The 72,089-nt window shown below is 37.9% G+C and overlaps 3 protein-coding genes across 3 annotated transcripts in view; all 3 read left to right on the top strand.

The window, feature by feature from the left end:
• Positions 1-11,212, top strand: part of LOC141396978 (apyrase-like) — a 19,562-nt gene extending 8,350 nt beyond the window's left edge. Inside the window, exons 2-8 of the mRNA XM_073972726.1 lie at positions 4,912-5,137; positions 8,298-8,495; positions 8,558-8,963; positions 9,950-10,107; positions 10,320-10,416; positions 10,479-10,836; positions 10,904-11,212. Coding sequence (XP_073828827.1) covers positions 4,912-5,137; positions 8,298-8,495; positions 8,558-8,963; positions 9,950-10,107; positions 10,320-10,416; positions 10,479-10,836; positions 10,904-10,997 — 1,537 coding nt within the window. The 3' untranslated portion in view covers positions 10,998-11,212. The remainder of the gene's footprint in view (positions 1-4,911; positions 5,138-8,297; positions 8,496-8,557; positions 8,964-9,949; positions 10,108-10,319; positions 10,417-10,478; positions 10,837-10,903) is intronic.
• A 3,318-nt stretch (positions 11,213-14,530) lies between these two features.
• LOC141398158 (apyrase-like) lies at positions 14,531-58,721 on the top strand. Its single transcript, XM_073975389.1, has 15 exons — positions 14,531-14,824; positions 19,386-19,611; positions 19,670-19,867; positions 19,928-20,339; positions 27,163-27,320; positions 27,379-27,472; positions 27,532-27,889; positions 29,512-29,588; positions 32,493-32,650; positions 32,720-32,816; positions 32,903-33,257; positions 33,323-33,399; positions 57,755-58,009; positions 58,068-58,425; positions 58,497-58,721. The coding sequence occupies exons 1-15, from the start codon at positions 14,685-14,687 to the stop codon at positions 58,591-58,593; spliced, it is 3,060 nt and encodes a 1,019-aa protein (XP_073831490.1). The 5' UTR covers positions 14,531-14,684; the 3' UTR covers positions 58,594-58,721.
• On the top strand, positions 43,463-44,384 carry LOC141397005 (apyrase-like). The gene is made up of 3 exons (XM_073972773.1): positions 43,463-43,600; positions 43,828-44,179; positions 44,245-44,384. The coding sequence occupies exons 2-3, from the start codon at positions 43,854-43,856 to the stop codon at positions 44,339-44,341; spliced, it is 423 nt and encodes a 140-aa protein (XP_073828874.1). The 5' UTR covers positions 43,463-43,600; positions 43,828-43,853; the 3' UTR covers positions 44,342-44,384.
• Positions 58,722-72,089: the final 13,368 nt, after the last annotated feature.

A 72,089-nucleotide genomic window follows, 5' to 3' on the forward strand; every position in this document is an offset into this window, starting at 1 on the left:
CAAAATATGACGAATGCCAAATTTTGGACCAAATCGGTTGATCAGTTCGAGAGCACGATAACGACTTTGCCCCTGAAACAACTTTTACCGTCGTAATTGAGATAGCGAATGCAAGTTGCTTCAACAAAGATCAAAGTCATTCGAGGGCAGGTTTTAAAGTGAACTAAATATTGTGTGGGAGGTACCCGAAAGAGTGGACAAATATAGTCCATATTCGACCCTGATGTCGTATATTGGATGTATGGTCCAAATCGGCAACTCCCTTCAATAGTTATCGTACGCATAATTTTTCCGAACATTTTTTATCTTACGTGGGGGAGGTGCCTTACTTAGGTACTTGGACTAATATTGGACAAAATATTACGAAGGCTAAATTTTGGACCGAATCGTCAGATCCGTTCGAGAGGTATCTTGCGCTCCAACCACTACACACGCTGTCATAGGCGTTTTTTGCACCTTTCAGACTATTTTTTTAGGAAATATTGACTTGCTCCTAATAAAAATTGTAACGTCGTATGGGGGGCAGTGAATGTAAGTTGTTACAACAAAAATCAAAGCGTTTGGAGAGGGTGCCCTAACTGAACTTTTCCGAAATTTTGTGTGAGAGATACCCGAAGGAGTGGACCGATAGAGCCCATATTGTAATCTCATCAAGTCTAGCAGAAATTTCACGATGTACAAAGTATGGACCAAATCTGTTACTCCCTTCAAGGATTATTCATAAATTTTCCGAACATTTTCGAACTTTTGTGGGGGTTAAACGTCAAATGAAATCTAGATGAGATTTCATTTGACGTTTGAGCTATGGAATTGGCAGTTGAAATCGAGTGGATTTCGCAAATGTAAACTTAGCATAATATTTTTTACTATTTTTTGTTTTCCTTTTTATACCCTCCACCATAGGATGGGGGTATATTAAGTTTGTCACTACGCTTGTAACTACTCGAAATAATCATTGTAGACCCCACAAAGTATATATATTCTTGATCAGCGTGCAATTCTACATCGATATAGCCATGTCCGTCCGTCTGTGGAAATCACTCTAGCGTCCGAACGGATTGACGTAGGTTGATGAAATTTTGGGAAAATATGTTATATTTACGTAGGACTTTTGGTATTGAAAGCGGGCTATGTAGGTCCACGCTTTCGTATAGCCCCTATACAAAATGACGCGTGACGTGTCGTCGTTTTAAGGAATTTTTAACATATTTGGCCCATTTTACCTCCAAATTGGTTGTAATTTGGTACTTTGTGTCTCCAGAGGCCAACAAATATTCCTACCAAAGTTGGGTTATATAGGTCCACGTTTTGGTATAGCCCCCATATAAGGCCCCTTATAAAGTACGCGTCATTTTAATATATTTTGAATGTATTAGGCCCATTTGACCACAGAATTGGTTGTAATTTGGTATTTTGTGTCTTCAGAGGCCAGAAAACATTCCTACCAAAGTTGGGTTATATAGGTCCACGTTTTGGTATAGCCCCCACATAAGGCCCCTTATAAAATACGCGTCATTTTAATATATTTTGAATGTATTAGACCCATTTGACCAAAGAATCGGCTGTAACTTTGTATTTTGTGTTTCCAGAGGCTAAGAAACATTTCTACCATAAAATGTTTATATAGGTCCACGTGTTGATATAGCCCCCATAATACAATATCTCCCGATTTTCGATATTTTGAACGTTTTAGCCTCATTATCACACCGAAATGGCTGAAATTTGGTATTTAGTCTTCTTTAGGCGTATAAAACTTTCCCCCAGAAATTTGTAGGTATAGGTCCACGCCATCATATAGCCCCCATAGAACGGTACCTTCCGAATTTCGGTATTTTGAAGGTTGTGGCCACATTAATCCACCAAAATGGCTGAAATTTGTTGTGGAGGGTATAAAAAGTTCGGCCCGACCGAACTTAATGCCTTTATTAATTGTTTATATTAAAACTAATTGTCAGAATGACTTTTTAGTTTCTATAACAACAATGTTGTTATTGTAATATATAAGTTGTTGTAGCCGATGCAAACACCTTACTTAATACACCTTGGTATACCAATATATTTGACAATTTAAACTGCATTTGCATTATACCCCGGTTCCACTTAACCGGATTGACGCAGTGGGTTTTGAATTTCAAATTTCAATTCCATAGCGTAAACGTCAAATAAATCCTCATAAAGTGGCTTAATGCTTGGTTTACATTTACAAAATCCACTCGATTTCAACTGTCAATTCCATTGCATAAACGTCAAATGAAATCCTATGGATTTCAGATGAGTTTTAATTTGACGTATACGCAAAGGAATTGACAGTTGAAACCGAGTGGATTTCGTAAATGTGAACAAAGCATAACCTGGCAAAACACTCTAATATAACCGTACTATAGAGCTTTATAGCTCATTTAGACTAACCATAAATCCTCGACTGGATTTAATAAATCCAGTACAAATCTCATTGCATTTAGATATACATTTTGGAGGATTTAAATGGCAGTCAGCTGATTTTTGTTCATAGCACAATTACCAAGGTAGATGCATCAGCCCATCTGAACGAATTTGAAACGTCAAAAGAATTTTTTGTAAATTGAATTCGTCTCAAAAAACACACGTCAAATTACAAATTTATTGTTTAATACTGAAAATGTTAGCACATTATGCAAATAAAGAATTATTTTATCGCAGTTTGCCCATCTAAAATGAATAAACGAATTATTTTATCGTTTAGACATCATAAAATCGCAACCAAGGAGGAACATTTCATGTAATGATATCAGAAACGAAATTTATGAATTCAAGGATTTATTCAAGAATAATTCCATGTCAATTGGATCGGTAAATTCGGTTAAATACGTAAAAATGTATAAAAGACAAAAATGTTATATCACCATATCGTAACATAACATTATGTTAAATTCAAAAGCCATTCACTGAAGAATGATAGCAAAAGAAATGTCTTATCTTGTTGTATTTATGTCTTTGTTTCTAGCAACATGTTGCAAAAAACAGAGTTGTATACAAGGATTTATGCCAGATTTAAAACAAATTCACTCAATAGGAGGATTTATTTTTGTATGGGAAATCTGGTAGATTTTGGCTGGATTTAGCAAATAAAACCTGATAATGGGCTAAATCCGGCTAATGGTGTCATATCTAAATGGCATATTATGCGGGTTAACCTTCTATATGAGGATTTACTAGACGTTTGCTCTATGGAATTGACATTTGAGCTGACAGTGAGTTTATTTAAATCCAGAAACGAAGCCGAGCTACTCAGAAATATCCATTGAGTTTTGGCCTTTAAGGCCTGGGTACATAAGCTGCCTTGCCAGGTTGCCTTGCTTTCTGCTTTATTTCTGACATAATAAAAATAAAAGAATAAAGAAGTCCGAGCAAATTTCGAACTGGGTTGCTCTTTTCTTTTTTATTCTTTTATCAGAAGCAAGCAAGGTAAGTAGGCGAGGCAGCTTATGTACCCAGGCCTTTAGTTCTTGGTCACACTAGAGTTGTTTCATTGAAACAATGTCATGAAAAATTTACGTAGTCGAAGGTCACACAAGCGTGTTTTCGTTAAAGAAATTATGTACGTTAAAAGCATTCTACACTTGCATTTAAAACAGGTGTTTGTGAATTTACGTCATTTATTTGACAGATATTCTATGGAATTGACAAATCGCCGTCCGCACTAGAGTGATTTCTTTGGAAAAATTTGCATTCTAAGATCGAGTTTTATACTTAAGTAATTTTATGAATTTGCAGAAGTCGGGAATTGGTCCTAAAAATGCCAAATTTCATGAAATTTTTTCATTGAAATCACTCTAGTGTGGACCGAGACCAACTTCAATGTTCCAGTGAATTCAATGAAGTAATTTCACGAAATTGTTTCAATAAATCTCTTTAGCGTGGACCGGGACAATGACTCATATTTTATAAAACATGTTAGATCTAAAAGCCGATTTAATTTAGGGGTACTTAGGGCAGAAACTCAATCAGCTTTGGTCTGTTCCTTTACTTTTAAAAATGGTAACAGTGGCAAAAAATGGTAAAAGTGGTGAACTGGTCTCATATAAATTGTATGCTTTTTAAAGTAAAGGAACACTTTGCAGGTTAAAAATGGTAAGAAATGGTAACCTCAGGCACGTAAAGGAACAGAGCTCTTGTTGCTTGCTTTCTTCTCTTTGCTCGTGTAAAAGAATAAATGATAAAAGCAACCTATTTCAATTTCGTCTTGGCTGTTCTTTATTCTTCTACCAGAAATGAAGTCACACAAGTAAGAAAAATCCATTGTATTTCTACCTTTAGATCGAGTTCTCCAATACTACAATTTTAAGATTATACTCTAATGTGGAAGTCGATAGAAAAACCCCAAATTGGATGTGTTTACGACTTAACGCAAAAAACAGCTGATAACCCCATGAAAGTGAGAACAGAATGAGAAATTCATTCTTATTTGATATTTCCGCTATGAAATTGACATTCAGCACAGTAGGTTTATTAAATCCGGTTAAGTGCAAACGGGGTGTAACAGCAAAAACTGCAATAGTCAAACGAATTTTTTATTTTCCAGGATAAGATTTTGCTTTACCTCACCTTTATAGAATAATGTGAATGTGATGCCAATAACATCATGCTAATCATTCCATATCATAATTTACAGCAATCCAGATAAAATTGTTTTATTTTTTATACGAAACCCGATAAGCAAAACGATTTATAACCAATAGGAGGATTTTGCTTGTAGCCAAAATACAAATCGCACAGAATCGTATTTCAATACAATATTAACAACAACCGTAATTAATCGGCAACATATCTAATCTATGCTCATTTATTCACAATATATTATCACTAATTCCTAGAGATAAGTTTACAAAATCCCCAAAGTTATCATCGGCCTTGATATTTTTCTCTTTATAGATATGAACCTACCGATACAACTGGGGGTAATTGTGAAGCCGATGAGGTGTGTATTGGTGGCTATGCTCGTACAGTGTATACGGTAAAGAAATTATTGGAAGAGCAAAAGGATAACAATGCTGTTTATTTCAATGCTGGCGATAGTTTCCAGGGTACTTTGTGGTATAATATTGGACGTTGGAATGTTACTAGTCAATTTTTGAATATGCTACCAGCTGATGCCATGGTGAGTTTAGTAAAAAAGATGGAAGTACATAAAACGATTGGCATCGTCTAAATCAGCCATGCACGCGTCTTTACGAAAAAGTTAATTACAACTCTCTTTCCCATACAAAATCCCTAAATAGCATTCTCTTCTTGTGCACCATTGGTCTAAATGGATATTATGTAAGAAGCCATACGTTGGGAGAGAGAGAGAGGGCGTGAAGGAGTTCCCTTTCTCCCTTCTTACTCTCAAACTCAAAATTTTCACACAAAAATGTTCAATGTGTAAGACAAGAGTTACATATATACCAGGGTCTATATAAGGTCGGTCAGAAAGCCCAGCTGACTATTTTGTTTGTGTCAAAATACATTATTGTTATTTGAAATGCAATGAAACTCAAATCACGATAATGTTAAACATACTAGATGTTTATTGTTAAAAGTATTCTAACTGGCCGACCCTGTATAGACCTTGATATGTACGAGGGCAGTTCGGAAACTTCTTAGCCTAGCACAAAATGCGCGGTATAAACAGAAAAAAATTAAGTGTTTTGGAAACTTTTAACTCTGTTATAAACACATGTTAAATTTTGTTTCGATCTGGCAACTCTTTCATATAGAAACATGTGTTCAAAAAAGACGCATCCGCAATTTTTTTACAATGGAAAAATTAGAAATGCGTGCTGTCATTAAATATTTACATAAAAAAGGTTTATCGGGACAAGAAATTCATAATGATATGGTGAATGTGTTAGGTGAAAGTGCTCCTTCATATGCAACAGTAAAAAATTGGGTTGCTGAATTTAAACGTGGTCGTACAAGCATTGAAGATGAACCACGTAGTGGACGTCCAAAAACAGCAACAACAACAGAACTTGTAGCCAAAGTGCTTGATATGGTATTAAATGATCGACGAATAAAAGTGCGTGAAATTGCTAATATCATGGGTATCTCAAATGATCGAGTCCATTTAATTTTGCATGAAGAACTACAGATGAAAAAGCTTTCTGCAAGATGGGTGCCGCATTTGTTAACAGTCGATCAAAAACGCATAAGATTGAACATTTCTCAAGCTTGTTTGGATCGTTTTAAGCGAAATAAAATGGATTTTAAGCGTCGTTTCATAACTGTTGATGAGACATGGATCCACCACTATACTCCAGAGACAAAAGAACAATCCAAACAATGGACTGAAGCTGGAGGAAGTGCCCCAAAGAAGGCAAAAACAATTCAATCGGCTGGTAAGGTTATGGCAACGGTTTTTGGGACTTCAAAGGTATTTTATTGATTGACTATCTGCAAAAGGGTAAAACAATAAATTCAGAGTACCATTGCAACCTGTTGGATCATTTAAATGTACAAATTCGAGAAAAATGTCCTGGCTTACAACACAAAAAAATAATTTTTCAACGCACCAGCGCATAAGAGTGTTTTAACAATGGCTAAAATCAACGAATTAAAGTACGAGTTGCTTGACCACCCACCTTATTCTCCTAATTTAGCTCCCAGTGACTTTTACTTGTTCCCAAATCTAAAAAAATTCCTTGCTGGCAAGCGTTTTACCTCAAATGAAGATGCAATTACAGTTGTAAACCACTATTTTGAAGACCTTGAGGAAAACTATTTTAATCAAGGGATAGAATTGCTAGAAAAGCGTTGAAGTTTCTGGAGATTATATTGACAAATAAAAATATTTTTGAAAAACTAACTATTCTCTTTCATTGATAGGCTAAGAAGTTTCCGAACCGCCCTCGTATTATATTATACGCAGTTTATATTATAGATTTTCTTTATGAGAATTTATTCGACGTATACGCAATGGAACTGAACCCATAAACACATCCAACGTTTCAGTAAAGTTGGGCGCCATTTCTGATAAAAGAATAAAGAAAAATTTGATCTATGTTGCCCTTGCTCTTTTATTAGATATTACGCCCAACTTTACTGAAACGTTCGATCTGTTTTCGGCTTGACATTCGAAACGCAGTGGTTTTGTTAAATCCGGATATATGTAAACGTACTATAATTCTTGGTTTATATTTACGAAATCCACTCGATTTCAACTGTCAATTCCATTGCTCAAACGTCAAATGAAATCTCATCTGAAATCCATTGAATTTGATTTGACATTTAACCAATGGAATTGACAGTTGAAATCGAGTTGATTTCGTAAGCGTAAACCAAGCTTAATAATGTCAGAGCCACAATCAAATTCTTTTGTCGTTTGCCTTAGGGTGAAACCTATAGCTCTGCGTGTTGCGTGTGCGTTCAAAAATACAAAAACAAAATACATGTATTTCAAATTGAAAATAACAACAAATACATGTATTTTGTTTTTGTATTTTTGAACGCACACGCAACACGCAGAGCTATAGGTTTCGCCCTCAATCCGAAAAGACATCCAACGTCCCAGTAAAGTTGAGCGTGTTTCCCATGGTATAAGTAAAGAGGTAGATTTAAATGAAAAAAATCTATAGAACCCTTGTTTTTCTTGAATTCCTAAAACTTCAAAATAAAAGCAACAAGTGGGTTTGTTTACAATGCATTTTTGAGCATTTTATAAAAAACGCGAAAAATGAGTGAAGAGTTAAGTTTTCTACACATAATCGAGTTCTGAATATGATAAACTGATTGTTTCAATGCAAATCTCACCAATTTCTTCCATACAAATGGTCTAAAAATAATTTTAAAAATCATTGAATTCGATTGTTTTTAAAATTGTTTGGCATATTATTCAAACACCACACACACATACACAGTTTGTTTATATTGTTTTGAAGTTTTAGGCATACTCGAATGAAAAAATTTAAATTGACATAATGCTTTGGCTAACCTTTCTTATTAAACCATGGTGTTTCCGATTAAAGAATAAAAGAGCAAGGGCAATATAGCTCGATTTGTTCTTTATTCTTTTAACAGAAATGACGCCCAACATTACTGAAACGTTTTATGTGTTTTCGACTTAAAATAGCAAAGGCAACGTAGATCGAATTTTTCTATATTCTTTTATCAGAAATAACGCCCAACTTTACCGAAATGTTGGATGTGTTTTCGGCTTTAGAATTTGTCATTAATAGGACGTTTACATTGTACTCGATTTAATAATTACAGAGATTATGCCAATCGTTTTTTTATTTCAATCATAATAGCTACTCAAATGAAATTTTCCCATTCTCTTTTAGACCCTGGGTAATCATGAATTTGATCATGGTGTTGAGGGTGTCGTCCCCTTTATCGAATCATTAGACAGTCCCATGTTGGTGGCCAATATGGATGCTACAAATGAACCTACATTGCAGGGACTCTATCAAAACTCAACAATTATCGTGAGAAATAATCGCAAAATCGGTGTTATTGGTGTGATATTGGAAACAACTTATGTAGGTTTCTCCCTCTCCGTGTTCTTCAAAACGCTTTTGAATATAATATCTGCTTATTTTAGGACCTTGCAAATACAGGGAAATTAATATTCCGCAATGAAAGTGACACAATTGTCGAGGAGGCCCAAAAATTGAAAGCCCAAGGTGCCAATATTATTATTGTTCTCTCCCATTGTGGTTATGATGTAGATTTGCTGATTGCTCAAAATGCCGGTTCTGAGGTGGATGTTATTGTTGGTTCACACTCTCATACCTTCCTTTATACTGGTGATACACCACCTGGTCCCGATACACCACGAGGTGATTATCCCACACAAGTGACCCACGCTTCGGGACATCGTGTCTTAATTGTCCAGGCTTCCGCTTATGCCAAATATGTTGGTAATCTGACAGTGTTCTTTGATGATGATGGCAATGTTGTAGACTTTGAGGGAGCTCCAATTTATATGGGAGCTGATGTACCGGAAGGTAAGTAAAAAATACTTTTATACCGCGGTGGCTAAATCCGTCCTCCTGATGTCACTTATGGAAAGAGACAGTTGAAATCGAGTGGATTTCGTAAATGTAAACAAAGTATAAAATTGAAAGGACAACCTCCTAGTTCGAACTTTGCTGGTCCGTTGTTTATTTGTTTATCAGAAATGGCTTGCTGCTTATGTACCGAGGACTTAATGACGAACACATCCAACGTTTGAGTAAAACTTTGCGTCATTTCTGGTAAAAGCATAAAAGACCAAGCGAATTTAGATTGACCTACTTTTCAATCTCAAGCCTGCCTATGAAATGATGAAAATTGTTCTTTTTTACCTCTCGAGCCGCATTTACATTTAACTGATTTTTAAAAATGGGTCATTTAAGCTGTCAGTTCCATTGAATATCTGTCAAATGAATAACGTATTTGTCCCAAATACTGGTTTTAGGTGCAATTATTTCCAATTATTTCCCCTTAAAATAGCCTGTTTGTATTACAGCTTTTTGCCGGGTTATAGACCGTTTACATTTATGAAATCCACTATATTTCAACTGTCAATTTCATTCCTTAAACGTCAAATGAAATCCAATGGATTTCAGATTAGTTTTAATTTGTCGTATACACCAAGAAATTGGCATTTCGTAAATGCAATCGAACTATTATATAGTACGGTTACACTAGTTTTTTTCCCGGGTTAACCCACTTCGAGAGGATTTATTTGACGTTTGCGCTATGGAATTGACATATGAAATCCAAACCCACTGCGTTAATCCGGTTAAGTGTAACTGGGGTAATAATGCGTTTATAATAAACCCGCCCATGCCAATACAGGTTAACCCGGCAAAAAGTTTTAATGCAAACGGCATTTTAACCTTTTTTAGCATTTATTTGACGTATACTCAATGGAATTCACATTTGGAACTCAGTGGTTTTAATCAATCGGGTTGTATATGTAAACGTAATATTATGTAATTTTTTGCAGACCCCGAAGTTTTGGAAGCAATGAAACCCTGGCGTGAGCGTATTGATGCCCAAGGCAAGGTAGTTGTTGGTGAAACAATTGTAGATCTGTTGAAATCTCCATGCAGTTATCAAGAATGTAATTTGGGTAATTTTTTCACCGATGCCATGGTTCATGCTGTAAGTAAGGAAAATAAAGCTGAAAACACATCCAACGTTTCAGTATAGTTGGGTGTCAATTCCGATAAAAGAATGAAAGAGAAAGGGCAACATATCGAAATTGACTTTATTCTTTTATCAGAAATGACGCCTGACTTAACTAAAACTTTGGATGCGTTTACGGCTTAAACGTGTAATTTTCCCAAATTCATAAAGCATTCAATTTTTTGCAGTTCCTTAATTTGGCTCCCTATGAAAAGCAAGAATGGACTACTGTTCCCATTGGCTTGGTAAATACCGGTGCTTTGAGAGTTCCCTTGAATCGTGGAAGTAAGTAGTTGCCAATTATTAAGTAACTTCGTGGTATTTATTGCAAATTCTCCCTTTCATAGATCTAACGTATTCCCACATTGTTACTATGTCACCATTTGAAAATATTTTAACCGCCTTCGATTTGCCTGGTGATAAACTCTTGGAAGCTTTAGAATTTGGAGCTAGTAAAGTTGATTATGACAACGGTGTTACCAGCTCCTATATTTTCCTACAAGTCTCGGGGCTAAAGGTTACCTTCGACTTCAAGAAACCGGTTAATCAACGTGTTTTGGATTTGAAAGTTCGTTGTGCCGATTGTTCCGTTCCGAGATTTGTACCATTCGATCCACAAGCCACATATCGAGTTGTGGCTCCCAACTTCTTACAGGATGGTGGTGATGGTTACCATATGTTCCGTGATTATGGTACCAATGTCCAGTAAGTCATAAGAGAGTAGTTTTAGGGCATTTCTTTTTGATCATTTATATTTTGTTTTTCTTTACAGACCCTACATTACCGATTTGGATGCCCTGTTGGCTTATACTGAAAATGTTACTCCTATTTATAGTGGCCTAGAAGGTCGTATCAAGGTTGTGTAAATCTTATGAAGATTAGTTAACATTTTTTAAATAAAGTGACCTTTTAAGTCATGTTCAAAAAGGACAATCCAATGTGGATATTATTTTGTGATTTCAAGATAACCGTAAATGCAGTCTAGATGTTCGTATCATGGTTGTTTTAAAATCGTATAAAGATTAGCAAAAATGTGTAAATAAAGTGGCAGTATTTTGAAAAATTACATTTCCATTGTAAATATACAAGTTTTATTTTGAGATTTCAAGGAGGAATGTTATAGTACGTTTAGATTTACAAAATCCCATCCTGTGAGTACCAAAAAACCCAACTGTCGCTATAAATGTAAAAACGTCGCAAGTATTTCCACGTGCTGTTTGTTTACAATTTGCTAGTGGAGGATTTATAAATAGTGAAAATCAGCTATAATATAAACATGGCATAAGTTTAGATTTTTGACATCCATTAGATTCCACACAAGATATCTTTACCAGGTCACGGAAATACCACCGACACAAAATTTGACATAAATTCAATGCAATTGACACATTATGTTACCAACAGCTGGGCTTCAGCTGGGCTGATAATGCTACCTTTGTATCATGACGCCACCTTATGATTTCATCATGATTTAACATGTCAATTGTCTTTATTTGACGTAAACTCTGTGGAAATGACATTTAAAATCCGGTGAATTATATAAAAAATTATTATTTATTAAAAATAGAACTCTGTAGCTATGGCTTATATTATTATACAGATACCAAGGCGAATTTAATAAGGTGATCCAAATTCAGGCCGTACTCTTCATTTCTTGTCAAATTTTTTTGAGCGAAATATCCCCAAATGGTAGAAGAAAACGTTGAAATATTCTTCGCGAAGCTTAAATATATATGTATGTTGTAAACAGATATTCTTTACAGAAGCGAAATATTTGTTATTTATTTTTGATTGAAAATATGGTTTGACAAGAAATGAAGATACAAACAGCTGATTATCTTATCACACTAATTGCCAAAATGCATTATTGTCCTTTTCCTCTTTCCCTGCACGGACCAAAAGAATCAGGCATTCCGGGATATGCTGCTTCCAACACATAAAAACGATACAAATACAAACAGGTGTTCACTGAGGTGGCAGCCTCTTGCCGGAACACGGATGTGGTGTGGTTCCGGGTCAATCTGGTATCGAAGAATCCGCCGATAGATGTTCTGCAGTCTCTATCTCTTCTCCACCTTCACATAATCTACAGTAGTCAATGCCACTGTCATCCCATTTTGCAGTTAAGCGCTCGGCACATACAGTCCGTTGTGAGTCGCACCAAGCGTCAGAAACAACAACCACATGAAAAATGTGTAAGTGATGCCAAGTTTGTTCTTGGTGTTTTCATGTGGTTGTTGTAACGCGATCCCTTGGTTGCCGATTGATAGGAGGGAGGTCGTTCTACGACGAGAGACCACAGGCAAGATTGCTTTGGATGTCCCTCATCGGGGTTCGAAGAGCCATTAGTTTTGCACCTAGGTGACTGGGCAGTGTTATCAACTGGTGGGTCGAGAGACTTACAGCCACCTCGAGCTAGTTCATCTACTAATTCGTACACCATTATATCCATATGACCCGGAACCCAGCAAAGTTTTACTATATTGCGTATATCGTGCAGAGCCTTTCCTGCATTAAAAAATCAGCCTTATTGATGGTTGCTAGTCCATGACAATTCGTCGAGTAATATTGTCAACTTGCCTCGGTTATCCTTGCTCGCATTATCCTTACACGCCTGCGCAGACGTACAAGTTTTCGAAGAAGATTCTCTTATTGAAGACATGTTGGTCTCTCCAGTGATGACTTTCTCACTATCCTTCCTCGTCACCCAGACATACGATACAGGCGAAGGAGCGGCTGTGACAATGCCAATATCTTCGCTGTTCCTCTTCACAGCCTCTGATTGTGATTTTGGACTGGTCTCGCGTTTGCACCTAATGGTAGAAACGCAATCAGCCTGTTGCTCGCTTTGCTCCAGTAAAATAATAAATGAAAATATCAACCTAATTCAAATTCGCCTTGGCCGTTGTTTATTCTTTTAACCGAAATGAAGCCACGCAAGAAAGAAACACAATGACTTTTGTTGCTTGCTCCACGCTCAATTTCATGTAAATGTACAAAGGCCAGGTACTACCTAATACAAATGCGATCTTGGATTTCTTTATTCTTTTACAGAAATTCAGGCTTGGATAAGCATGAATTTCTCATTGTGTTCTCACCCTAAGTCCTTGTTGATCAGCTGACCCTTTTGCGGGGTTTTGGAGTTGAGGCAGATGAGGAAACCTTACCGGAGATTTTGGACGAAGTATCCTTTTCGAACCAGGCGCTTCTCCCACATTCTTAGTGATCTCGGTAGTGGTTCCTCTTGTTCTGGAAGTAGGAATTTAGCTGACAAGATGTTTCCTCTTGGATGCTGGATGATAGTTCCTCTCAAACTTGATGTTAGATCTTATCATCTGAAATACCCTTACGCTGATGGTGTTTAAATCTTTGTTTGCATAACGATACTTGTCCATTGCTTCTTTGGCATTTTCGGATGTTTGCGGTATCAGTGAATCATTCTCTAATTGATGAATGATTCGCTCTTGCCGCTTTTCTCCTACAGTGTTTTCTGCCCTTTGCCTTTTAACAGAAACTACTTAAGTCTTGGTCCACACTAGAGTGATTCCAATGAAATAATTTTATGAAATTAGGCGTTCTTAAATCGAGAACAATTGGCGGTGACTTGCCTGTTATAATTTTAGATTTCATTTTCCGATAAATAATAACAAAAATTATAAGATATTTGAGGAAAAATTAATAATGTGCAAAATACTTTTTTGTTTACCAAAACATATGATCCCCGGCGCCAAAAATCTCACGCTTGGATGTGTGGCACAAAAATAGGGACGCGGTGAAGCAATAATTTTGACATTTGGAAAGCAAGCAACAGGCTGATTGTGTTTCTACCTTAAGGTCCGCTTTTATCTCTTAAGGCCTCGGCACAAAGGTCCGTCGAGTGCCGCGTTACAACAACCACATGAAAACTTCAAGAACAAACTTGGCATCACTTACATATTTTTCATGTGTTTTTGACGCAAGACGCGATTCAAAACGGACCGTATTTGCCGAGGCCTTTACAGCGTAGAAACCTTCCTTTCATCGTCGGTTTGTTATTTCCATAATTTTCCCATGATTACATCTATTTTCAACATAAAAAATCCAGTAAGTTTACATTTTTACCTGAGGCATAAAATTCCGAACTGTTGCGACACCTTTCCACTGTGCCACGAACCTACCTGTAAACCTTATCAAAAAATGTTAAAACGCTAACTCAGCAATCTTTAAAATGCATTCGTGCCAAATAGCCCATTCGATCTCAATGACATTGGCCTGAGTGTGCAAGAGAAGAATGAGTACTAATGAGAACGTTTAACACGATGATCACCAATATTCGCCACTGCTTTTGCTAATTGATTTTATTAAATTAAAACCCATGTAAACAAAAATACTATTTGTAGCGGCGAGCTATGTGGATTTCAGTCAGTCACTCAGTTCTCTGTCCATACGTGAGGCGTTCGGGTAAACCACCGGTGATCGCGCATAATCGGTAAACGGACAATAGTAGCTGGTGTTTTTTTAGTTTTTTTTGGTGCTCCGCCGTGTCATTGAAGTGTTTATAAACCGAAACAAGTATGAAACTCTTGTTTTTGTTCGTGGCCGTTTTCTTCTTAACTGGCAATTTAATCGTAATAAATGCCCAACAACAACTTAATATTCCCAAATCGGAATTATTTCCATTATCAATAATACATATTAACGATTTTCATGCAAGGTGTGTGTTTTGGTTTTATTGTCGACGGACGGACGAGTAGTACTACGATTATTTTAATGTGTGCTTTATTTATTATCAACTGAGGGCATAATAAACAAATTATAACTAATTTGTTGAAGGAAAAGAAATAAGCAAATGACCGTTTATTATTTAATTTGAATGTGAAGACGACATTTGAAGAAAAATAATATAATGAAGTGATCTAAATTGATATAAATAATATAATTAGATTATATAACTGTTCTACTAGAAGAGTAATATAAACAAAACAATTGGAGAACAACAAGACTTTATACAAATGCAACTTTGACTTTGGCGCCCAAAATAAAATGCATGCATCACGTGTGGTTTAAGATTATTTACAGCGCATTTACATTATGATTCATTCTTGCAGCAGAAATTTTTCCTGTGCTGACTTCTGGCAAAAGAATAAACAAATTAACTAAATAGCTTTCTGTTCTCTTACCAGAAATGATCTCAGTAAAAAATGTCAGCTGCATATGTGTCTCCGCGAGATCTTCTTTTATTAGAGAGGACCTCACCAGGAGCTTTTGTAATAAGAAAATACCTCACAAGAGGTATCTTCAATAAAAGAAGACATCACTAGTGATCTCACAAACAAAAGAAGACCTCATTAGAGATCTCTACAATAAACGTAGCCAACAGAAGCCTTTCAAATAAAAGAAAACATCGCTAATGTACTTTCAATTACGGGGAGACCGGGAGATCTGAGACGACGACTCCTCATTCGAATAGTAAACTCATATATTTATTTGGGATATATTGTATTGGCTGTCCACCGTCCGACCTAATTCAAAAGTGATTCTGAAATCTTTTTATTAGGTCGAACTTGGTCTTTAGTCATTTACCAGATATGACTTAAGCAAGAATACCATGCTTCTTATGTGACGAGGCCTATATTCTTTTTGCCGAAATGACATAAGCCGAAAACACAATCAACGTTTGAGTAAAATGGAGTTTACATTAGAGCAATTTGTCGGGTTAACCTTCTTTATGAGTATTTATTTAACGTTTGCGCTATGGAATTGACATTTGAACCCCAGTGGGTTTATTAAATCCGGTTAAGTGCAAACCTTGAGTTTTAGCATATAGCGTATACATTAAATGAAATAAATTGGAGTTTCGCACTCACGACTTTCTGTATGCAAAGGAGGCATGTTAACGTGTACAATACTTTGGCTCCTTCCTCTTAGCCTCCCTGGCTAAGAGGTTGGACGAATATCTTGTGATAATAAACCAATGGATGCCAACGTGAAGCAGTACGTAGTTAACAATCCCACGACAGCGGGTTCTTCGATACCTGTTTGACCCGGAACAATACGAAATCCATGTTACCTACAGTGGCAGGCACCTCAATGTACATATGATGCATATGTATCATTTTCTCTGGGCTCGTCCATGTGGGGGACTACGACAGGGACTATGAAGGCCTAGGTACATAATAAGCTTCGCCTGCTTGCCTAATTAGTTGAGGTGTGCTCCAGGTTATAGGGCCAACAGTAGCCCGCTTATATATCATAACCGACTGGGCTTAGATGACTTTGATGCTCATCATGAGTTGTGGCATTCGTCACTCGGAAACTACTAGATGGGAGATTGAAATCTCAGTGAGGATTACCCTACCAGAATTAGCGAGGAGTGTCACAATTCGCCAGACATAGTCGTCATGTCACCTGGTCTTACAAATGACGTCACCTTGCAACACATCCTTTCTCTTGGGTCAGACCATTTCCCCATAATTGTCTCCTTCAGTAGACCGCCCGATTTCATCACCCCTGAACACCGCACTTTCATCAATCATGGCATAGCTAATTGACCTAGTGTTAGGGAACCCAATCCTTCTGATGTTTGAGTAGCAGAAAGGACGTTCGGGGACATCATAACTGCTGCAGCCAATCGCCATAAACCTGCTGTTGTAATTCCCGAAATACCCGAAATTTCCCAGCAGAGTCGGCAGCTTAAGCAAATCAGCGTGATTAGCTTCGTCGAGCCAACCCCAGGGCCAGGAAGCTGACACTGGAAGCTAACATCTTGGTCGAAGAGCATAAGCAGAACAAGTGGCTAAATCATCTGAAGAGTTATAACACTGGAGTCGGAATATGTGAATTGTAGGCAACGGTTAAGTCACTATCGAACCCTGGTAAGAAGGAAGATAGGACCTCAGTCACGTTTGGCGACGTTACGCTGACTGATCTGAGTGTGACAGTGCGAAGAGAAGAATACTACGCCGCATTAGATTTCTTCCTTCCGAAGCGGAACAGTCACAATTTACAATGTTGCCAATGCCATCAGGAACGCTAAAGGCCTGCGTACATAAGCTGGATTGCCTTGCTTTCCTGCTTCCTTTCTGACATAATAAACATAAAAGAATAAAGAAGGCCGAGCAAATTTCAGACTGGGTTGCCCTTTTCTTTTTTATTCTTTTATTAGAAGCAAGCAAGGTAAGCAGGCTAGGCAGCTTATATACGCAGGCCTTAAAGTAAAACAAGGTGTTTTCCAAGGTGGGGTGATATCTCCGGAACTGTTTAACATCCACCTTTCTTATATCTGCCCCCTTAAGACGCATTGAGGTCGTTGTGTATGTGGATGATTGTACGATAATGGCGGCGTTTAATTTCCTAATGTCATTTGTGAAAGGTTGAACTTCTATGTAACTGATCTTACCGCCATTTCCACGCAAGGAATATGCAAATATCAGCCATTACGGTCCTCTGTTCAACACATGGACTATGGAGATTAGCACTAAGCTGAATGTCATGGTCCTCAAGATTCTAGGAGTCACATTCGACAACATGTTCACGTCTTCCGCACTTCCCATAGCTATCTGCGACAAGCTGAGATGCACGAACAAGGTCCTCAACCCCTTAGCCGGCAGTACTTGAGGTGCAGTCAAAGAAACCTTGTTTATCACGTATAACGTGATCTGTGGTAAGCTATGCGGCGCCAGTGTGGACAGGGCATACATGTACAACGCGTTGGAAAATGTTCAAGCCTGTCTTGGATACATAAGAAACCTCGTCTCCCGGCTTTCTTGCCTTGCTCCATTTTTGGCATAATAAAAATAAAAGTATAAAGAGTAAAGGCCTGCGTATATAAGTTGCCTCGCCTGCTTACCTTGCTTGCTTCTGATAAAAGAATAAAAAAGAAAAGGGCAACCCAGTTCGAAATTTTCTCGGCCTCGTTTATTCTTTTATTTTTATTATGTCAGATATGAAGCAGGGAAGCAAGGCAATCAGGCAAGGCTGCTTATGTACCCAGGCCTTATAGGGCTACATAGTTCGAAATTGGCTCGGCCTACTTTAGTTTTTGTTTTTATTATGTCAGAAATGAAGCAAGACAAGAAAGCCAGACGGCGAGGCTTCTTAAGTACCGAGGCCTGGGTACATAAGCAGCCTCGCCTGCTTGCCTTGCTTGCTTCTGATAAAATAATAAAAAAGAAAAGGGCGACCTAGTTCTAAATTTGCTCGGCCTTCTTTTTCTTTATAGGGTAAGGATCGATCAAAACATCTACCCAGCATGCGGCACACCCCGCACGACACACCCCGCACGACACACTACGCCTTTTCAACTGTCCTACCAATCCTACTCAACTAACTTTGTGGTTACAACCCTTCGAAACAACCATTAAGCAGAAAAATGAACTTACAAACTTATCATAAGCTGTTACAACAACAACGACGATATATAGTTAAGGGGAAGAACGTAAACATCATGACATTCTTGCTTAAGCCGCCATCAGACCATCTGATTTTTCACATGTATGACATCAGCAGTTCTGTAGTATTAGTATACCCAAAGTGACAACATACATGTGAAAAAGCAGATGGTCTGATGGCAGCCTTAAGGAAAGAATAAAAGACAAGTACGACCTAATTCAAATGCGATTCGACATTTCGTTATTCCTTTACCAGATATGACAAACAAGAAGGCCGCGACATTAGCTTCCAAAAGGTCAGATAGTTCTTGAAAAGAAAAACACGTTCCTGATGGTTGGGCGCCACCACAATGAATTAAAGACAAGCAGATTCTTCTTCAGATTTTTCACATTTTTGGCGCTTTTAGAACTAAAAATATATTGGATATAAAATTAGCCTTCCTTTGCCTCTGCGCTGATGTTCGTGGTCAAAGATAATTTTGTTACTCAACACAAAAACCACATGCGACTAAAGTCATCCATGAATTTGGATCGGCCGTGGTTTATTCTTTTTTCAGAAATGTCATATGAAGCTAATTTGGTGAACTGGACAATATTCTTATTTGTATTTAATATTAAATGATCGTGTAATTACATATCAGGTGTTTGATTAGAAGACAAATGCTCTATTCCAGAACCTGCAGTAAGCTACTATTTTTTACTACGATACAATTTTTTCCTCGATTTTATCGAAAAAATAGTAAAATTAGTAGCTTCTTGCAGTACTGGAACAGACCAAAGGAGTGTGCCTATATTAACGCTTATTATAAAGAATAACGTCTCTATTTTGATTTTTTTGACATAAAATGTGTGAATTCTTCAAGCATTTATTTCTCATTAAACTAGATATGAACCCACTGACACATCTGGAGGAGCATGTGAAGCCAGCGAGGAATGTATAGGAGGCTATGCACGTACAGTTTACACCGTGAGACAACTACTGGAACAACAAAAGGACAATAACGTGTTGTATTTTAATGCCGGTGACAGTTTTCAAGGAACTTTGTGGTATAATGTTGGACGTTGGAATGTTACAAGTCAATTTCTGAATCTACTGCCAGCCGATGCTATGGTAGAATGCATACAACGATACTTTATATTACCAAAATTAACTCAAAATTCCATTTCAGACCTTAGGCAATCATGAATTTGATCACGGTGTTGAGGGTGTTGTACCCTTTTTGGAAGCTTTAGACAGCCCCATGTTGGTGGCTAACATAGATGCCACAAATGAACCCACAATGGAGGGTAAATATCAACCATCAATAATCATCGAACGAAGTGGAAGGAAAATTGGTGTTATTGGCATTATTTTGGAGACCACTTATGTAAGAAGAGAGCAGAGATTAATTATTACAAAAATAAGAAATAACCCTTGTTTTCTCTAGGATCTTGCAAACACTGGCAAATTAATATTCCGCAATGAAAGTGAAACCATTTTAGAAGAAGCGGCCAAATTGAAAGCTCAAGGTGCCAATATCATCATAGTTTTATCCCATTGCGGTTATGATGTGGACAAGGTGATTGCCCAAGTTGCTGGCTCAGAGATTGATGTTATTGTTGGCTCACATTCTCACACTTTCTTGTATACCGGTGACACACCACCAGGTTTTCCAGATACGCCAAGGGGTGATTATCCTACAGTTGTTACCCATACACCATCGGGACATCGTGTGCTAATTGTTCAAGCCGGAGCCTATGCTAAATATGTTGGCAATTTAACGGTATACTTTGATGACGAGGGTAATGTTGTTGATTATGCCGGTGATCCCATTTACATGAGCAATGATGTACCGCAAGGTAAGTGTTCTTTTTTATATTACGATAAAAATAGTTACTGTAATGGGATATTAATTGGTGACTAACATTGGGTTTTAGTTTTAAGATGATGATAAGCATATATATAATGGTTTGGTATATATAATGGTTTTATTTAACGTAAAATGTATGAAAACTTCTGTTATAATGAACGCCTGTGTAATTCTACAGCTGTATTTGCTGTATTTGAGAATTGGCTACATCTTAAGAAAAAAAATTTTCATAGCATAAGCATAATGGCGCTTGAAAGCAATCCCCAACGATCAGGAGGTCGACCAAGAAACACCTGGCGACGAACAATAACCCAATTACTAAGACAAAGCAACCTAAAGGCCTGGGTGCATAAGCTGCTTCGCCTGGTTGCCTTGCTTCTGATAAAAGAATAAAAAAGAAAAGGGCAACCCAGTTCGAAATAGGCTCGGCCTTCTTTATTCTTTTATTTTTATTATGTCAGAAATGAAGCAGAAAAGCAAGGCAACCAGGCAAGGCAGCTTATGTGCCCAGGCCTTAAAGGGGTGGGTACATAAGCTGCCTTGCCTGCTTACCTTGCTTGCTTCTGATAAAAGAATAAAAAAGAAAAGGGCAACCCAGTTCGAAATTTGCTCGGCCTTCTTTATTCTTTTATTTTTATTATGTCAGAAATGAAACAGGAAAGCAAGGCAATCAGGCAAGCCAGATTATGTACGCAGGCCTGGGTACGTAAGCAGGCTCGCCTGATTGCCTTGCTTTTCTGCTTCATTTCTGACGTAACAAAAATAATAGAATAAAGAAGGGCAACTTAGTTCGAAATTGGCTCGGCCATCTTCATTCTTTTATTTTTGTTATGTCAGAAATGAAGCAGGAAAGCAAGGCAAGCAGGCGAGGCAGCTTATGAATCCAGACCTTAATATGGGATAAAGAAAAAGCAACAGCAAGTAACCGTGTAAGATGGCAATGCTTTGTGGAAGCCCTATGCTCTCAAGAGAAATAACAGCAAAAATAAGCGGCTGACATTTTGGCTTAAGTCATTTCTGATAAAAAATAAACAACAGCTTATCCGAATTTGAACTAGGTTGCCCTTTTCCTTTTATTCTTTTTACCAGAAAACACTTAAGCAATAATGCCAAGCTTTCTATGTATCGAGGCCTTTGGCCGTATATCTTTTTTGTGTTGAGTAACAAAATTAGCTCCGACAAATTCTACAAACATTCTGCACAGAGTCAAAGGGAGGCTACTTTCATATTCAATAGTTCTGTCCTTATCTATTTTTGGTTCCAAACCCTCCAAAAAGTGATGTTATGGCCAGAAAATTACCATCTGTCTGCCAACTATTCAATTGCGATGGCGCCCAACCGTTTATTATTATCATCCAGCCAAAATTGCAACCCAAAATTGCAAGCAGATAGCTGTGGCAAACGCGGACGACATGAACTTGCTGCCGAATGGTCGAAATTCTGCTACCATCGACCATGACATTGAACTCTGTTCTCACCTCTGCCGTCCATGTAATAAACAGAGTGATCGTATATTTAGTGCAGATATTTGCATATTCCTCGCTTGTAAAATGTGGTAAGATCAGTTATTTCAACATCGAACAATCATCCGCATACATAAACGATCTCAATGCCATCCGGAGAGTGTGGAATACAGGAGAGGTAGAGGTTAAACAGTTCCAGAAATATTACCCTAAATTGGGGAACTCCCTGTTTAACTCTACGGGGCTTGGACTTGTTCCCGGTTAATCCAATTGTTTCAGCATTACTATGGAGATTCCACCAGGGCTCAGTAATTTGGATGATTTAGCGTTTCTGACCAGGCACTACCAGCCTCCTCTTCTTTATGCCCTGTCCATTCTGGGATGCTCGACAAACTACGGATCAATCACTGTAACATCGCTGAACAGGACTGAAGTCCTATATTCCTTCTCCAAAGGGTTCGAGAAAGACTTAACCGTTGCCAGTTACAATTCACTTTGGCTCACTTTGTTGCAACTCTGCAGATGATTTAGCCACTTCTTCCGATTATGCTCTTTGACCAACATGTAAACTTCCAGTATCAGCTTCCTGACCCTGGGGTCACTGGGGTTGGATCGACAAAGCTAATCACGCTCATTTGCTAAACCTGCCGGCTCTTCTGGGAAATTTCGGGTATTTCGTGAAGTCGACCAGCAGGTTTATGGCGAGCGGCAGTGATGATATTCCGGAATGTCCTTTCTGCTACCCGAACATCAGATGGATTGGGTTCTCCGAAACTAGGCCAATTAGCTTTGCCATGATTGATGAAAGTGCGGCGTTCAGAGGTGATAAAATCGGGTGGTCTGCTGATGGAGACAATTATGGGCAGATGGTCTGACCCAAGAGAAACAATGTGTTGCCATGTGACGTCATTTGTCACGATGGTTATTTCTGGCGAACTGTGACACTCTCCACAAATTCTGGTAGGGGCGTCCTCATTGACGGTACAAAACGTCTCTGGTCATTTCCGAGGACCGAATGCAATTCATGATGAGACCAGACGGTTACGATCTTGCAAAAGCGGAATAATGGTTGGCCTATAACCTGGAGTACAGCTATTAATTGGCGGGATGTGTAGGCTTCGGCACATACGGTCTGTTGAGCGTTAAAAACAACAACCACATGAAAAATGTGTAAAGCTAACGTCACATTAGGCAAATATTTGCTCTAGCGAACGGCAGTGTGCGCTTACTGAGAACAAATAAGCGTAAATAATGCATTGAAATTTATGCTCACTTGCTCTCAGTAAACACACACTCCCTGTCGCTAGAGCAGATATGTATTTGCCTAGTGTGACCCTAGCTTAAGTGATGCGTCACTCAACGGACCGTATGTGCCGAGGCATTATCGTTCAGCAAGTCTACCTCGTCAGTTCCAGACCTGACTGTTCCAGACCTGACTGCTATTCCATGTCTGTATTGAACAGACGCTGGTGCTATAGGAAAGCTAACCCCCCACCTCCACTTCTGGTGAGATGCTTCTTCAGTAAGTTGTAACCATCACAACGCTTTAATTTGCAGTTGTTGTTGAGCTTGGTTTCCTGCACCGCGGTGATCCTCGAATGCATTTACAGGGTTTGGAACAACAAAGGCTGGTGTTAAGTGCTACGTGTGCGGCTGCTGTTGAGGGGACTGTGGGGAATTGCGTATTCTCATATAGCAACATAGTTCCTGTCGTAGTCTCTTGCACCCACTTCCGGCATCTATTGCATCTCATCGAAGTTTGAGTGTGATGGATGCGGATGTGAAAAACTCAGCACATATAAGTTGGTCCTGGGTTTTCCTTCGTCCCAGCAAGGCCAAAAGAATCCGGAGCAGGCATTCCGGGATATGCTGCTCCCAACACAGAAAAACGATACCAATACAAACATGTGTACACTGAGGTCGCAGTATCAGGTTAATCTGGTATCGAAGATCCCGCCGCAGAGGGATTGTTACCTACTTATTGTTTAACGTTGACGCCCAATGACACTAACTAGGCTTTTACACCAGACAGTTTGTCTTCAAATACAACTCTGATTTACTAACACATACATATATTTGTCGTTTGTCTCCCAGCTGTCCATCATTTTTTCAAAGACAGTCGGGATAACAAATTTTTGACATTTTTGTGAAAAAGAAGTGTGGTGATAATTCAAATGTGCCGAAAACAAAAGAATATGTACAAAAAGAAAATAAGTGAACGGAAAACGAAATGAAATCTATGATTACGTCACACAGGCAAGTTGTGGGATTTTGACAATCAATACATGAAGTCAACTGTCCTGTCATTTATAAACGCAGGGTTACGACCAAATTCAAAAGTGGCTCTGACATTTATTTTTTTCTTTATCATAAATGACATAAGCAAGTATGCTGACACTTATTTATCTCCGCTTTTAGGTCCCAAATAGTCAGAGAATTCTTGACTAGAAGATTACGATTTGATGTTGGGATGAGAGATCTCTACCTGATAGTTTCAGACGAATATTTCGAAATGTTATAAAAACCAAATTTTTGAGGATTTGAGGCACATTCATAAAAGGTAGTAGAGACAATCAACTGTATTTTTACTCTTTTGTAAATTTGGGTTTTAAAATGTAATAGGGTCTACTCATGAAACTTCGAAATTTGCCACCATAAAATACTTCTTTTCATCCTAAACTTGTAATAAAAATGACATAGGACAGTCCTGAATGCTTTATATCAGTGATGGCCACCAACAACAACTTTCCTATGCCCGCGGGCATACGACACACACGTACACTGTAAACACATTCGTTCGGTTAACGCATTGTTTACGTTTCTACTCACACTAGCGCATGTTATAAGCTTCGTTCCAGTACTTTTTTAATGATAAAAGTGTCAAAAGAGCAAACAGTCGAAAATGAGTTCCACATACACATTTTTCACAGAATGTACGGGAACGGAAAAATGGCAGAAACGTCAAAAAAACTGGAACAAATGTCAAAGTCGGCGTGTCAGCCAATCGGAAGCCGGCAAACATGTTGCACATTTTTGCTCGCTCAAATTTGTCGTGTAAAAAGTTTCTAAAGAGAGAGCCATTCAGCGCCATTTTTGTTCAAAGAGAAGTGAACATTTTGCAACTTTTTTGGTGTAAGGGAACGCATTTCGGGAAAAAATGTTCAAAATGTGTTAAATGTGTAAAAACTTTTTAGTTCTGGAACGGAGCTATAATCTGCAAATGTGTGATTTTGGCCATCACTGCTTTATATTTACATTTTGATTCAAATTTGTTCTCTTTTAGATGATTTTCAAAATGTATTTATGTTTTTCCTGAGAAAATTTTTAGAACGACCATATTATTCAATATTTTCTTTGACATTTTATTTTCAATAACAACAATGTAGTTTTTGAATATTTGTTAGTTGTTGTAACTCATGCATCTACCTTATATAAATATGCCTTGGCGAGGATGATATAAAATAAACAGTTGGGCGCCACCACAATGGAATAGTAAGCAGCAGAAGGTAATTTTCTCGCATAACATCACATTATTGCCAGTTTTGGAACTACGAATAGACTCGGGTAGACCTAATTTCATATGAAAGTAGTCTCCCTTTGCCTCTGCGCGGAATGATCGTGGAATTGTTCCGAGGCTTTTAGCAATTAAGCAATATCTTTCTCCTACTTCTCCATTACTTTAAATATTATTCTATAAAATTCTTTGTAATTCTGTAACATAACCCAAACACGTTATTACAATAAGCTTGTATTTACAAATTCCGGAACAAATCTAGTTGAGTAAAAACTCTCCGATTTTTTTGAAATTTTTTCCAGAGGTAGGTATTTTTACGCTGATTACGGGAATATAAAATTTTCTTGGGGGACGGACCCGGTTACCCGGTTATTCGACCCGAAAGTCCGGGTACCCGGTACCCGATAGACCCGGTTCTACTGAACCGATTCTTACAAAATGGGTATCGTTGGAAAGCTTATGAAACTACCTATCCAACAAGTGGTCATATGATGGGGTTATCTCCAGGGGTTCAGAAGTTATAACCAAAATACCTCTTTTTGGACCCGGGTTTTTCCATAAAACCCTCAAAAAGTCGAAAAAGGGCGCATTATGGGTGCTCAATTAATTCACGTAATTTTATAGCTCATACTTCAACCTTTCCAAAATGGTGCCATTTGTTATAATACCTTCACTGGGTCCAGAGATATTGACCTTAGAACCATCGTACCCACCACTTTCATCACTTTTTTTAAGTAAATTTTTTTCTAAGTAGCCGGCCTTCGGCCGGGGATTTAAGACTTTCTCCTATGGACAGGTTCAAATCTAGGGAATGGGAACAACATTTTCTTTTAAATTATAAATTTTCTCTAAGTAGCCGGCCTTCGGCCGGGGATTTAAGACTTTCTCCTATGGACAGGTTCAAATCTAGGGAATGGGAACAACATTTTCTTTTAAATTATAAATTTTCTCTAAGTAGCCGGCCTTCGGCCGGGGATTTATGACTTTCTCCTATGGACAGGTTCAAATCTAGGGAATGGGAACAACATTTTCTTTTAAATTATAAATTTTCTCTAAGTAGCCGGCCTTCGGCCGGGGATTTAAGACTTTCTCCTATGGACAGGTTCAAATCTAGGGAATGGGAACAACATTTTCTTCTAAATTTAAAATTTTTCTCTCATTCTAAGGTCAATATCTCTGGACCCAGTGAAGGTATTATAACAAATGGCACCATTTTGGAAAGGTTGAAGTATGAGCTATAAAATTACGTGAATTAATTGAGCACCCATAATGGGCCCTTTTTCGACTTTTTGAGGGTTTTATGGAAAAACCCGGGTCCAAAAAGAGGTATTTTGGTTATAACTTCTGAACCCCTGGAGATAACCCCATCATATGACCACTTGTTGGATAGGTATTTTCATAAGCTTTCCAACGATACCCATTTTGTAAGAATCGGTTCAGTAGAACCGGGTCTATCGAGTACCGGGTACCCGGACTTTCGGGTCGAATAACCGGGTAACCGGGTCCGTCCCCCAAGAAAATTTTACATTCCCGTAATCAGCGTAAAAATATCTACCTATGGAAAAAATTTCGAAAAAATCGGAGAGTTTTTACTAAACTAGATTTAAGCCCAAATTCCTCTAAAATGGTTTTGGGCGATTTGAAAAAGTTCCCTTGTAAAAAGTAAAAACACTAACAAAGTTTTTTAAAAAAAGTTTCGACATCAAAATTATTTCCGGATGATCGGTTTGTGACTAACATAAAAATATGGAGCACTCATGTAATTATTGGTAAAGGTATTTTAAAGTATACTTTAAAATAATAATTTTAACTAATAATCTTACAAATTCCGCTAGACTCCAAAACTCTGGAAGCTATGGAACCCTGGAAAGATTATATCGATATGAGAGGAAATGTTGTAATTGGTGAATCTTTGGTAGATTTGCCACAACAACCATGCGATTCTCGAGAATGTAAATTAGGAAATTTTGTTACGGATGCTATGGTTAATGCGGTGGGTATAAACAAAACAATGTTGTAATATTTAAATATAAAGGCTAATTTCATTACAGTTCAAAACTGTAAAACGCAACCCCAAATCATGGAGAGATGTGGCAATTGGTTTAGTTAATAATCGGGCAATGAAATCTTCATTGCACAAAGGAAGTAAGTACTTTCAGGAAAAAATTCGAAATGTTCTAAATACAATTTCCCTTCTGTTGCAGATCTCACCTACTCCCAGCTAATAGCCATGTTACCATTTGAAAATCCTTTGGTGGCTTTCGATTTACCCGCCAAATACCTGAGAGAAGCCTTAGAATATTCGGTCAGCAGTATCGATTTAAACAAAGGTGTCAACAGTTCCTATAATATGCTACAAGTATCTGGCATTAGGGTAACATATGATCTCCAACAGCCGGCATTTCAACGCATTATTGATTTGAAAATACGCTGTGCTCAGTGTGTCCAACCGAAATATCAAGAATTTGATCAAAATTCCGTGTATCGTCTGGTGACACCACAATTTTTGAAAAATGGAGGAAATGGCTATACGATGTTTCGAGATTTCGGAACAAATGTAAGGTAAGTTTGAAAAGGAGACAAATGGACAAAATTATAACGGATAAAGCTTAAAACACATCCAACGCTTGAGTAAAGTTTTGTGTCATTTCTGGTAGACGAATAAAGATAAATTGAAACTTGGCAGCATTTTGTTTATTCTTCTACCAAAATTACACAAAACTTTACTGAAACGTGCTTTTAGCTTAAGGCAACTCATTCAGATCTGAAGCCGTTAACACATCCAAAGTTTGGGTAAAGTTAGGCGTCATTCCTGATAAAAGAATGAAGAAAAATTCGATCTATGTTGCCTTTTATTTTTTATTTTTTTTTTGAGAAATGACGCCCAACTTTACTGAAACGTTGGATGTGTTTTCGTCTTTAGCTTATTTTTTCTGCTTTGCTTAAGTTATTTATGGTAAAAGATTAAAGGGCAACCTAGTTCGAATTTGTCTCAGCCGTTCTTTATTCTTTTACCAGAAATGATAAGCCAAAAAAGCGAGGCTAGCAAAAAATACGTTTGAGGTTTGGTCTTAAAGGCCTGGCTACATAAGAAGCCTCGCCGCCTGGCTTTCTTGCCTTGCTTCATTTCTGACACAATAAAGGGCTGTGTATATAAGCTTCCTCACCTGCTTTCCTGCTATATTTCTGACATAATAAAAATAAGTCCCAATTTACATTAGGCGAGTTTACTTGCGGCAATTGTCAGTTTGTTGGTGAGAGAGGGTGCTGAGAGGCAAAGGGTTACCATATGCCTCACCTCTCTCTCCTACAAAATGACAATTGCCGCAAGTAAACTCGCCCAATGTAAATTGGGACTAAAACAATAAAGAAGACTCAAGGGGTGAGTACATAAGCTGCTTGCCTGCTTACCTTGCTTCTGATAAAAGAATAAAAAAGAAAAGGGCAACCCAGTTCGAGATTTGCTCGGCCTTCTTTATTCTTTTTTTATTATGTCAGAAATTAAGCAGGAAAGCAAGGCAATCAGGCAAGGCAGCTTATGTATGCAGGCCTTGAGCCAATTTCGAACGGCCTAGGTACATAAGCTACCTTGTCTGCTTGCTTCTGATAAATAAATAAACAAAGATGTCAATATTATAAGATAGGAAAAGTCAATTGTGAAAAATTAACTGTAGAGGGAGTTAACCTCTGTTGCTACGACATCATAGCAACATTCTGTTAAACGAAAACTGTTACTCATTGGAATATTGACAAAAAAACTTTAAAACTCAAATTTTACGGCGTTGATTTTTGTTTTTTTATTAAATAAAAAATAAGAAATAGTGAAGAAATAAATTTCAGCCACAAAACACGACGTTAATGTTTTCTGCCGCGAGAAATGGGAATCAAAAACGATTGGCATTGCTGTTAACAATTCCAGTGAGTTGTGTAGCCATCTGCAACCAAAATGTGGAACTATTAGCATATGTTTTTGGAAAATGCATTTCTTCTAGTCTTTATTACTATACGTCTTTGTAAATAAAAAAGAAAAGGGCAACCCAGTTCGAAATTTGCTCGGTCTTCTTTATTCTTTTATTTTTATTATGTCAGAAATGAAGCAGGAAAGCAAGACAAGCTGGCGAGTGCGTTAATTTTTCTTTTATAATGATTCAATTTTCCATACTTTTCTCAATGTTTACTTCCAGGTTATATATTCGCGATATTGATGCCATTATGGAATATACTCAAAAGTTCTCACCAATTTCACCAACTATTGAAGGGCGCATCATTGTTGTGTAACTCATGTGGTAGAGAAGAACCACTCCAGAGAATCTCAAATGTTTTAAACAATTAGAAAATAAAGTATTATTTTTTTATACACTGCCCCTTACTGTGTTTTATTTCCGTGATTCGTGAATCTCTCGGATCTCTTATAAAACGATTGTATTTCTCACTAATTCTAATTGAAATGAATCGCACCACAGAAATGACTTAAGCAGTGACTTAACAGCAATTTCATGAAATTATTTTAGAATGTCCCGGTCCACACTAGAGTGATTTCAGGAAATTGCTGTAGTGAGGAACTCGATCTAAGTCCCGGTCCACACTAGAGAGATGTCATTGAAAAAAATTTCATAAAAATCGAAATCGGGTGGATTTCAACTGTCAATTCCTTTGCGTATACTTCAAATGAAATCTCATCAGAAATCCATTGGATTTCATTTGACGTTTGAACAATGGAATTGACAGTTGAAATCGAGTGGATTTCGTAAATGTAAACATAGCATTAAGGTAGAAACACAATCAACCTGTTGCTTGTTTTGCTCCAGTAAAAGAATAAATGAAAAAAGCAACCTAGTTCAAGTTCGTGTTGGCCGTTCTTTATTCTTTTACAGGAAATGAAGTCACGCAAGAAAAATCCAATGTGTTTCTACCCTTAAGCCGTAAACACATCTAACGTTTCAGTGAAGATGGGCGTAAATTCTGATAATATAATAAAGAAAACTTCGATCTAAATCACCCTGGCTCTTTTATTCTATACGAAATGACGCTCAACTTTACTGAAATGGTGGATGTGTTTACGGCTTTAAACTTTGTGACTTCACCATTAAGGCCTACGTACATAAACTGCCTCGCCTGGTTGCCTTGCTTGCTTCTAATAAAAGAATAAAAAAGAAAAGGGCAACCGAGTTCGAAATTTGCTCGGCCTCCTTTATTCTTTTATTTTTATTATGTCAAAAATGAAGCAGGAAAGCAAGGCAACCAGGCAAAGCTGCTTATGTACCCAGGCCTTAAAGCTGTAAACACATCCAAGGTTTTGCTAAGTTTACATTTACGAAATCCACTCGATTTCAGCTGTCAATTCCATAGCTCAAACGTCAAATGAAATCTCATCTGAAATCCATTGGATTTAATTTGACGTTTAACCTATGGATTTGACAGTTGAAATCGAGTGGATTTCGTAAATGTAAACCAAGCATTTGTTTTGAAGTTCCGTGTCGTCCGTTGGTCCCGGTCCACACCAGCGTGAATTTCATTAAAAAATTTCATGAAATTAGGTGTTCTTAAATCGAATTCCCCACTACAGCAATTTTATGTTTTTACTCTACCATGGAGATCGATCTAGAGACGCATAATTTCATGCACTTTTTTCAATGAAATCACTCTAGTGTGGACCGGGACTTGTCAACTTACGTTGGGCATTGGTAACACACATAACACGTTTGATAATGCCGTCGTCAGCCTTGGCGCTTAACATTTAGAAAATATAAAAATATAATATAATTCCTCCTCAAACATACATATTTATTTTATAATTTTTATTATTAAATGCGAAAAAAATAAACAAAATCACGAGCATAACCTCAAAAATGTGTCAATATGTTTGTTTGACATGTAAACAAAGAAATGTCAAAAACAACGCCGGCGTCAAAGCTCCAAATTCAAAATTTTTAACTTTGCAGCACAAAACTGTGCGTCGTTGTGTCCAACACAAAGAGAAATAGAACAAGAGAAATTTTTGGGTCCCAATGTCAAACGCAAATTTTTACCCAAATGTTGGATGTGTTCAGGGCTTACAGCGTGTTTTTGTAAAAATGCTTGCCTGTCACACGAACCGTTCGTACTAAAACGTATACGTTCAAAATTTGGTTCTTGTAAAATTTTACGAACCATTCGTTTCTATCTAAAAGCTTTCGTCTATTTCATAAAAGCTTTTATATTTCAGGGTTTCCATGATACTTATTTTGTGAATTTTGCATAGGCATCTGCACGTAAAATGTGTTACTTGATGGCAACCCCAATAAACAGATGACAAACAAAAAATAAGAAAAAAATGTAATCAAATTTGTCCAAAAATAATTGTGATAATATGAAGAAACGGATGTACATATACGCGCGTGCTTCTATGGAAATAAATAAAATTGCATTCCCTTCCAGTTTTCGTGTGTTTTGTGCCATTTATTACTCAAATTATTTAATTTTCATTCAAAACGATGGGTCTTTTCCATTCGTTTATTTTTGACGTATTCGTTCGTCTGATTTTGTTAAGGCCCCCACTCATTAGTCAGTCTGACTGCCAGCATTTGTGGTAGTATGTGTAAATTTTTGAAATTTTGAGAATGTATGTGTGAGTTTTCCAAGACTAATGAAAATCAAAATAGTTTTGATTCCAAAATGAACCCCCATCAGTCTGGGTGAATTGTGTTTTTTTTTTCAAATTGTCAATAAATAATTTTGAAAAACAGAAAATAATGTTGGTGTTGGAACACAAAAAACTTAGAATTCATTCATTTTTGGAGGAGGAATTCAAGATTTTTAGACTTGACTGATGGTTCATGCTACACACTTGTCAGTCACACTGACAGAAAGGGTTCATCGGACTGATGGCACAGACTGACTAATGAGTGGGGGCCTTTACGAAAACCAAAAAATTACGAAAATAAAAAGCTTTCATTTGTTTTTCACACGAATACAAACGTCAACCGCTATGAAAACCAAATTGTATCTTCGTTCATAAAATCGACGAACGAATGGGCAAAAACTTTTTACAAAAACACGCTGTTAAATGCATTTTAATCTGCCAGTGATATTTTCAGTTTTGTAGCTAAGATTTTTTGAAAAACTGTTCCAAAATGTTAAGTTTTCCTTTTTGTTTTCAAAATTCATTGAGTCCTAAACTTTTTAGATTCTGAAGTTCTAAAAGTCATGCCGCTATGGAAAGATATCGTTGAAACTCAAGGCAGTGTCAAAATCGGGGAGACTAAAGTGAATTTAGAAAGTAATGCGTGCGGTTACAAGGAATGTAATATGGGTAACTTTTATACAGATGCCACGCTGTATAAGGTAAGTACTTCCGGTTAATATTCCACTATCTTACATTATATTAACGACATTTCCCCTTTAAAATACCAGCTAATGCACTTGGTCCCGTATACGCTGAATGATTGGACAAATGTCTCGATATCTGTAGTAGCAGCCGGTGAATTGTATATGGATTGGCCTAAAGGAGGTAAGTGAAAAAAGCAGGCGCGAAATATGTAAAAATATAAGAATCCACATAAACGTAATGTACAACCATTTTCTCTCTTTATTTAGATATAACATATGCTCAAGTCTATTCCATGGCACCCTATGAAGCTCCGCTCGTGGCATTCGATCTACAGGGTGTATATTTGAGGGCAGCTCTTGAGAAAAGCGTATCCCGTCTTGATAACATTACATACAATAGCACTACATCATTTCTTCAAGTTTCCGGTTTGAAAATTGTCTATAATCTACGAAATCCAGTTAATGAACGTGTGGTCGACGTTAAAGTTCGTTGTGCCGCCTGTAAAGTACCGAAATTTGAAGATCTCAATGATGACGCCGTGTACCGAATGATAGCTACGCGTTATGTCGCTACTGGTGGTTATGGTTTCTCCATTTTTGAGGATTATGGTCAGAATTTTGTGTAAGTAGATTTGTTTTTTATTATTATACAAATTTAATTAAAATAAATTACTGTTATTTTTTCAGTGAATACGCAACGGAATATGAGTCATTGATGGAATATGTGGATAAGTTTTCTCCTCTATATACTGGTCTTGAAAACCGTATTACTATACTTTGAAATGTAAACAGCTTTTTAATAAATCATATAATCCTAATATAAAAAAATTCCGAACTTTACTGGGGTTCACGTTAAATTTGTTTTTTTTTTTTGTATACAACACGTCCAAATAGAACGGGATTTGGGGCAGTAATTCGCTATACCCAATTATGACCGCTTTACACTTGCACTTAAGTTTATTGAGACTCATACACCAAAACACTACAAAGGGTATTGGGAAACAAATACATAAATGAAGAAACTTAAAACTATAAGGTATTATTTTAATTTCCACAATGGGCGTATGTTTACAATATGAAATGATGTCAGTGTGAGAACATGTATAAAACGTGATTTTGTAAATGTGCATGCTCCCGGTACATGCAACATCGCGCAGAGCTTTGTCTGCCAAGAAGTAATAATAATAAAAAAAACATTTACCTTAAAACTATCTTACAAGCTAAATATAAAAAACCTAACCCCTGTACATACCGGGAGTAGGAGAGTGGTAAAGCATAGCACTATTGTTACCATTTTGTTCATTCCTAATGCCAATGGGCGATAATTTATATTACTCGAACTTAAGTTTTCTTCAGAAATCAAAACGTTTTGTATCACGTTACCTTCAAAATTGCTAAGTCTTTGAACAAATCTGAATAAAGGATCTAGAGCGTAATCCGAAATTTTGGTGATTGAGGAGGATTCATACAAATATTCATTCGAAAATCTTTAATTTTCTGATTTGTAGTTCTTCCCTATGCATTTCCGAATTATGTTTCTTTCAAAAACTTCCATCTTCCTCATTGCTGTAGGCGACATAGTGAAATATATTGGAAATGCATAGACTATAATTGGCCAAATAAAGTTAGTTTATGTAAAAGAAATTTTGTTTCAACGGGTAAATACTTGTTACAGAATAATTTTGAAAAAGAAAATTTCGTGATGTTAGCCTTTTCCAAGCTTTTTGAAGCATGCACATTGAATTTTTGTAATTTACTAAAGTTCACCCCAATATATTTTATGCTGTCTTCAAAACGAATTTCATTGCCTTGCAAGAACAGTTTAACGCTGCGTTTACAAATGACAGGACAGTTGAGTTCATGTATTGATTGTCAAAAACCCAAAACATGCCTGTGTGACGTAGGCGTCCAGACAACTGCAAAAACAGTTGTAAAATTATGAATGAAAATCGTCGATTTATTTTTGTTTTCCGTTCACACATTTTGTTGTTGTTCCTTTTCTTTTGTTTTCAACACATTTCAATTGCTATCTCACTTAATTTTGCAAAAATGTCAAAAATTTGTTAACACGACTGTCTGTGAAAAAATGATGGACAGCTGTGAGACAAACGACAAATATATGTATGTGTTAGTAAATCAGAGTTGTATTTGAAGACAAACTGTCTGGTGTAAACGCCTAGTAAGCTCTTTATTCTGAGGTACCACAAAATATTTACATTTACCCGACGGATTACGTAAAAAATAGCTTTAGCTTAGTCGATGGTCAGACTAGCCAGGTTTCTTGAAACCGATTTCGTTAGCCTTATGCCACACGCTGAAACTTGCATTAAAAACTTTCCCATTTTATGGGGGTTCTTAAATCGAGTTTCCCACTATAGAAATTTAATAAAATTACTCTAGTATGGAACTCGACCTAAGAGCGCATAATTTCATGCGATTTATTTCGCCGTGTGGCAGGGGGCTTAAAGTTTCTTTTCAAGTTTTGTTAACGTGAAATTTAAGATTTTTGCGTGTCCTCTTTATTTTACCATTCGCGTTTGTTGTGTTTCTCATACCAATAAAAACAAACATACTCGTAAATAAACTAAAAAACAACACAAAATAATTAACATTAATAATTAAATTAATATTAGTAGTTAACTTTTCACTATTTCGTTAATTAAATGTTTTTATTAAATCTTTTTATGCTTGTTTTGTTGTTAACGTTTGCTTGAGAAAATAAAAATGTAAGAAAAAGTCTTGCAACGGATAACAAGAAGAGGCAACATCACAAACACAAAATGCGCACTCACATGACTGAGTATCAGGCGATTCACTATGCGCATAGAGCAAAGAATCGTCGGTGTAAACTATTCCTTTACACCTGGTCCACACTAGAGCGATTCCATTGAAAAAATTTCATGAAATTAGGCGTTCTTAGATCGAGTTCCCCACTACATAAATTTCATGATTTTACTTTTGCTCTGTTCCTTTACGTGCCTGAGGTTACCATTTCTTACCATTTTCAACCTGTAAAGTGTTCCCTTACTTTTTATAGCATACAATTTACATGATAGCAGTTTAACACTTTTACCATTTTCTGCCACTGTTACCATTTTTAAAAGTAAAGGAACAGACCATTTACTATAGAACTCGATCTAGAGACGCCTAATTTCATGCAATTTTTTCGATGAAATCACTCTAGTTTGGACTTAGGACTTAGATTCTCCAAATTCGTGGAAAATCTGAAATTAAGATATTATAAAGAAGTGGCGACAAAATGGAACTTTTCGGCACACCACAGCTAACAGCTCCAGAGGATGATAAATTATTATGAACCAAGGCGAATTTACCAAGGTGATCCAAAAGGCGAATTGAGGCGAATTCAGACCGAAGTCTTCATTTGCTATCAAATTTTTTTGCGCGAAGTATCTACAAAAGGAAGAAGAAAACGGTAAAATATTCTTCGCGTAGCTTAAATAAAAAGATGTATACATATATTCTTTATGGAAGCGTAATATTTGTTATTTATTTTTAATTAAAATTTAGTTTTGACAACAAATGAAGATATGAGTTGGTATTATTGTATCACCTTCTTTCTTGCACCATGTTATGAACAAAGCAAAATGTCCTATTAAAAAAAAGGTTTGAATCAGTTTTATCAAAGAAGGAACCCCGATCGAAATCATTTTAAATAAAATGCTTTTATGATCAGCTCTGCTTTTATGTTCTGCGTTTTTTACATGCAAAGAGACTGCAACGGTGGACCTGCGTTCTCTCAAATTTTGAACAACGTCATTAGAAAATGTTAAATGTCGAATTTCCTTTTTTGAATCCAAATTGTGTTTTTGGGATAACGTCATTTCTAGAATATTCCGTTGCAAATTTAGTTGTTGTTGTTGTAACAGTGTTTATTATTATGTTTGTATGTCCGTTCTTCTGTTCAATGTGGGTCTATCTCCAGTTCCAGGAAAGTGGTTGCTTCGATGGGATGTAACCACAAATCCACTGGAGTTAGATGAGTAGGTTTGGCAGGGCAGTTGAAAAGGTGTTTTGTGTCGTGCGGGCCCAAACCGCATACTGGGCAGATGTCTTGCACGGCGCGGTCGATTTCCGCCCAATAAGACTGCGACTGCAATATCCCGAGCGTAGTTGACCCAAAACTACTCTAGTTTGTCGTGACAGCTGCCGCTCCTCAGCTGCGAGAGATGGGGGTTGTACTCCGAGGACTTTATTCACACTATATGTGTGTTCGTTTACTCAAAAATTGTACAAATTGTAACTGTTGTTCGTTTACTCTACAGTATAATGCAAAAGAGCTTAGTCGATTGCAAGAAGTTACTGAACTTGTACGAATTTGTACAAATTATTGAGTAAACGAACACACCATATGTTTGCTTACTATTTGAACCTATGTGTGAATACTATGCCTGGTGATCTAGAGGTTCTCTCCTATATTGTTGGACCTCCCTCTCTAGAGCCTAGCCAGCAGATGGTTATTGGGATGGCTCTCACGGTAACACCCAAGCAAGTACTGCAACCAAAGCATCTCATTGTGTTGCTTTACTGGAAGAATCTTTGCCTCCTCATGTAGATGGTCCACTGAAGACTTGAGGAGGCGCCCTGTTGCTGTTCTCAGGGCGGCATTCTGACAGGTTTGAATCTTTTTCCAATTCGTATTACATAATCCCGGGGACCAAACTGGCGCCGCATAGCTTACCACAGACCGACCTATATGTGGTCAACAAGGTTTCTTTATCTGCATCCCAAGTGCTAGGGACTTGAGGAACTTGTTCCTACTTTTCAGTTTGTCGCAGATAGCTGTGCAAATTTAGTAACATCGTGTACTGTGTTGGGGGAAATTTCCTCTAAGCAATAATTATTTAGGAGTAGACGAATTAGAGTCAACACCCTTTTCTCTCAAATACTTCATCATTTCTGAATGAACTGATGAGATTATTAACCAGCGATTTGATTTTAAAGTTCTTCAAAAAGATTGGCGGACAGAATGGTTTTTGGTTGCTCCAGGCTTTTTGGTGTTATACCCTGGACAGACGGCAGCGTTAATTTGCATTAACTGCCTTAACTCAAATTAATTCGTGCATTATCCACATTCTTAATGCACAAAATCATTGTGAATTTAAACTGAATTTAGCAATTTCAATATGGCACTAGTTGTGTCTTTTTACTTTTTCAGTAATAATTATTCAGTAACTTCTATTCAGAGAGTAAGAAAGATTTTACTCTTTGATACGAAAATAGAGAAAAAAGTAAAAAGACAGCATTTAGTAAACTTTAGCAAGATAACAGTTGATAACCAAAACAAAAACATTGGCGCCAATGCATGAACGAAAAAATAACTCCAAAGCAATGAAAAAGTTCCTCAATTTTAAGCAAAATAAATAGAAAATAATTAATATATTAATAAAATAATCAATAAATAAACCTGAGTCGTAATATTTATAGTATTTTTCCACAAAAAATAAGATAAACATTGAGCAGCTGACCATTTGCAGATGATTAAAAAACAGCTGATCGAACTTGCTAAAGGTTGCTGGGAAAAATTCTTTCAGCAACTTTTAGCAATTTCTCAGCAAACAACTGTCAAACTTGTTCTCTCACTTCGCTCTCTTTTACTGAACTTTTGTGTAAAAAGACAGCATTTAGTAACATTTCGTAATAATTAAGGCCTGCGTACATAAGCTGCTTTGCCTGATTGCCTTGCTTTGCTGCTTCAATAAAAAAATAAAAGAACAAAGAAGACCGACCCAATTTCCAACTGATGGCAACCCAGTTCGAAATTTCGTCCTTATTCTATTATTTTTATTACGTCAGAAATGAAGCAGGTAAGCAAGGCAATCAGGCAAAGCAGCTTATGTACGCAGGCCTTTATTACAAATTATCACGTAAAAAGACACACTTAATAGCTGTGTTCCAGAACTAAAAAGTTTTTACAACTTTTACGACTTTTACACATTTTACTCGAAAAAGCGTTCCCGTACACAAAAAAGTTGTAAAATGTTCACTTCTCTTTAAACAAAAATGGCGCTGAATGACGCTCTCTTTAAAAACTTTTTACACGACAAATTTGGGCGAGTAAAAAAATAGTAACATGGTTGCCGGCGTCTGATTGGCTGATACACCGACTTTGACATTTGTTCCAGTTTTTTTGACGTATTTTCCATTTTTCCGTTCCCGAACTATTTCAAAAAACTTGTGTGTGAGAACAAATTTTTTGCAGTTCTCTCTTTTACGAGTTATACCATTAAAAAGTACGGGAACGAAGCTAATGCTGTTGAAAATCAAAGCTTTGTTCCCGTACTTTTTAATAGTAAAACTCGTAAAAGAGAAAAAGAGAGAAAAATTGTTGTCACACAAAAGTTTTTTCAAAAAGTTCGGGAACGTACAAATGGAAAAAACGTCAAAAAAGCTGGCACACAAGTCAAAGTCGGCGTACCAGCCAACCAGACGCCGTCATCCATGTTACTATTTTTTACACGCTCAAATTTGTCGAGTAAAAAGTTTTTAAAGAGAGCGTCATTCAGCGCCATTTTTTTTTAAAGAGAAGTGAACATTTTACAACTTTTTTGTGTACGGGAACGGGTTTTCGGGTAAAATGTGTAAAAGTCGTAAAAATAGTAAAAACTTTTTAGTTCTGGAACAAAGCTCAATTGTCTTTTGTCAAATTTCCATGTTTAAGAAAATAAAAAAGCAAAGCAAATCAGCAATTATCGCGTTTCTTTAAAATAAGTAGTGGTCTTTCGCGAGTTGGATAGCAGCTAATAGTTTTTCAGGCCTTCTAACAAATCTCTTTTTAAAATTTTTATTTTCACAAACATTTCATTACCCACCATACCAATTCTATCTAAAATTATATCTTCTTCTAATGTTTTTTAAAGATTTGCAACATATTTATAATATTAAAAATACTCAAAAATATCGCGAATAAATTAAATTTATTTTTGCTTCATCGTGGTGAAAAAGTCAATGGTAGAAAGTGTATTTGTTTCGCTTTTTTTTGCGAACTTTTGTAAAGCTTTAGGAAATGGTCTGCTGGGTACAAACAAACAACACAAACAGCTGTTTTATAAATTCAGAAACTTCCGTCTGTCAGGGTGAAAAATTAATTCAAATTAGGAAATTTTTAATGCAAATTATCTCTTCCGTCTGTCTAGGGTATTAGTTTTGTTTTTATCTACAGTGATGTTACTGTTTGCAGAGTCTAAAGATTTAGAACTAAAGCGGTGAGTACATAAGCTGCCTTGCCTGCTTACCTTGCTTGCTTCTGATAAAAAAATAAAAAGAAAAGGGCAACCCAGTTCGAAATTTGCTCGGCCTTCTTTATTCTTTTATTTTTATTATGTCAGAAATGAAGCAGGAAAGCACGGCAATCAGGCAAGGCAGCTTATGTACGCAGGCCTTAACTAATTCCTCTTATTCAATATCGAAATTATGTAGAATTGAGTATCTGTTGGCGGAGCCAGCATCATTCGAAATATCAGTGCCTTGTTTACGCTTTCTAGAATTGATGGGATTGCTTCCTGCATTTCTTTTGAACTTCTTACCTTGGTGAAGTTTTCCTCATCTTCTAGTAAGTTTTCATGAACCATAGAATATGCGGAAAGAATAGACGTAATTGTGTCATTACTTCCAAATATGGACAATTTTAAGTAGTCAAACATTTTATCTTGATTAGATACTTCATTCATTGAATTAACTTCATTTAGAGATGATTTTGAGATGGTAGTCTTTGCAACACTTGCATTTAAATCCTTAGGATCTTTCCTGATTTGATTTAGGACATTAGTTGTCTTCCCAGATTGACTCAAACAAGACGATTCAATAGGGGGTCTTGCTCTGGAATGGGGAACCTTAGAAAGATCTTCCATTTTTAAATAAAATACACCAGTAGTGGGATTCTCTAACGCAATTTCTGGTTATCGACAAATATCGTTAATATTAAAATACGTACAATTTCGGTAATTAACGATATTACTCTGTATGTTAGCGATCAATAAAAAGTTCTCGCAAAGTTCTACCGATAGCTACAGTGATGCCAACTTTTATTTGAACTTGCCATTCATAATTTTGCGTTTTAATTTGACCGTTTTTTGTCGGTAACCAAAAAATGCCCTAGAGAATCCCACTACAGATAGAGATCTCTTTTTTAATACACTGTAAGGAAGTTCAGAAATACTTTTAGCGAAGGAAAAATTGTTAAATTTTTTTTCTTTATTTTTTCCGAATATGAAAATTACAACCTTCAGATTTGAATGTTCAATATCGAATGCACTTGCACTTAAAAGAAGTATTTATTTTGACGTTTGGTATGGTTCATGTAAAAGCTTAATGCTATGTTTACATTTACGAAATCCACTCGATTTCATCTGTCAAATCCATAGGTTAAACGTCAAATGAAATCCAATGGATTTCAGATGAGATTTCATTTGACGTTTGAGCTATGGAATTGACAGATGAAATCGAGTGGATTTCGTAAATGTAAACTTAGCATAATATTCCGCAATGGTTCAAACCATAGCTCTGTTCCTTTACGTGCAAGAATCTTCAAGTTTTACCACTTTTTACTCGAAAAGCGTTCCTTTACTTCTGACACCACACAATTCATATGAGAGCAGTTCACAACTTTTGCTACTTTTGCCGGTTTTACCATTTCCAAAAGTAAAGGAACAGACCACATGATGCAATTAAAAAGGTGAACCAGAAACTACAAGATTATTTTGATTGATAGTCCTTTAAGGTGTCAAAATCTTTGTTTACGTTTTCATACAATTAATCCAGTAACTTCTTGTAAACGGTTAAGGTCGTTTGCATTGTACTGTAGAGTAAACGAACAACATCCAGTAACAATTTGTGCAAATTTTGAGTAAAGGAACACACATAATAACAGAGAATTTGACAGAAATCAGCTGTCCTTACTGTTTCACCTTAGCTTTGTTCCAGAACTCATACTTATGTTTGTAGGATTTAGGGGGGCAGCTGCCCCTCCCTATTCCTGGCTACGCCCATGGGAACACACATCTTATGCTTGGTTTACATTTACGAAATCCACTCGATTTCAGCTGTCAATTCCATTGGTTAAACGTCAAATGAAATCCAATGGATTTCAGATGAGATTTCATTTGACGTTTGAGCTATGGAATTGACAGTTGAAATCGAGTGGATTTCGTAAATGTAAACCAAGCATTAGTCCATATTTACATTAGGCAATTTTGCTTGCGGCTATTGTCAGTTTGTCGGTGAGAGAGGGTGTTGAGAGGCAAAGGATTACCATATGCCTCACCTCTCTCTCCTTCAAACTGACATTTGCCGCAAGGAAAATTGCCTAATGCTAAGTTTACATTTACGAAATCCACTCGATTTCAACTGTCAATTCCATAGCTCAAACGTCAAATGAAATCTCATCTGGATTTCATTTGACGTTTAACCTATGGATTTGACAGTTGAAATCGAATGGATTTCGTAAATGTAAACCAAGCATAATATAAATATGGATTTATGTATTACACCTTCAGGAATAAAAGGGTAAAATAGTTAAAAAAATGTGGGTACCTTTTCCGTTTATTCATGTATGAGTACGCCGGCCAGTGACTAAAGCCGTAAAGACATCTAACGTTTCAGTAAAGTTGAGCGTCATTTCTAATAAAATAGGAATGGCCAGAAGATCAAATATTTCTATATTCTTTTATGAAAATTGATGCAAAACATTATTCTACTGGATGTGTTTTGGGCTTTAAGCGAGACAGCAAGGCTTCGTACGTTCCGATGTCTTTTAATGAAAGAGGCTGGATTTATTGCTTACGTTGTTTCAAGTAAAAGGCAAAGGGCAAGCTAGTTCGAATTTGGCTCTTCTGTTCTTTATTCTTTCCCCAGAAATGATTTAAGGCCTAAACATATCCAACGTTTTCGTAAAGTTGGAAGTAATTTATGATAAAAGAATAAAGACAAATGCGAACTAAGTTGCCGTTGTTATTTTATTATTTTATCAGATACGACGTCCAACTTTACTGCAACGTTGGATGTGTTTAGGGCTTTAAGCACGAACTTAATATTAAATTTAAACTAAAATTTTTTCTGACTTCAGAGTTTTAGCAAGCTTCTCCATTTTTCCGATCCCGAACTTTCTGAACAGATTTGCAAGTGGAAGCAATTATTGTCAGTTCACTATTTTGCTTGTTATACAATTAAAAAAGTACTGAAACAGAGCCATGGCAGAACTACAAGGTAGTGGTATCACACCAGCTGATCGAATATGAAAAGTCAAATCCCTTTATAAAAAAAAATATTTTTGTTGTAATTTCCCCAACAACATAAAGACATTTTTGACATAACATATTCAAAATTTTACGATGCCACTACCTGGGTAATTGTGACATGAACAGAGCCAATAACTTCCTTTTTGGGTTTTTATATAAAATGGGCTTTAAGTTTTAATTTTATATTTTTTAATTTTTAATCCTAATTTTCTTTGAATATACTTTTCCCAAAAGATCAAACAGTTCAGAAAGCTTTAGAACCTTGGCGTAAAGAACTTCAGACGTACAGTGATCGAGTTTTGGGTTCATCTCGGGTTTATTTGCAACAAGTGGAATGTTCCTCTGGTGAATGTAATTTGGGAAACTTCTATACAGATGCCATGTTACATGCTGTAAGAATAACATAATTGTTTCTACATCTAACTAAAAACGAAGAAATTTGTCTGTTTTCAAAATTTGCAAAGTGCTGTTTCTTTTTGGAAAAATTAAAATTTGTTTCAAAACTTGTCATTATTGGGGAGTTTAAAAAATTAATTTTTTTTTATCATAAGTGGTGGAGGTCCAAACCTTTTTTTAAATACATAAACATTTATTAAGATTTTCAGTTTTATAAAGTTTCTAGGCGAGCAGTCATATGACGCTTCAAATTGGAGTAATGTTTCCATAGCTTTAACGACTCAGGGCAATTTTCGTGTTCCCTTGCAAAAAGGCAGTAAGTAAATTCGAAACTCATATCGAAATAATACCTCAGACAGAATGGGCTCTTGGGGCATCACGTTAAATTGGTTTGCAATACTTAAGCTCGTAGCAGAATAAACTTTTTTCATTTATCGATTTTAAACTTTATTCATGTGTTTTTGGGTTAATTGAGGTTATGAGACCCATTCTGTCTGAGCCACTACACAAACTTCTCAGCTTTCTAAGCCGTTCATATTTCAGACCTAACCTACAACCATTTATTTACCATGTGTCCCTGGGATAATGCTCTATATGCCCTTACCCTTCAAGGTTCAGTAATACGCGAATTACTGGAAGATTCAATAGCACCATTCACAGAAGCTAAAAAATCATCATCAAGATTTTTACAAGTGTCCGGTTTGAAAATAGTCTACAATATAACTCAGCCTGTGAGTCGAAGGGTACAAGATATTAAGGTGGTATGTACAGACTGTAAAGTTCCCAAATATGTGAAATTTGATGATGAAAAGAATTATCGTGTGGTGGTAATGGAATATTTGGCAAACGGTAAAAATGGATTCAGTCTTATTAGCAATAACGCCAAGAATATGAAGTAAGTTGGTAGCGCATAGTATTAAAAAAATATTCTTTAAAAAATATATTACTTTTTTAATTTAGAAGAGGTATCGGGGACTTGGAAGCTTTAATACAATATATGCAAATCAATGAACCCATTGTTGCTGGAATTGAAGGGCGTATTAAAATTGTAAATTAATATGTATTTAAAAAGAAATTATAAAATAAAAATCAGATTTCAATTGAAAATACTTTTAATATTGGATTTCTTACAGAGCTATTTATTTACGGCCAAATGTCATGTAACCGTTTACGTTAATCGTGCGTTTTATATATCGACATATGTAAATATCCAACCCAGGTATACGGGTTACGCATACGTTTACATATAAGGGGATTTACTAAATTCATTGCTAATATGTCAAATAAAGTAAAGTTTTGTCAGTTTTGACCGTTCTTATGCCAGATTTAGACTCTTCATAAATCCTACACTGGGTTTAGTAAATCCAGTAAAAATCTGACTGCATTTAAGCTGTAAACAGATACAACGTTTGGGTAAAGTTTTGTGTCGTTTTGGCCGTTTTTACACTGTTGGGCATGATGCCGAAAAATTCAAATTCATTTGAAATATATGCCGGCAAACACATAAACGCTGGACTTTGGTATCGTCGTCGCCCTGTTGTTGTTGTTTTTTTCTCGACGCCCAACGCAAAACTTTAATCAAACGTTGTATCTGTTTTCAGCTTTACTTCGCGTTTACAAATGCCAGTATTGGCAAAACAATAGCAAAAATACAAACCTTTTTTTAAATATGTATGGAGAAAAGTATGAATGTATTGGTGAAAATGGTTTGTAACTTTGCTATTGTCTTGCCAATAATAGCTGTGCCTTTTTAAGTGATAATTAGTAACAAGGCACATTAAAGAAGGTAGCCGACTCGTATCAGCTGATTGAATATGAAGTGTCAAATAAAATTGTTGTAATTGTGAAATGTAAACAAACATCTTGTTCTGATTGGCCGAAGCTAAATCGCTGCAAATTTAAGCGCCAAGGCGAATTGATTCTCTTTACAAATTTTGACGTATTATGTTACGGCAAAAGTTGCTTTGTTGTAGCAATTCGCCGAATCGGCTACCTTCTATATTTGCCTTGATTAGTAATAATTATTACTAATGTTGCAGACACAGTTTATACAGTTGGCCATTCAGAGTTCTGTTAACAACTTTTGACAACAAACATAATAGATTGTTCATTATTGTGATTTGATTTCCTTTGTATTTTATGTCACAATAATGTATTTGACAGCAAACTAAATAGTCAGGGCTAACTAGTTTGGGCGGAATGGCCAACTGTATAAACTGTGGTTGCAGATTTTGACAGTTGTATAAAGGAAAAGTTGCTGAAAAAATGTTGCAGCAACATTTAGTAAGTAACAAGTAGGAAAAGCGTTAAGTTCGGTCGGGCCGAACTTTTTATACCCTCCGCCACAAATTTCAGCCATTTCGGTGGATAATTGTGACCACAACCTTCAAAATACCTAAAATCGGAAGGTACTGTTCTATGGGGGCTATATGATGGCGTGGACCTATACCTACGAATTTCTGGGGGAAAGTTTTATACCCCAAACGAAGACTAAGTACCAAATTTCAGCCATCTCGGTGTGCTAATGAGGCCAAAACCTTCAAAATACCGAAAATGGGGAGATATCGTCCTATGGGGGCTATATCAAAACGTGGACCTATATAAACATTTTATGGTAGAAATGTTTCTTAGCCTCTGGAAATGCAAAATACAAAGTGACGACCGATTCTGTTGTCAAATGGGACTAATACATACATTCAAAATATATTAAAATGACGCGTACTTTATATGGGGGCTATACGAAAGAGTGGACCTACATAGCCCGCTTTCAATACCAAAAGTCCTACGTACATATAACAGATTTTCCCAACATTTCATCCACCTACGTCAATCCGTTCGGACGCTACAGTGATTTCCACAGACGGACTGACGGACATTGTTATATCGATGTAGAATTGCACGCTGATCAAGAATATATATAGTTTGTGGGGTCTACAATGATTGTTTCGAGTAGTTACAAACGTAGTGACAAACTTAATATACCCCCATCCTATGGTGGAGGGTGTAAAAAGACACACCTTTTGTCTGTGTGTAAACGCAGAGTTAGGAGAATTTAAATGGCAATAGGAGAATTTAAATGACAGTCAGCTGATTTGTGTTCATAGCACAATTACCAAGGTCGATGCATCAGCTCATCTGTAGTGGGATTCTGTAACACATTTTTGCTGTTATCGATAATTGTCGGTAAAATTAAAATGCTTATAATTTCGGTAATTAACGAAATTTTTCGGTAAGTTAACGATGAATAAAAAGTAGTCGCTAGCCAGCCTCTACCGACACAAACAGTGATGCCAACTATTCTTTATGCTTTTAGTCTAATTTTGCTATTTAATTTTACCGATTTTTGTCGGTAACAGCGAAAATGAGTTACGGAATCCCACTACTGATCTAATTTGAAACGTCAAAAGAAGGTGCTGGAAATTGTATTCGTCTCAAAAACATACGGCAAATTACAAATTTATTGTTTAATATTGAAAATATTAGCACATTATGTTACCAATGCTTACTAATGAGCAAATAATGAATTATTTTATCGTTTACACATCCTAAATTTTAGTCTTGGTTCATGGTACAATATTACAGGTAAAAGCAAGTCCCAGCTGATTAGGTTGACCCGTAATACTAGTGTCAAATACAATATGAAGTTGTTATTTTTGTTAATTGTCAATTCATATTTATATTTTTTACTTTCTGATAAACAAACATTAAACACATATTTATGAAGTTATAGACTTCACGAGTAATAAACTTCGAATAATTAGATCCACAGGATGCAACTTTCGAATAGTTTAGCAATCTGTTAGGATGGTAAAATGGTGTGTCAGGCATTGGCAGATACAGGTCAGTGCTATATTTATTTAGGGTCAAGTGGGTATTTTCGCACTTAAAAATATCTCATTGCAGACAAGGATCTGATTGAAAACATTATAAATGAAATCTCAATATATTGGATGCACTGTGAATTATATGGAATAAGATAATTGCAGAGTATGGTTAAACTCCTATTATGGAACCTCAGTCGTGTTTTTTAGTTATGACGAAGCAGATTTGTTCAAAATATCCCTATTAGGCCCCTCTTGCTAAGGAAGAGTTATCAGAACAGCAGTTTCGTCTCAAGTATTGCTGTGGTTGGCATCACGAAACCAGTCCTATGTGGTTGTTGTTTTTAGCTCGCTTTTTAGGAATTGGGTCTCCCAAGTTGCGAAAATTCCATTGCTAAATGCCGGCTACTTAGAGAAAAATTTACAATTTAAAATAGGTTTTCTTCCTGTATCTGAAATTAATTTGTTAAATTGCCAGCTATGGGTTTTACTCAAATTTGTGATTACTAAAGGGAGTAACTATTGAGAAACTTTAAAAAAAATTATGCCTAAAAGTCCTCAAGAGGTCTTCCGACCTTAGAAGACATCAATAGGCCATCCTATGATTTAGAAGACCTGAAGAGGTTTCCGATGCCCTAAGGAGACTTCAAGAACTCACACTATGCCCTTAGAAGATCTTAAGCGTTGTTCTGTTGCCTACAGAAGACCTCAACTGATCTTGTAATGCCTTTAGAGGATCTCAAAAGTTTTCTGGTGCCTTTAAAAAACCTCAAGATGGCTTTTGTTGCCCATAGAAGAACACAAAAGGGTTTCTGGTGATTTTAGAAGACCTCAATAGGACTTTTGTTGTCCATAAAAGACCTCAACAGGTCATCCTATGGTTTAGAAGTACTCAAAAGGTTTTGTGGTACCTTAAGAAGACCTGAAGAGCTCAAATGATGCCCTTAGAACACTTCAAGTGATCTTCTAATGCATTTAGAACAAACCCGTTCGTAGGTATTGATATGGTTACGAAGTTTTTCGGCAAATCACACACACGCAACCCGAACGCAAAGTAAGAGAGCAAATGTTTTGATTTTTTTACTTCAGTCTTGTTCTGAATGTCATGCAAGCAGGTTGATGCCGCTTTATTTGTTTTTTTGGGTACACTGAAAAGATTTTGCAGTTGTACAGCAAATATGTGGAGGGATGAATTTGAAAATGATTTTTTGTTTTGTATTAATATTTTTAATGACGCAGAATGCCTCGTCTGCAATGCAACAATAAAAAATGTATATAAACAAAGGAGAGGATTCGAAATGCGGTATACATATGTATCTGTTTGCTTTGATGAAAGCACTGATATAAGGGACGCAAGTCAAATGCTAATTTATATTAGAACCGTAGACAATTTGTTCAATGCATTTGAAGAAATTTTAAAGTTGAAATCGCTATCATTAATTAACTCTAAGCAATCGCAGTTTTAATAAAAGAAACTGAAGTGGATACTTTTGACTGTGATTCACTGTACATTATTTTTAATTTTAGTCATACAAAGCGAACGCGCCAACAATAGCTCTGTTCCAGAACTAAAAAGTTTTTACAATTTTTACCACTTTTACACATTTTGCGTTCCCGTACACAAAATTTATATGAAAATCGTTTACGACTTTTACAACTTTTACGACTTTTACCACTTTATAAAGTACGGGAACAGGCCAAATATATTTTTTCTATTTGAAAATTTTGCCTTTTTAGGCGAAGATCATTTTTAGTATTATTTTTTTTTTTTTTAATTTATTAATCGAGCTTTTTTATGATCTATAATGCAAATGAAAAAGGAAAGCCGACGATTCGAACCCACCACTATGTTTGGCTCTGAACGCTAACACGCCGTGACAACTTTTTTCCTGTGTTTTTCATTTCATACTCAATATGAAAATCATCACCCTGTTCTGTTCTGTCAGTGTAATTTTACCCACACATAAACAATTTAAGCGCTCGCTCTTCTTGGTCGGCTATGATTTAGAAGAACTCAAAAGGTTTTCTGGTGCTTTTAGAAGACTTCAAGAGGTCTTGTGTTGCCCATCCTATGCTTTAGAAGAACTCAAAATGTCGTATGTTGCTTGTAGAAAGGTTTTCCGATGTCCTTTGAAGATTTCAAGAGGTCTTCTGATGCTTTTAGAACATCGATGGATTAAACAGAACATAAACCCACGTTCAGATTTCGTAAATCTGTACTTACTATAAGGCACGTTGAAACTCTCCTTTCGTTACACCTGTAGGATGAAAATAGTGAACCCATTTTGCATCTATGAACTTCAGCCAACAATTTTTGGGGATAATGTCCAAACACACTGATTTTATTTAAAACATATGTACATACATAGAAGAAAATATATTTTATATATCGAATTGAGATGTTTCATTTGTTTATGCCGTATAAGGGAGTCAGAAATAGAGATGTTTGCTTATCCTGGCAACATTGGCAGCATTTCCTTTTACAGCAGGTATGTAGTTTTCTGCCGTACTGCATCACCATCGGCTTTCTTGATTTGTTTCTAGAAGTGTTTATTCATTAATGTTGATAAATTTCATTCTGAATCGTGGATTTCATCTTTTCTTCGCATATAATATGTTTGGATTTGGGTAATTGAAAATTGTGATTCAATGTACCCCATCTGAAATTAACCATGAATTATTAGTAATTCTGGATATTTAGGTGCAGTGATACTTACCACTGCCAACATTTTTGAAGAAAAGTAACACGCGGAATTGTTATTGATGTTAGTTTAAATAGTTTTTAATTCATTTATTAAATTTACATATATTTGTATTTCATTAAACCAATATTTATGAGACTTCAAAGCATATTGATATTTTATATTATTGTTTACAATTTTCAGAAATGAAGTTGACACTAGTAGTGGTGGTTGTTGTATTGATTGTTGTACAACAACACTTGCTTTTACCTGTAATAATTGTACCATGGTCTTGGTTGATTAAAATCAACTCTGTATATCAAAGCAAATTTAATTTTTTCGCCTAGTTTACAAATTTTGACATTTCAAATTATTTTTGTTGTAGCAATTCGCCGATGCATCTACCTTGTCTCTTGTGCCAGCTTACAACTTTTTGTATTTTCTAGGAACATGTTGCAAAAAACAGAGTTGTATACGAGGATTTATGCCAGATTTAAAACAAATCCAATACGAGGATTTATTTTTGTAGGGGAAATCTGGTAGATTTTGGCTGGATTTAGCAAATAAAACCTGATAATGTGCTAAATCCGGCTAATACCCCGGTTACACTTAACCGGATTAACCCAGTGGGTTTGGGTTTCAAATGTCAAATGTAGGTACATAAGCTGCCTCGCCTGCTTGCTTATGATAAAAGAATAAAAAAGAAAAGGGCAACCCGGTTCGAATTTTGCTCTTTATTCTTTTATTTTTGTTATGTGAGAAATGAAGCAGGAAAGCAAGGCAACCAGGCGAGGCAGCTTATGTACCAAAGCATTCAGGCAAGACTGCTTATGTTCCCAGGCCTTAATGTAACCGTACTATAAATGTAAAGAGATTTGCTGTGGATTTATTAAATCCAGTTGAGGATTTATGGCTAGTCTAATTGAGCTATTATATATTATATTACATTTATATATAATAGCTCATTTAGACTAGCCATAAATCCTCGACTGGATTTAATAAATCCAGTACAAATCTCATTGATAATTTGCCTCACAGGGAGGAAATTGGGTCAGCTGGCTGGTGAAGTCTTAATATCCAATTGGGGATATTGTCCATAGGGGAAGGGACATTCACCATGCTGCTTCAAATGGAAACGAAGGCAATGGATGAAGTGGAGAGGCTTCTTGGTCTCCTCACCTGGGCTATTGAGGAGATCAATGAAACCCAGTCTGAAGACTACCACGAAGAGATTTGTGAGTACGTCGAGACTCAACGGGCTGCATCATCGAACCTGGCAGTTGAAAACAAATTGGTAAAAGAGAAAATGCTCCAACTGTTTACCAAGAAGGATGAGCTGATGAGACAGGCGGTAAAAGAGATGGTCGGAAGGTTGAAATTTCCCATTATACCTCTGTCATTGGAGGAAGAAGGACAAAAAAAAAAATAGAAAGTCAAATAAAATCCTAAATATAGAAATATCAGGAAATGCAGCTTGTTCTAAACAGCAAGCTATGTTATAGCACCAAGAAAGCATCTCCATCTTTTCAGCCAGTCGCTCTTGCCCGTACCACCTTTGTCTGCCGGCTTCATCTTCCAGGCGGAGTCGTCTTCATCTGGCGGCTTCTTCACTCTAGCAGTAAAAACGTCATCCTTCTGAGGTGGCTTCTTCTTACTGGCTTTAAACATCTTCTTACCACGTTGAAGAAAATCATCCTTCTCTGGCGACATCACATTTTTGGCCCTAGATATCTTCTCCTTCCAACGTTCCAGGCAGCTATCCTCCTCCGGCTTTTGCTTGGCTTTTACCCCTGCCTTCAAACGAAAATTCTTCTTCGTCCAATTGGTTTTATTTACTACCGCGTAGTTGATTTTTACTATATGCGATTTGTCTTCTGCACAAAATTTCTCATCTGTCGTCTTGATGAACTCGCTGCTATTTACCCTAATTTTGTTGGCCAAATAATCACTTTCCACGTTAGCACTATTCGCGTTCTCCAAATTTGCAACCTTCATCGCTGCATCCTCATTGGCTATAAGTTTTGCAGCCAATACATCACGCTCGTTTTTCGCTAAATGTCGAGCTTTCTCTGCGCTAGCCAATTCTTCATTCAACTTTCTCATTTCTGCCTTCATAGCCGCCAACTCACAATTTCCCACTTGGATAGCCGCTATTAATTTTTCCTTAGCTATCCTCGATTCTTCAGCCTCACGCTTGACTTGCTCCTTTAGTGTAGTGGCAAGCTTGACTGCATCTTCCGTCTCGTCTTTGTACGATTTCATGGCTTCCTCCATGGCCATAATCTTTGTTTCCATTTTCTTCATGGTCGCCACAGCGGCCTTGCGTTCCATTCGCTCTTTGTCCAATTTTTCCTGCAGGCCACGGACTTCCATTTTGGCCTCTTCATCCCTCATGTGTAGGTCTCTTATCACCTCACACTGAGAGCTCACTCTGGTTTCAAGGCTTGCTTTAGCCACTTCAGCTTTCTTCAGATCAATTTCAAGAATCCTATTCATGGCTCTCGATTTCGCCGTTTTACGCTCCAATTCCCATATCACCTGGTACATGGTGTCTATTTTCTGTTTTTTCCTTTGTCCTTCTTCCTCCAATGACAGAGGTATAATGGGAAATTTCAACCTTCCGACCATCTCTTTTACCGCCTGTCTCATCAGCTCATCCTTCTTGGTAAACAGTTGGAGCATTTTCTCTTTTACCAATTTGTTTTCAACTGCCAGGTTCGATGATGCAGCCCGTTGAGTCTCGACGTACTCACAAATCTCTTCGTGGTAGTCTTCAGACTGGGTTTCATTGATCTCCTCAATAGCCCAGGTGAGGAGACCAAGAAGCCTCTCCACTTCATCCATTGCCTTCGTTTCCATTTGAAGCAGCATGGTGAATGTCCCTTCCCCTATGGACAATATCCCCAATTGGATATTAAGACTACACCAGCCAGCTGACCCAATTTCCTCCCTGTGAGGCAAATTATCAGCTTCCCAGCTCTTTTTGGAATCGGCCACTGATCCGGCTCGAAGGACCAATGTAAATGGGGATCCGATATAAAGTAAAGACACAAACGTCTTTCTTTGTTGAATGTTTAATATGCACTATTTATTAAAAGTAAAAATATTCTTAATAACTAAATACAAAAATATTACTTAACCTACTTAAGCTAGTGTGTAGAAAAGAGAAAGTGAGAGTGCACATATGTGTACGAACGCATCTGCCATACAATCTTATGGAGAGGTCGTAAAATATTCTTATCTAACATGCGCATACATGTAGCAAGCAACCACATGGTTCTTAGACTGCTCATAGATTGCCTGTACCAATCTATTTCAGACATACCACATGTGGGAATGGAAATTCTTATCTCCTTTCTTATAATGACCTCCCACGATAAGGAGGTCTGCTTGCCACATGTTTACAAGTGGACTGTATTTAAACTAGATCCCTATTTTACAAAATGATCTCTAATCTACACATGCAACCCTCACCAAGACATTCATTATCTTTATTAGAAAATTAATATGTTCACGTGAACACTCATTGCATTTAGATATACATTTTGGAGGATTTAAATGGCAGTCAGCTGATTTTTGTTCATAGCACAATTACCAAGGTAGATGCATCAGCCCGTGTGAGCGAAGTTGAAACGTTAAAAGAATTTTTTGTAAATTGAATTCGTCTCAAAAAACACACGTCAAATTACAAATTTATTATTTAATACTGAAAATGTTAGCACATTATGCTACTAATGCTAACTAAAGAGCAAATAAAGAATTATTTTATCGCAGTTTGTCCATCTAAAATAAATAAACGAATTATTTTATCGTTTACACATCATAAATATTATTCTTGGTTGATTAATATCAACTTTGTACATCAAAACAAATTTAATTTTTCCGCCTTGTTTACAAATTTTTACATTTTAAATTATTTTTAGTGTAGCAATTCACCGATGCATCTACCTTGTTTATTGTGCCAGCTTGCAACTTTTTGTATTTTCTAGCAAAATGTTGCAAAAAACAGAGGATTTATGCCAGATTTAAAAAAAATCCACTCAATACGAGGATTTATTTTTGTATGGGAAATCTGGTAGATTTTGTGTGGATTTAGCAAATAAAACCTGATAATGTGCTAAATCCGGCTAATGGTGCCATATCTAAATGGCATATAACAGGATTTAACAAACCCACGTCAAACATTGTTCACAATAACGCATTATAGAACGTTTACATATAACTGGATTTAGTAAATCCACTCGGTTTCAAATGTCAATTCCATCGCGTATACGTCCAATAAATACTCATAAAAAATGTTAACCCTGCAAAAATCTGGCTTTGCTGTGAATTGCTTTTTTTGATAGACCGCTGCATTATCCAGAGAATAGAATAGCCAAAACTACTCTGGTTTATCGTGGCAGCTGACGCTCCTCAGCTTCGATGAGGGATGTTCTCCGAGAACCTAATTAACACGATAGTTGTTTATGGCGACTGCATCTGTGTGAATGCTTCTTAAACCTGCTTGATAGGCTTGTTGATCTAGGGATTGTATTGCAACATTGGACTTATCTTTCTAGATCATAAAACTGCATCCTGACATGCGGGTGAGGGAGCAGTTATCAGGGCGGAATTCTGATAGGTTTGTATATTTTTCCATCGCGTTGCTCTCATATTCGAAGATCACACTGACGCCTCATAATTGACCACAGACCTACCTATCGCGTTATATGTGGTCAGCAATGTTCCATGATGCATCTAGGGAATTGAGGACCTTGTTGCTGCATCTCAGCTCGCATATAGCTTTGGCATGCACAAACGACGTGAACATGTTGTCAAATGTGACACCTAGAATCCTGAGATAGTTGGCGGTCGGAATTCTGCTACCATCGACTCAATGATTACCTCTGCCGTCCATGTGTTGAACAGAAAGGCCGTAGTGGCAGGTAATTGCATATTCCTTGCGTGGAAAAAAGGTTGTAAGATCAGTCAAATAGGAGTTCAGCCTTTCAGAAATGGCATTAGAGTAGGTAATTGGCTCCAAAATCGTACAATCATCCGCATACTTAACGATCTCAACGCGTCTTGGGGAGGTGGAATTTAGGAAAAGTAGATGGTAAAGAGTTATAACCCTACCTTTGTGAACTCCTTGTTTCATTCTACGGAGCTACGATTTCTTGATACCGAATTCTACTTACGATTGACGTCCTCACATATAATTGATTATCTTGTTCAAACTTGGCGTTAGACTGCTCAATATCCTCAAACAGCGTCGACCGTCTCAAAGGCTTTTGATAACTCAAGCGCTACCATCACTGTTCTATCACATGGCTTGCTGTGGTTGAGTCCTCTATGTGGGGAGATGGCGTGCGGCGCTGTTGTCGTGCTATGCTGCTTACGTAACCCTTGCTGATAATTGGCCACTGGATACATATTTCTGACGCTAGGGAGTATAAAGCCTCAAGAGTCTTTGCTACGGGTGACAATAGCGAAATCGGTCTGTACGATTTACCTTTGCTGGCATCCTTACCAGGCTTCAGCAGCGGGACTACCCTGCCCATTCTCCAGACTTCGGGAACGTTGTGGGTGGCAAGAGACAGGTTGAGAACTTTAGTGAGATACTGGAATCCCGGCACATCTAGCTGTTTCAGCATTACTTTATTACATTAGCACCATCATCCATTGTAAATGGTAGTGGTTCGTCCCCGGCAAGAAGAGATCTGATGCGACGTAGTACTTTTCTCTTCGCCCTGTCACTCTCGGGGTGTACGACAAACTGTCGATTTTAATAACTTACGCATCGAGTCAGTCAACGTAACGTCGCCAAACGTGACCGAGGTCCTTTCTTCCCTATTTCAAGTGTTCGAGAATGACTAAACTGTTGCCAGCAATTAATTTATTCCGGTTCCCATGTTGTAACTCTTCAAAGGATTTAACTGCAGTAGTGATGATGTTTCGGAACGCCCTTTCTGCTACCCGAACAACAGAAGTGTTGGACAGATCTCTGAAGGGGTGATTAGCGAACTCTCTGAAACTAGACCAATTTACTTTCCCATGATTGATGAAAGTTCGGCGTTCAGGGGCAATTATGGGGGAATGGTCTGACCTAGGAGAAACGACGTCATTTGTCAGACCAGGTGACACAATGCTTATGTCTGGCGAACTGTGACACTCTCCGCTAATTCTGTTAAGAGGGTCCTCACTGACCGTGCAAAATGTAGAGATACCAATCTTCTCAGCCAGCACTATACCCCTCTGCACGCAGAGAAAAAATATTTTTCGGTTTTGTTGGAACAAAAATATCTATTTTGGTTCCAAAAATGTGTTTGTTTTGTGCAAACATTGTAATCCAAATCCAAAAATACCATCTTTTGTTCCGAACATAGAAAACAAAAACAACTTTCGAATTTCCGCAATATTGTAAAAATCGTTAACAATACCGATTGTAGGAACAATCATAATCTAAATTTTTTACAAAAACATATTGTCAGCCCTGAAAACCAGATACTAAATTTTTTGATTTGAGTGCATATACTTCTCATATACACTTTCCGCACAACTTTGATATAAATATCGCGTATAATATTACGAGCATTGATGAACGCAATACATGGTTTGCTACTTTAGGTGACAACAAAGACAAACAAAAAGCCACAAGCAGCCACCACAACATAAGGAATAATTAAACACCATAACAAACATGTAAAGGAAAGGAGAATGAAACAAAGAAAAAGAATGAAACCAAAACAGAAACAAATAAAAACAAGAGTCTCATTGTTGGTATAAGTACACACAAAAACAAAGATAAAGGCAGCATGTCATACAAACACCACAACTTGCCAAAATTGTTTTTTTCAACACGGCATCGAATAGCGAGAGAAGAGAAAAAATCTTTCAAAGAAAAGAGAGAAATATTGTTCAGTTGACACAAACTATTTTTGGATTTAACAAAAACGATTGTTGGATTCACAATACCACATAAGGAATCCAACAATATGTTAACAATACATATTTTGCTCTTGGAATATTGTTAGATCAAACATATTTTTTTATCTGCGTGTGGGGGTTTATTTGATCATTTAGACATCGTAAATATAAAGGCCTAGATACATAAGCTGCTTTGCCTGCTTGCCTTGCTTACTTCTGATAAAAGAATAAAAAAGAAAAGGGGCAATCCAGTTCGAAATTTGTATTCTTTTCCTTTTATTATGTCAGAAATGAAGCAGGAAAGCAAGGCAAGCAGATAAGGCTGCTTATGTACCCAGGCCTTAAGTCTTGGTTGATTAAAATCAACTTTATGTGTGTTCGTTTACTCAAAATTTGTACAAATTGTTACTGGATGTAGTTCGTTTACTCTACAGTACAATGCAAAAGAGCTTAGTCGATTGCAAGAAGTTGCTGGACTTGTACAAATTTGTACAAATTATTGAGTAAACGAACACACCTTTTGTATATCAAAGCAAATTTAATTTTTTCGCCTTGTTTACAAATTTTGACATTTTTAATTATTTTTGTTGTAGCAGTTCACTGATGCATCTACCTTGTTTCTTGTGCCAGCTTGCAACTTTTTGTATTTTCTAGCAACATGTTGCCAAAAACAGAGTTGCATACCAGGATTTATGCCGGATTAAAAACAAATCCACTCAATACGAGGATTTATTTTTGTATGTGAAATCTGGTAGATTATCGCCGGATTTAGCAAATAAATCCTGATAATGCGCTAAATCCGGATAATGTGGTCATATCTAAATGGCCTATTATGTCAAATTTGTCTTTATGTTGTTGGGGAAATTACAAAAAAATAATTTTGATACAAAGGGATTTGACATTTCATATTCGAACAGCTGGTGTGACACCACTACCTTGGCGTCTACAGAATAAAATGAGTCATTATAAGCGCCAGTATGAACGAACTCTAAAAGGATGAATTATTGACTTGATAGATCAAATAATATAACTTAATATGACTAATTAATGTGCGTTTTACAGCTTTGGATGTCATTGAAGCCATGGAACCGTGGAAATTAATACTCGACGAACAAATTGCCGAGATCATAGGTGAAACAAAAGTGGACCTGCTTAAGTCTGATTGTGATAGGACGGAATGTAATATTGGTAACTTCTTTGCTGATGCGGCAGTGTATGCCTTTGCCAAATTGACAGCGTACAATGAATGCTATTGGTCACAAGCTTCGATTGCACTCATAAATACAGGAGCCATTCGGGTGCCACTTTCAAAAGGAAGTATGTAATTACATATGACTTTTATACTGTACAATTAACATAATCAATATCCTTTCAGACCTATCCTATGGCCATTTATCAACAATGTCGCCATTTGAAAATAAGATGACGGCCTTTACCCTGGCCGGTTCGGAGCTATTGAATGCATTGGAATTTAGTTTAAATGAAATAGATTTGGATGCAGACAAAACAACATCTAGTATATTTCTTCAAGTATCGGGGTTAAAAATTACCTATAATATTACACGACCATTTGGACAAAGGGTTCAGCAAGTTAAAGTACGCTGTCAGAATTGTGATGTGCCTAAATTTATACCCTTGGATGTAAATGAAGAATATCGTATTATAACTTCTGATTTTATTGCCGAAGGTGGTGGAGGATTTACAATGTTTCGAGATTATGGCAAAGATTTGCAGTAAGTATGAACGCTGTGAAATGCGAAATAAATATACATATAGATTTACATATATGATTTTTTGTTTTCAGAAAAGAATTGACCGACATAGAGGCCGTTTGTGATTATGTCAAAGATAATACGCCAGTTACAACTGGTTTGGAGGGTAGAATAAAAATTGTTTATTAAATCATGTTAAAGCTCAAGTAATGCTTGGTTTACATTTACGAAATCCACTCGATGTCATTTGTCAATTCTTTTGCGTATACTTCAAATGAAAACTCTTCAGAAATCAATTGGATTTCATTTGACGTTTAAGCAGTGGAATTGACAGTTGATATCGGGTGGAATTCGTAAATCTAAACTTACTATAACAGCCAAAGGTTTGAATTTGGCCGCTTAAACATAATGACTTTACCTTGGTTTGACAGTTTCTTATATAAAACAAATGATTAAACCAAGAAAGCGAAGCGGAAAAATAAGCAAAAAAATTTTCACTGAGTTGTGGTCTTTACTTATTTTCCTTTATAGATTTGAAAAGCTACACAATACTTTATTTAGTAAGCAAAACAAGCAATCCAATCTCTGACTGTGCCGTTATCGTTAATTTAGGCATTGAACAACTATTTAGCTTAAAATATTGTTGTTTATTTGTAAGGAATAAATTAAGAAAAGAAACTGAAATTAAGTATTGTTACAGTAATTATAAGAAAGAAAGATATTGACTGCAGAAAAAAATGTATATAAATATTGATACTGATGTTAGCCTTAACAACTTCTTGTACCTGCAATAAAACAACTTTAAAATTGACCATTTTATTGTATAAATTTTAAATGAATCCTTAGAAAGGTGGTAAAACCGTTTTCAATTTCACCAATAATAACACCTCAGTATTTTAGAAGCCCATGCCCAATATACAATAAACCAAATACTTAAAAAAATGTTGGTACTGTGGCAATTAAAAAGTGCATGTAACATGGAACCATGGCAGCCCTATAACCGAAAATAACAAAAAAACGTTGTTAACCCTGTTTTCTATGGGTCAAAAATATTCAGTTTTTGTAACTTTTGTTAAATATTTTGGCAAAAAAAGTCAATATCGAACTTTTTCTGCAATATTAGTATACATTTTAATAATTGCGAACAGAATCTTTGTTCCTGTGTGCAAAAATATTATATTTTATAGGAAATTATTAAAATTTAGCGCTAAGAAAAAACGCTATCGCAGAAAAGAGAAAACTGGTCATATTTTATTTTAAAAACAGCAGAAATAAAAGGAAATTTTGCTTATTTTTGAATATTTAGTCGAATATAGTTGAAATAATGTGCAAAAGTCACGAAAATACAGATATAATCGATTAAGTGAAACACAGAAGCCAGATCTTGGTTTTGGCTAGTTCTAGAACAGTTCTATGTCTTTGTCCAGCAAAAAAAAATTTGGAAGTTGTGCAATTGTAGTTATGATTTCACAACATCTTTCGATGTTGTCCAACAGAGTTATGAAAAATGTATCCAACATTTTATAAGCAGTTGCTTTAGAGATCCCTACAAAAAAAGCAGTTGGTTGATCCCTATTCTGCGTTAGCATTTTTTTTAAAAGACAAAAAAACTGTTTACATTTCTAAGAATAACTACATCAAAAGCTGTGATTTGGATCGAAAATGGAGTGCATACGAGCTGTGTGCTGTGGAAGCAAAATGGAGTAGATTCTAGCTGCGCGCTCTCTTCTAAAATTCATAAGTGAGTTCATAGAAAATATATGTACTCCAACTGCAAGCCATTGCAAAGTATCCCAAAATAAATAAAATGCATTTATTATTTGTATAAAAAAGAATATTAAAAATTTTATTACATTACAAAACGTATAAAAGAACAAAATTTATTTTACCATATTGTAAAATTACGTTATTTTGTTATTTTAAATTCCAAAGCCATTCACTGAAGAATGATAGCAAAAAATGTCTTGTCTTATGTGTGTTCGTTTACTCAATTTGTACAAATTGTTACTGGATGTTGTTCGTTTACTCTACAGTACAATGCAAAAGACCTTAGCCGATTACAAGAAGTTACTGGACTTGTACAAATTATTGAGTAAACGAACACACCTCTTGTTGTATTTATGTCTTTGGCATTCATGTCTTTGTATTTCGTTATTTTTAAACAAATGCTTATAATTTTATTCACTATTTTTTGTACTTGGAAAAAAGTCTTACTTACTTAGCTGGCTCATTACAGAACATTTGTTCCATAGACCGAACTAAGAAAAGATCTCCAATTCTCTCTGTTTATGTGTACTTTACACGATATGTTTTTTACATATGAGTTGTTACTTTGCATATACATTTTGTATGGGAGAAGTGACAACTCATATGCAAAAAACATATCGTGTAAAGTACCCCTTGTAATCTCTTCATCCACTTGTTTGCGCCATCTATTCTTTGGCCTGCCAATTCTGCGTGCACCGCCATGTGGCTCGAATTTGTACGCCTTTTTAGCGGGTACATCATCGCTCATTCTTATTATATGGCCTAGCCAACGCAATCGCTGCATCTCGATACGCTTAACTATATTGATGTCGTTGCATAGCAGATGCAGCTCGTGGTTCATACGACGTCGATATTCACCGTCAACGCAGATTGGTCCGTAGATCTTTCGAAGAATTTTTTTCTCAAACACGCCAAGCACTTCCTTATCTGCTTGCGCAAGTACACAGGCTTCGGAACCATACATCAGCACGGGTAGTATCAGTGTTTTGTAAAGAGTTATTTTTGTTTTATTTGAGTTGTGGCTAGGGGCCTGTTTATGTATGTCGATAAGAAAACGAATGCGGAAGAAAAACTACGAAATTTGAGTGTGTATTTCAAATTTGTTTTTTGTTTTGAAGCAAAAGCAAATGAAATAATATTTCAAAAACTAAAGTTTGGGTGTCTTTCATGCGCACACATTTTCGTTTCGATATACATAAACTGGGGATATGGTTTTGAAGTGCTTACATAAGCCAAAGTGGGTGACGTAGGGGATGAATGATACCAAGCAACTGTCTTGACCGGCTCTAACATGGCAGGATTTATCTTGGTCCCTCTTTCATCTCAAGTGGACACTGACCTCCCTGGGGAACTGCCTTTAACACCCGTTAAAGGTAGCGAGCTAACATGTGCCGCGCGTTCACCCATAAGAACGTTAAAAACTTGGGTTTGGGCGTCGGGTTAGTAACCCTCCCCTAGAAAAAACATCCTACTATGAAAAAACGAAAGAAAAGAAAAACAAACCCCTCTAAAGTTGACGAACCCCGCAAACGTTTTAAGAACCATGATCTGCGAATCTGCACCTGGAATGTTCGCAATCTTTATAGAGAAGGTGCAGTCTTCGCATTGGCAGACGTACTTGAAAAGTACAAGGCCGATATTACTGCCATACAGGGAATACGATGGATTGGGAAAGGCGTCACAACAACACCTAAAGGTGACGCACTGTATTATAGCTGCCATGACGTAAAGCATGAGTTTGGTTGCGGATTCGTAGTTAGTCGGAGACTAAAACATCTAGTATCCAGCTTCACTCCAGTGAATGAAAGACTTGCTGCAATTCGAATAAAAGCTAAATTCTTCAACATCAGCTTTATTTGCGCTCATGCTCCCACTGAAGAAAAGGACGAACAGACTAAAGATATATTTTACGAGCGCTTAGAAGAAACATATGACCGTTCCCCTGCCCATGACATTAAAATCATTCTAGGCGATTTTAATGCCAAAATTGGAAAGGAGAATATCTTTGGCCCAACAGTCGGGAAATTCAGTCTCCACAGTGAAACATCTGACAATGGTATGAGGCTGATGGACTTTGCAGCTGTAAAAAACATGGTAGTTAGCAGTACCAGATTTAATCATCTTGATATTCATAAGGGCACCTGGCTGTCTCCAGATCAAAGAACAAGTAATCAAATTGATCATGTTGTAATAGATGGAAGACATTCATCCAGCGTGTTGGATGTACGATCGTTCCGAGGCGCAAACATTGATTCGGACCACTACCTTGTTGCAGCAAAGGTACGTACTCGTCTAAACGTTGCAAATAAAGCACGAACAGACTCAACGCGGAAGTTGGACATCGATAGGCTGCAAACACAACAGATAGCCACAGCATATTCCACTCAACTAGCCCAATTGCTTAACGCGAGCACTCCTTGTCCCGATAACATAACAACACAATGGCAACATATTGCCCACTCCATGCAAACAGCCGCAAAATCCATACTTGGATTCCAGAGACCTCCACAAAGGAATTCATGGTATGACCAGGAGTGTCGTGCTGCTACCGAAGAGAAAGGTATTCCACGCAATGTCTGAATTTGGTATCCCCGCAAAGCTCATCCGGTTTTGTAAGATGACTTTAACTGATACTAGGTCCTCAGTTAAAATTGGAAAGAACCTCTCCGAAGAATTTTGTACCAAAAGAGGTTTCAGACAAGGAGACAGCCTTTCGTGTGACCTATTCAACATTTTGCTGGAAAAGGTAATACGAGATGCAAATGTCAAAAGAAATGGCACAATTTACACCATTAGCCACATGTTACTTGCCTATGCTGATGACATAGACATCATGGGACGATCAGTAAAGGAAGTAACTGATAACTGAAGGTCGAAGCAGAATCTGCGAAAGTGGGTCTAGCGGTAAACGGCGAAAAGACCAAATTGATGGTGTCGACGCGCAAAGCGTCCATAGAGCTCGGACCAACTGTGGAAGTTGGTACCTACAATTTTGAGGTAGTTAAAGACTTCGTCTACCTCGGCACTGCCATAAACACAACAAACAACATCAGTTGTGAAATAAGAAGAAGAATTGTATTGGCCAACAAATGCTACTATGGTCTAAGTAAGCAATTTAAAAACAAAGCCACATCTCGTCAAACAAAAATAACACTATACAAAACGCTGATACTACCCGTGCTAATGTGTGGCTCCGAAGCATGGGTACTTGCGCAAGCAGATAAGGCAGTGCTTGGTGTGTTTGAGAGGAAAATTCTTCGAAAGATCTACGGGCCGATTTGCGTTGACGGTGAATATCGACGTCGTATGAACCACGAGCTATATCAGCTATACAAAGACATGAATATAGTTAAACGTATCGAGATGCAACGATTGCGTTGGCTAGGCCATATCGTGAGAATGAGCGATGATGAACCCGCTAAAAAGGCGTATGAATACATGCCCCATGGCGGTGCAAGCAGAATCGGCAGGCCTAAGCTTCGATGGAGTAAACAAGTGGATGAAGAAATGGAAAGGCGCGGTATTCCAAAACGTCAAGCGAAAAACAGAGAGGAATGGAGATATTTTCTTAGTTCGGTCTATGGAACAAATGTTCTGTAATGGGCCAAGTAAGTAAGTAAAGTCCAATTCACATATGCACATTAAATGATTTTGTTTTACGAAATCCTAGAATCAAATGAAGTGCATTTACATCTGTTTTTTGTGTCATTTGCTTACGCACACAATCGCACATACACACTTATACAATAACACAAACACACACAATATATTTATTCAGAGAAATAGGAATTTCACAACACAAATGTGTTTCGAATAACTTAAATTAATTCCAAAAACAAAAAACATATTTTTTGCAAGTTGTTTAACCATTTATTTTCACTTTTGTCATCGTTTGAGTATTTTTGTTTTTCTACAACACACATAAACAAACAAAGACATCATAAAACAGTTGCATTTTTTGGTAGTTTATGACGAAAAAGCAGGGTTGCGTATAATAGTATGGTGTTTTCGTGCGTTGTTTAGAATAAATGACGTAGCTATCGTCATTTATTTTTGTATGGTAAATGACGCAAAATATTGCCTGACGAAAAAGCTCTAAATGACGAAAAAGTTGCTAATGTAAATTGGACATAAGTGAGTACATAAGCCAAAGTAGCATCTGTTGGCCAATACAATTCTTTTTATTTCACAACTGATGTCGTTTGTTGTGTTTACTTACGGCGGTGCCGAGGTATACGAAGACTTTTACTACCTCAAAATTATAGGAACTAACTTCAACAGTTGGTCCGTTCCCAATGGACGCATTGCACGTCGACACCATCAACTTGGTCTTCTCGCCGTTTACCGCCAGACCCACTTTAGGAGATTCTCCTTCGACCTTCATAAAGGTATCGGTTACTTCTTTTACTGATCTTCCCATGATGTCTATATCATCAGCATAAGAAAGTAACATGTGGCTATTGGTGTAGATTATGCCACTTCTTTTGACGTTTGCCTCTCGTTATCCCCCGCCGGGGATAACAATCTTGAAGCGATGCGGGGGCTAGACGTCACAATCTTCTCATTTGACTTCTTGTAGTGTTGAACTGGGAGGCTGTGATCGACCAAAGGTTATCCACTCTCTGTCACGCACCAATTTAGTGCACTGGAATTCAAAGTGTATCTCTGGATTGAGTGACATATATTTGGTAGCGATCTCCTACCAAAGTAATTGTGAGATCCCCTAACACCGGGGTGTTATGCGACCTCGTGCTCATCGGTGTTCTCAAGGTTTGCAGTTAGGGTACCAACTGTATTCGAACGGAGCCTCGCTGATACCTGGGTACCTCAGCGAGTAGTCAGTGCCCTAGTCATGGTAGTGGAGGGCTATGCCATGTCCGTCCTCAGTTCCCCCATAAACTCATCTACTTATGGATAAAGAATTAAATATAAAAACAAACAACCCCAATTCCGATACACCCTCATCATCGACCATGGCTATGAACCCGGACAATGTTGCACCTCGTGCGAATACTCAATCCCTGGGCGGGGACGTTGATAGAACGACAGTGGACAGTGTGAACGACGCCATCAATAAGCAGAGCAGGGAATTGCTCGAGCTCCTGAGGGACAGCGATAGTCTCCGACTAAGTCAGGAGAGCCCCCCTCCATGGGACTGGGAGAGTTGGGAGGATGATGAGATGGATATTACAATTATCCCATCTCAATCATCCACCGCTACTCTCTCTCGTGCACTGGAGAGCTCCAACCTTACGGTCGGGGATCCGGCTCCCTCAGGGGCTGAAGTGTCGGTCGATTCCGACAAACCCCCCCTAAACAGGCAAGATGCCTTGGTGGAGGATGCTTTGGAGGAGGATACGACGACGGCCTCTCCAAAGTCTCCCTCAACCAAAGCCAATAAATCTCGGCAGAAGAAAGATAGATACAACTATCGTAGAGCTGTCTTCTACTGCCAGAGGTTTATTGGCAAAGACCCTTCCGAGGTGACCCAGTCGGAATTTAGGGAAATTGGCCTGAAGATCCGATTTGTGAGGCGTTTCGAGCGGAAATACCCTCACATTGAAAAGATCTTCCTGCCAATCGACCAAATTCCGACCCCTGTCGAGGCTGCAGTCTCCAGCCCAGCGGCTGAGACAAGGGCAACCTCTACAGGGAAAAATGCAAATCCGGTGCTGCCAAACTGCTCGAGCCCTTTGCGGACGTCTTCGACGACCGCGGTAGGATCGAGCAGGTTGGCTCCACCGGCCCCGAAAACGACGGAACGCAAGGGAAACACTGGTGTGATCCCTTCCGTTTCGAAGTTGGCGCAGGGAAGATCGCAGCCACAAGCTAGACAGCCGCCAAAGGTACCGCCTATGTCGACTGTCTCGTCGGTGGCTGCCATCGGACCCGCTGGGGTAAAGAAAGGTGCGGATCTAGTAGGGGCGACTGTGCAGAGGACTGGGCAACAGACCACTGTAAAGACATCGTCACCTGCTAGACCTCACCCTTCTGATGTGAAGGGCGGTGCTGGCACTGTGAAAGGCCATGGGGTGGTGGCGGGAGATGGACCATCGACCTCTAAGCAGAGCGGATACTCAAGGACATCTGCGCAGGAATGCGTTAAGAGGGTCAGGTCCTCTGAGGATCCGCATCCTGTTGCCAAGAGGGTGGTGGATCGTCGACCGACCAACCTAATGGACCCGCGCTCACAGGGGACCGGTCATATGAAGACAGTAGGGGCTCAACCTGGGAGGGCCAGTAAAGCTGACCCAAGTCCGATGCCTTCACGGTCTTCAAATGACAGGACACCGAAGCCAGCGAGCCTAGAAGGGGTGATCGCCCCGGAGAATCTCCGTGTGGCGATCATCAATAAGGCTGATCTGGATGGGAGGATCAGCGATACGCACTGGATCGCAGTGGAACGCCTTCTCCGGAAGGCCATCACCTCCGATGAGGTTGACGCCGGCAAGACCGGCTTCGGCAGGGCGGTTATCCAAAGGGGAATCAGAATCCTCTATTGCCAGGATGAGGAGTCGAGAGACTTCCTCATCCAGTTGATAGAGGGTGCTGGTGACCTCTGGGACGGCTGCATGCTGGCTGCTGTCCCTGTTGATGAGATACCCAGGAGGAGTGTAGCCACAACGTGGGTGCCTCCTCCTGACTCTGATGCAGGGGAAGTAGTCAAGATGCTGAGGAAGCAGAACCGGGGCCTTTCTGTGGATGGCTGGAGGCTCCTCAAGCACTTTAAGGAGAGAGACGGCATGGTGATGCGATTCACCATAGATGATGAGAGTGCGGACTACATCAGAGACTGTGGGGGAGTTCTGTTTTTCGGGTCCGGAGGACTTCGGTTCCGGCTCTCGAAGTCGCAGTAAGGTAGTTCAGCAGCATGGCCTTCGGGTGCTGCAGATCAATCTGCATCACTGTAAGGCTGCGGCTGCTGAACTCCTTCTCTCCCTCACAGACTCTGCAGTAGATATTGCTTTGGTCCAGGAACCCTATTTGTATAAAAATAGGGTTTCTGGACTAAACAATGAGCACTTCTCATTATTCTATACGAATAATGGAGACAAGGTAAGAACCTGTATTGTAGCTAGGAAAAGTCTAAACCTTATTCAACTCTACAATTACAGTGATGGCGATACGACTGTAGTGAGGCTAGACGAAGTTACCGGTAGGGCTTTAGTTCTGGCCTCGGTCTACATGCCGTATGAGGCTCCCGACCCACCAAGCGGATTGGTGCGCAAACTAGTGGAGGAGACGACGGGCAGATGCAGGTTGGTGATGGGCTGCGATGCAAATGCACATCACTTCCACTGGGGAAGTAGAGACACCAATGCGAGAGGTGAGTCCATATTCGATTTTATTTTAGCTAATAATCTACGAGTATGTAATAGGGGTAACACTGCCACCTTCCATAATAGGGTAAGGGAGGAGGTTATTGATCTCACCCTTACAAATATGGAAGATACAGCCATAGTGGACTGGAGGGTATCGGAGGAGTGCTCCTTTTCAGATCACAGAGCGATACACTTTCAAGTCCACCATGGAAGTAAAAGGCAACCACCTCATAGGAATCCAAGGAGGACAAACTGGGAAAACTACAACTCCCTCGTTTCCTCGAGGTTGTGCGAGTTCCCTGAACCACGCACAACGGAGGAAATAGATGGCCAAGTTGCAGATCTCACGCGTGTCCTCCAGGGTTGTTATGAGAAGTCTTGCCCATTATCTTATCCTGGTAGGAGAACTCAACCAGTCTGGTGGAACAACGAGCTAGCAAAGCTTAGGAAAAATAGCAGGAAAGCTTTTAATAAAGCTAACAGCACCAAATCTGATACCGATTGGAACCTCTACAGAGAGAGTTTCAATCGGTATAAAAGTGAAATCAGGAAAGCTAAGAGAGACTCGTGGAAAAGCTTTAGTGAATCAATAGAGGGGGTTAATGCAGCAGCGAGATTTCGTAAGGTGATCTCGAAGGACCCTAAACCCTTTGGGAGCATCAAACGGGATGACGGTACCTGGACTAACTCCGCTCTAGAGACTCTAGATCTGTTGACAGGAACACATTTCCCCGGAAGTGAGGATGCCAGCTCGAGTACACCTTGTGTGGACAGAAGCAGGACCCGCACTCCGGGGGAAGTGGCTCTTGTCAATAGATTAATAAGCCACCACAAAATCTCATGGGCGATTAGTACTTTTCAGCCATATAAGTCTCCTGGACCTGATGGAATCATTCCAGCGATGCTTCAGAACGCACCGACTGTTTTGATAACCATTCTTCAGAAGATTTTTAGGGCTTGTTTACTACTATCGCACATACCGGCACTGTGGAAAGGGGTAACAGTGACCTATATTCCCAAAGCTGGGAAACCAAGTCACTCACTGCCGAAGGACTACAGGCCGATTAGTCTTTCCTCCTTTCTCTTAAAGACTTTGGAAAGGTTGTTAGACTTAGAAATTAGAACTTTCTTCAGACGAGACCTTATTAGCGAATCACAACACGCTTATATTAAAGGGAAATCAACAGAAACAGCGCTACATTGTGTCGTGGGTTATATAGAGAAGAATATGGTTGAATCGAATTTCACCTTGGCTGCCTTTCTGGATATAGAGGGTGCCTTTAACAACGTGAAACTCGAATCGATCCACTCCTCTCTTGAATCGCTGGGTGTCCCCCCTATCCTAATAGATTGGATTGACAGCATGCTTAGAAGCAGGCTTATCAATTCAAATATTGGGGAGAGCTCCATTAGGAGATCTGTCACCAGAGGCACACCGCAGGGGGGAGTCCTATCGCCCTTGCTCTGGCTACTGGTGATAAATGGGATACTCAGGGAATTCGACAATCTAGGAACTAAGGTAGTTGCTTATGCGGATGATGTGGTCATCCTGATTAGCGGGAAATTTCTGTCCACATTGTCTGATTTAATGCAAAGAGCACTTGCCAAACTCTCACGCTGGGCTCACACCAATGGACTTGGCGTGAATCCGGCAAAGACAGAGCTGGTGCTCTTTACTAGAAAAAGAAAGACCGCCGAGTTAGTTCCACCAACACTAGATGGAGTGCAGCTAAATCTTTCTACGGAGGCGAAGTACCTGGGAGTGATTCTTGACCATCAATTTAGATGGAAAAGGAACACGGAGGAGCGCACTAAGAGGGGTCTAATTGCACTCTATTCTTGCAAGAACTCAATAGGTAGGAGCTGGGGTCTGAGACCACATATCATACACTGGTTGTTCTTGACAGTGGTATGCCCCATTTTGACCTATGGGTGTCTTGTTTGGTGGCAGGCCCTGAACAGCAAGTCCAATTTGTCCAGGTTAGCTACTGTGCAAAGATCTGCTTCAGTTCTTATTACAGGAGCAGTGAGAAGCACCCCTCAAGCGGCACTGAGTGCAATACTGAACATCCAGCCACTGGACATTTCTGTTCAGTATCTAGCATCCCGTAGTGCCTTGAGGCTCAAGGAGCTTAATCTTTGGCGATCCTCTGGGTCTGGACATGCTAGTATCTTACACCAGCTCAGCGGTCTGATCGGACTCAGTGACGTAGGGAGTGTAACTGACTACATTTCGCCTTCGCTGGATTTCGATGCAGCGAAGGTCTCTATCCCTGACAGAAGTGAATGGGAGCATGGCAGGCCACTACCCGATAGCCTCTCCATCTTTACTGATGGTTCTAAGATGGCTGAAGGAACTGGAGCGGGGGTGTACTGTGAGGAGCTGAACATTAGGCGTTCATATAAGCTCAATACAAATTGCAGTGTTTTTCAAGCGGAAGTCTTCGCAGTATTGAAGGCCCTGGAATTGGTAGTAGGACTGACGGATCAAGTAGGTAGGACAGTCACAGTCTACGTAGATAGTCAGGCTGCCCTTAAGGCGCTTGGGTCATATACTATCAAATCTAGGATCGTTCAAAATTGTAGGTCCACCTTAAAAACATGTAATTTAAGCGTTAACCTTTGTTGGGTGCCAGGACACTGCAATGTTGAAGGAAACGAGATTGTTGACGAATTAGCAAGGCGTGGTTCCCAGTCCCCTGACCTTACGGTAGAGGAATATGTCAGGCCACCGCTCTGCTACTTCCTCGGCAAACTCAGTCAGTTCTATGCAGAGAAAACCGTAAGAATTTGGCAAGACGCACCTGGTTGCAAGGTGTCGAAGTCAATCTGGCCGGCAATCTCAGGGCGTAGAACTGCGTCCCTTCTCTCACTATGCAAGTCGGAAATCAGAATAGCTACAGGGGTCATTACTGGCCACTGTAGAATACGATCTTTGACATGTAAGTGGGATGATAATAACATTGAGTACTGTAGGTTATGCGAGGATGAGGAGGAAACGGAGACAATCGAACACCTTTTATGTAGATGCCCTAGACTGATGGCCAAAAGGCATAGACTATTTGGTGTACATGTGATTGACTCTCTATCTTACTTCTCCTCTATTGACCCTACTATCCTGGTGGTTTACTGTAAGAGTCTAAAGTGGCTCTGGGGCGGGTCAGAACAGGCTTAACACAGTCTAGGAAAATAATCTCTTTTTCTTCTTCTTAAAACAATCTGTTACTCTCCTTTACAATTACTCACTCTTCTTATTCTTTTCTCTTTTGTCTTATCATTTTCACCTTCCCTCCTTCCCATCTTTCCACCTAATCCACAATCTCCTCCCACATAGCTCACCATATCATCATAAACAGCCTTGCATCATCATCTGCAGGCCTACAGCACCATTCAGAATATAATCTGCAGTCTCACAACATCATACAGAATCGCTCACAACAAGGAACACATCACACCATCTGCACTCACGCACCACCGTATACCGTATGCACAAAACACCATATACCCATCAGTCACACAACACCATAATCTGCAGTCACGCAACATTATGCAGCCTCGCCAATAACAAGAATCACATCACACTTCCCACTACACATCAACATCATCAGCACTCACACATCACCACATAGCAGCATCTAATATCATCTCATCCATAGTCCACATTGAATCTTCCCTTCAACACTATCCATCATCCATCCATAAAATCCACAACCGCATACTTCATCATCATCAACAGCCTGTATCAACATATGCACCATTCAAAACATACATCATAACTCATGACTCCTGTACACCATCATCACCACACGTAACATCAAATAACACATCCATAATAATAAACAACATATCACACTTCTACTTCACACCATCACCTACTATGTACACTTCACCATACAGCAGCATCTATAATCACTTCATCAAATACAACATATATACTTCAATAGTCAGGATGATCACAATGGACCTCAAGGTCTCCGAGTGGAGTGGCTGCCAGCACGGCAGCTGCGCATCCTAAACCTAACCTAACCTAAGATGTTGAAAAGATCACACGAAAGGCTGTCTCCTTGCCTGATACCTCTTTTGGTACAAAACTCTTCGGAGAGGTTCCTTTCTATTTTAGCTGAAGATCTTGTGTCAGTTAGTGTAATTTTACAAAGCCGAATGAGCTTTGCGGGGATACCAAATTCTGACATGGCTCGGAATACCTTTGAACGTAGCGGACTGTCGAAGGCTTCTTTATAATCGACAAAAAGGTGGTAGGTGTCGATCTGCATCTCTTGGGTCTTCACCAGGATTTGCCGCAGGGTACATATCTGGTCAATGGTGGACTTGCCAGGTCTAAAGCCGCATTGGTATGCTCCAATTATTTCGTTGACCATGGGCATTAGTCGTTCGCACAATATCCCTGACACTATCTTGTAGGCGATAGGGAGAAGACTTAAGGCCTGCGTACATAAGCTGCCTTGCCTGCTTACCTTGCTTACTTCTGATAAAAGAATAAAAAAGAAAAGGGCAACCCAGTTCGAAATTTCCTCGGTCTTCTTTATTCTTTTATTTTTATTATGTCAAAAATGAAGCAGGAAAGCAAGGCAATCA

This window comes from Musca autumnalis, unplaced genomic scaffold, assembly GCF_047663935.1.
Source record: "Musca autumnalis isolate F117 unplaced genomic scaffold, ASM4766393v1 scaffold_3, whole genome shotgun sequence".
Taxonomy (NCBI): Eukaryota; Metazoa; Arthropoda; class Insecta; order Diptera; family Muscidae; genus Musca; species Musca autumnalis.

Excerpts from the sequence above, each read along its gene's own strand:
- LOC141398158 (XM_073975389.1), top strand. The coding sequence starts at position 14,685 with ATGAAACTCTTGTTTTTGTTCGTGGCCGTTTTCTTCTTAACTGGCAAT. Across the intron at positions 27,321-27,378 it reads CGGATGCTATGGTTAATGCG|TTCAAAACTGTAAAACGCAA; the intron begins GTGGGTATAAAC and ends ATTTCATTACAG. Across the intron at positions 58,426-58,496 it reads GATTATGGCAAAGATTTGCA|AAAAGAATTGACCGACATAG; the intron begins GTAAGTATGAAC and ends TTTTGTTTTCAG.
- LOC141397005 (XM_073972773.1), top strand. The coding sequence starts at position 43,854 with ATGTGTCCCTGGGATAATGCTCTATATGCCCTTACCCTTCAAGGTTCA. Across the intron at positions 44,180-44,244 it reads AATAACGCCAAGAATATGAA|AAGAGGTATCGGGGACTTGG; the intron begins GTAAGTTGGTAG and ends TTTTTAATTTAG.